This window comes from Drosophila navojoa, unplaced genomic scaffold (genome assembly GCF_054131105.1).
Source record: "Drosophila navojoa isolate 15081-1374.11 unplaced genomic scaffold, UAZ_NAV_1.0 NAV_Backbone_117, whole genome shotgun sequence".
Classification (NCBI taxonomy): domain Eukaryota; kingdom Metazoa; phylum Arthropoda; class Insecta; order Diptera; family Drosophilidae; genus Drosophila; species Drosophila navojoa.
In genome coordinates, this window is record NW_028301759.1 from 238 (window position 1) to 72,326 (window position 72,089).

Below are 72,089 nucleotides of genomic sequence, written 5' to 3' on the forward strand. Positions count from 1 at the left end.
ATTACGGCCAGTGTCGTAAATAACCTTAAAATCGTCGAACATACAGATGATATAAATTGTAACGGACCTTCGGTTTATCCCGAGTCTAAGCTGGGCTAGTTTCAGCTGACTGTAGATTCGTGTAGACACGCTAGTTTCACTTGAGCGATTCGGAAAACGCCAGGATCTGGACTCCGGCGGTTCGCTTGGCTATACAGACGTCTCCTACTGTTCCACTCACACTCAGCAAACACTAACTTGTTTCACTCACCACACTTCTCTTACGCACGGTTACGTGAACTTACTCAGCTATGCAGGCCTTGCTTCAGCTGCTGGTCTGCACCAATGTCCATGTTGGTGCCGCTAACGATCCTGGTTGCGTCTTTATTTGTCGCAATGATTCCCACTGAATGTCCTTGCTGTTCCCACGATGTCCTGGGAGTCCTTCGAAGTCCTGTTGCCATTCGCGTTGAACTTTCCCGTACTAATTTCACTTCGGCTCACACTTTTAACTCTTCAATAATCCTCCCGTATGGATGTCGCCGGTGGCCTTTTATAGCCCAGCCACAGGTCCTCTTCGGGACTTTTCTGCCGCTCATTGCCCATAGAAACGGTAAAGTGGCGTGATCTGGGTGACGCCACTTTCCTGCCAAATTGCGTGGCAGCTTCAGATTGGCCAAAGTACCGTTGGTGAACTGCGAGTGAAAAGTGTCCACTACTATCACCCGGCCCCGCCGACGGCACCTCGGCTAACGGTCCTCGATGATCATCGTATGTGCGCCGCAAGCCCATTGCTGAATCTGTAGGAGCGAAAGAGGCCGACTATAGTCGGATCTTGACCCCTTTCCAGTCGCGAAGGTCGCTCCTACAGTACTCGCGTCGCTGTGTGGAGCAACATGTATATGCACGTATATGCATAGAAACGCACAGCAAATAAGTACGTTCATATACATTCATACGTGCATACCTATATTGCTCCTCACAAAATATTATTTGGATATTGATATTAATCATGACAAAATGAATTAAATCAAAAGTAACGAACAACAAGTAAGAAAACTTTAGTCGAGATAATAATTCGCACACACACACACACACACACACACATACATAGGAGTCCGAGCTGCGTTATCGTCGACTCTAGCTTGTTCTGTGCTTTTCCCTGTAAAAGCGGAACATCTGAAGTCAACATGTATGCTGTGGTCGCGACGTACCTAGCGACCCTTGAAAATAACAAAGACTTACTTCGCGGCGGTTCGTGAAGCACCCTGGTGGTAAAATCCAGTGGTGGAAGAGAGGGGGGGCCAATAGCGTCCTTGTTTTGGCGTCAGGGCTTTCCTCTTTCCTTTTCTTTTTAAGCGGGAAATTATTTGTCAATCAACTGCTCACTAACTTTGGTGAGTTGCTAAGTCTTAGCAAAGACAAAAACCACTGACCACTACCAACATGTAGACTAGATATGTAGTACAAAGTTTTTCAACACCGAAAAATGTGTCACGTTGGTCCCAATCAACTTCGTATTCACTTAACTTTCAGGTTCAGGCTACGAAAATATACGGAAGCACATTTCGGCAATTTCGTCACGACGCAATGAAAGACGAAAATCGTTTGTTGATTAGCGGGGAACGGGCATACAAAAACGAAGTTGACAAGAGCTCGATTCTGTCGTATGAATAGCACTTTTTATTTTGTACATTACAAATGCGCTGAAAAAAATGTTCATAGATAATGCATCACTTTTTTCTCGTATGTAATGCATTATTTCAAGACCTCATTCAGGTCGTCGCCACTGGGTGGGTATACATATTTGAGAGAGCAGAAAGAGCAAGAACAAAAATTGAGCATAGAGGCATCTTTTATTCAACATTTGACCATCTCGGTCGAACGCATGAAGCAAAATGATTGTGCTTTCGAATATTTTCGTAGCCTGAACCTAAAAGTGAGGAACCGAGCAAATACGAAGTTGTGTGGGTCGTAATGTCAAAAAAAAGTGTGCAAAACACTTTACACTACGTGTCCGGTCTATGTGTTCTCTGGTTAGTGGTTACGCTCTGTAATAGCTGTTTGTTGTTCAATATCACTCTCAACCAGTGATGCCAACCAGTGACGCCGGAAAATACGAAAAAAGGATGAAAAAAAAAAAAAAATGGACAGAAAACAAGACATTTTTTTTTTTGTTAATTTGTGTTTTTCCTTTTTTATTCCAAACATTTCAAGGCATAGTCAAGTATGCAATCCGTGTCCTCTTCACTAGCCTTGTATGTGGCCATCGATCCAATACGCGCCAAACACTCTTCTGGCAATTCGTAGTTATTGCAACATAACCTGTGTCGCCGCAATCCGAATCTGAAGATTTTAAAATGAATGCATATAATTGCAAAAAGTGTATAATGTATATATATTTCTGTATATATATATTAATATATTTCTGCAGTACGCTTTATAGTCGTCTTCATCGCGGACCATCCACGACTTAAAATCTGGCTGCTGTAGCCAGCAATCTCGAAATTTTTGCTTATACGTTTCTTTTGGCATTTTATTATACTTTCGCATGGAGCACAATTTGAAAAGCATTTAAAAACGATATCGATAATACATAGAAGCACTAACCAGAGAACACATAGACTAGACAACTAGTGGAAAGCTTTTTTTGCACGCTTTTTCTGGGACTTTAGCGCCCCAAACGGCTGTGAATTCGCTCGGCGAATTACTTTTAGGCTCTAGCAACGAAAATATACGAAAGCACAATCATTTCGCTTCACGCGCTCGACCGAGATGGTCAAATGTTGAACAAAAGATCCCTGTATGCTCAATGTTTCCCTCTCTCTCTCTCTCTCTCTCTCTCTCTCTCTCTCTCTCTCTCTCTCTCTCTCTCTCGATGCTCTCTGCTCTCTCAAATGTGTATATGCGTGTTGCATGTGAGCACAAGCAGCAGCTCACGAAAATTGAAATTTCTTCGCAGCAAGAGCCCATGCCTTCCCTTCTGTGTGAGGTATACCGAACTCTTCAAACCGTTTGCCAAGCTCGTATAAAATATGTATATGTGTTATTGATATCATTTGTGGGAAGGGTATGAAAGCGTTGGTGCTCATAGTAAAATGCTTTCGCACGAATGTGCACGCACTTACTCTCCCTTTCTACATGTTTTATGAACATTTGTGTGCCTGTGTGCGTAGCTCTTGCTGCCTGTAGCAATTTCAGAGCCCCGAATTCGCATTTGGTAGATCTTGTGAACTACTCACACATCATGTGTATATGCACGTATATGCATATAAACGCACAGCAAATACGTACGTTCATATACATTAATACGTGCATACCTATATTGCTCCTCACACTCCTCTTCCTTCGGGAAAACACAATAATTTGAATTTTGTATTTGGCGCCCGTCTCCGCTGCGCTGCTCCGTTTTGCGCTGCTCCATTTTGCGCTGATCGCCGCTGTTAACGCACTGTTAACGCCATCAGCTGTATTTCCGCTTACCGCTGGCAATGCTGTGTTCCGCCGGTAAGTGAAAAGTTCAATATTTTGTTAATTTTTCATAAAATTACCAAAAATATTATTTTTTCTTTTCCTTTAGGTCCCCTTGACCTGATGGCCTGCGCTGCCAATGCCCACGCCGGGCGCTGCTGCAAAACTCGCCTGTCGGTTTTGCAGCCCCCCAGTGGCATTGGCGCATGTGCGGCCATTTCGCCCCTTTGGCGCATGCTGTCCCTCGCCGCTGGAGACGCCTCTCTGCTGGTTCCTGCTGCTTCTTGGACCCTTGGGAATGCTCCGGTGGGGTACTGCAGTCATTCCATGCACTGCTGCTAGGAGATCGGGCCACAGACGTCGTTCGCGATTGGACACCGGTGTCGAATCTTTGGTGTCGGTACGCTTGTTGGTCGATCCTCTTTCGCGCACAGCTCACAGCGAAGTCGCCGGCCAGTGCGCGAGGATCGGTTGCCAAGCTTTGTCGACACCCAAAGTTCCGGAGCCGGTGGAGCCAGTTGCGTGGCAGGCGTCTGCAACCACACTCTCCCAGCAAGCAGCCACATGCTCGAATCGCATGCCCCGCTGCCTCTGCCCACGCCGGGCGCTCCTACAAAACTCACCTGTTGGTTTTGCAGTCCCCGGTGGCTTGGCACTCGTGCGGCGGCCACCTGCCTCCCGACATCCCTCACCGTCCTCTCCGTTACTGCTGAAGGCGTCCATAATAGCATCATACCCTCATACCATACCCTATGCTGCCGCGCACCGCTGCTTAGGGCGGCAAGCACATAACGAGTCCTGTGTCCTACGCTCAGCCACTCTAGCCTTCGCTGCCTTATGGCTGAATTCCAGGCAGGCTACGGTATTGCCCAGATACCGTTTTTCCCACACTCCCATCGGCACACGCATACATAGCGCTTCTAGCCGAACAACCAAAGGCAAGCTCTTGTGCCGCGTAGCATTGTTATTGTCGTTGCATTGTTGTTACTCTTTTTTGTAAATTGCAAATTTTGTTATTTTAGCTTCTTTTATATTTTTTTAATTATTTAAATTTTATTTTTAAATTTTATAAAAATGTTTCCTTCCGTGTTATCAATGCCTATTAAGCCTATTTGTATATACATGTACATACATAGATAGCTCAAGCATATAAATGTCGCAATTTGATACTACAAGTGCCGATTGCCACGCCCCTAGTGGCCGTAGACACCTCATTTTTGGCCAGTTCTTAGAAAGAGCTAACGGTAACGTAAATGCGAAATTTGAATGCTTACGCTCAAAAAATGTGAAAATTACAGGGTATTTTTCGATATTCGTGACAATTATTTTTGGTGCATCGATAGAGGAGGTTACCAGTAACTCAACTAACCAACTATCAACAATTTGAAGCTTCTAGCTCTTAAACTGTAGGAGATATAAAGTTTTCCGGTTTGCCACGCCCCCTTTGGGTGGACATATATCCACAAAAGCTTGTTGGACTTGGGAGGTCAACTCGCGTATATATACCAAATTTCAAGTCTCTAGCATCAATAGTGCCTAGAATATAGCCAAATTTGAAAAATCACTATATCTTCAGGTCCGATTTGCCACGCCCCTAGTAGGCGTAGACATAAAATTTTTTCATCAGTCATTATAGAATTATAGCATTAGCTCACGTGCGAAATTTAAACGTTATAGCTTTAGAACTTTAGGAGATACAGCTTTATCTGATTTGCCAGGCCCCCAATGGGCGTAGATATATCCACCATAGCTTTTTGGACTTGGGGGGTCAACGCGGATCTACATACCAAATTTCAACTTTCTAGCTCTTCAACTAACATGATTTCTGGTATATCGGAAAATGCATTTTCCGATTTGCCGCGCCCCTAGTGGGCGGATCGGGAAAATTTTAACACTTTATAAATCGGAGCTATACACGAGGTATGTGTTCCAAATTTCAAGTCTCTAGCTTCAATAGCGGCGAAATGAACTGCGTTCATACGGACAGACGGACAGACGGACGGACGGACAGACGGACAGACGGACGGACAGCAAGACGGACATTGCACAAAATCAATATACTAATTCACTTCGTGAATGAGTATAATTAATTCGTATGGGTATTTTAAAATACAAAAATAATTGCATAATTATAGCAATAAAAATTCCGAAAAATTATATAAGTGTAGATGTTAAGTTACTGATCCCAATGCCTAACACAGATTATATCCAAATCGACCAAGAAAATTTATTAACCATAGAAATTAACAATAAGACATTGGAATATAAACCAAACACAATATTAAAGCAACTTAAACTAAGTAAAATTTGCACTACTACCAACAGTTGTAAATTTATATTTAATAACATCACAAGCATTGAAGAATTATAAATATTAATATTAAAGGAACTTAGACTAAGTAAAAGTTGCACTACTACCAACAGTTGTAAATTTATATTTAATAACATCAAAAGCATTGAAGAAACAGATGACGACACAATAATAATAAAAAATGCCAAAAAAGAAAAACTACATCAAAACTGTGACAAAAGAAATATTATATTAAATGGAAATAACCTCATACAAAATAACAGCAGCGGCACTTCCAATAGCAATCGTTGATACAAAAGGCTTGCAATCCTCTTTAATGTAGCCAAGACCAGAAGTGTCATAGAAATTGGAGACACTTTTGTAAATATAAATAAGCATCGCAGCCCAGCTGCATAAGATAAACACTTTTGTAAACATAAATGAGCTTCGCAGCTCAGCCGCATAAGATAAGCAAACTTTGACTCAGCACACTCAATATTGTAAACACAATCATAGCCAGAAAATGGTATAAGAATCCTCTTAGAATTGAGTAAGAGAACAGTTGTATTATTGATTTCAAAAAAAGAACATGTATTGAATTGTATAAAGAGAATACATAATTTGCGCGAAAGAGGATTGGGCAACAAGCGTACCGACACCAAAGATACGACTTCGGTGTCCAATTGCGAACGAGCGTTAACACCGAGGAATGGAGCGACGTAAAACTGAGCGGCGCAGCCGAGACGGGCGCCAAATTCAAACACGATGGTCTCGTGTTTTCCCGAAGGAAGAGGGGAGTGTGAGGAGCAATTTAGGTATGCACATATTAATGTATATGAACGTACGTATTTGCTGTGCGTTTATATGCATATACGTGCATATACATGTTGCTCCACACAGCGGCGCGAATACTGTAGGAGCGACCCTCGCACGGGAAAGGGGGTCAAAGTCCTGTTAGAGGCGGTCTCGCTCCTACAGATTCAGCAATGGGTTCGCGTCGCACGCACGACGATCATCGGTAACCCTTAGCCGAGGTGCCGTTCGGGCCGGGTGATAGTAGTGGACACTTTCACTCGCAAGGCACCAACGGTACTTCGGCCAATCTGAAGCTGCCACGCAATTTGGCGGGAAAGTGGCGTCACCCGGATCACGCCACTTTACCGATTTTTATGGTCACGAGCGGCTGAAAGGCCAGGCTCCAGAGCCAAACAGGCCCCGTTACCACCCGAAGCAGGGCCTGTGGCTGGGCTATAAAAGGCCACTGGCGGCTCCATACGGGATGATTATGATTAAAGAGTTGAATAAAGTGAGAGTCGGAGTTAAAAGTGATTAGTGAAAGTCAGAGTGCCGTGAAAGTCAGCGCTAGAGGTAAATCAGGACTCCCAGGACTTCAAAGGACAGCAAGGACATCGTGGGAACAGCAAGGACATCCAATGGGAATCCTTGCGACAAAGAAAGAGGCAACCAGCGTCATCAGCGGCAACCATCAGGACATCGGCGCATATCAGCGGCTTAAGCGAGGCCTGCACATCTGAGTAAGTTCACGCATTGCTGCGCAAGATAAGTTTTTGTGAGTGAAACGAAGCTAGTGTTGTGTTAACAGAACGAGGTCCTGGCGTTTCCCGAAACGTCCCGGTGAACTAGCGTGTTTTAGCACAACACTCTCCCAGCCGGAGTGCGTTGAACCAGCGCTCAGTAGGTATGCTTCGCTAAAGCCAACCAGCGAACCAGCATAAATTTAAGTGACGTGTACATTTCAAACTTATTCAAGAGAATATACATTTAAGCTATAAAACCTAAATTCACAAGTGACTAATTAATATCGCAGGGGCTTCAACAAATAAATTTGTTGGCACGAATCCACAGTCAGCTGAAACTTGCCCAGCTTAGACTCTGGATAAACCGAATGTTCGTTACAGTATATACCACCGCTGTATACGCCTTTTCTGATGCGTCACAAAATCCATTAAGCTCCGTTGGATCAGTGTTCGATTTTCCCGAACAGCGTGGTATATTGATTCTGGCTAGCTCTGGCAATGCTCTTGCGTATTCTTGCCAACGATTGACAAGACTAGGCTCCAGTTCTTCGTCCCGGGTTAGCGGTTTCCTTGCAGTGTGACTGGCGTAAGCCATCCCAGTGGATCGAAGATTCTTGACAGTTGCGACAAAATTAGACGTTTTGTAATGCGCTCTAATTTTGGGCAATCGACAACAAAGGTAAAGACATCCTTCTTGGGGTCCCATTGTAGCCCAAGGGTTTTGACAGACTCGTCTTTGTGTATGATTATTTTTTCGGTTGAGTCGCCATCTTCGATTCCAGTGATTCAAATGATTCTGTCATCATTTGATACCCATTTTCTTAGAAGGCTGCCTGCTTATGCAGCCCTCTATCGAGTGGCCACCAGTGATGAGGTCATCAATGTAGAAATCTTCTTTGACTGTTCTCATTAGCTGATCGTTTCCTTGGCAGTGTTGGTTTGCTAATTCCTGAAGACAGCGAACAGCTAAGAATGGTGCGGCGGCAGTCCCGTATGTCACTGTAATCAGCTTGTACTCCTTTATTGGCATTTTTTTTATCCATGAAGTCTTTACATTCAGTAAGTATTTGCGGACGCTTCCTGAATTTTTTCTCCATTTGCATTAATCGTGCCATAGCCTGTGTGCCCGAGTTTCCTAACTCTAGTTCTTTTTTAAATAGTATGGACACCACTAGCCGGCCTTCTTCATCCCTTTTGGTTGTTTCCTATATATTTTCTCGCACTCATTTTCTTCCGAGTCACTTGAGTTACTTTCCAGCTCCCAGAAGCGTTCGAGGTCATCCAGGCATATGATTGTTGTTGCGCTGATCACCTTGTTGTTTGATTATCTCTAAACTTAAACTTTCGGTTTTTGTTAAAATTTACCCCCCACCCCTAAATCCGCCCCCTCACCCACATTTTTGTAAAAGTTGTATATCAAATACTAGAGACTTGTGCATATAATTACGTATGATTTAAACATTGTGATTACGTTCTGAAAGTTTTATTACGATCGTACGTCTAGAAATTAAATTATTCAACAAATAAGTTCTCATAATATTGCCAACACTGCAGAGCATGTGAGCACAAGCAGCAGCTCACGAAAATTGAAATTTCTTCGCAGCAAGAGCCCATGCCTTCCCTTCTGTGTGAAGAGTATACCGAACTCTTCAAACCGTTTGCCAAGCTCGTATAAAATATGTATATGTGTTATCGATATCATTTGTGGGAAGGGTATGAAAGCGTTGGTGCTCATAGTAAAATGCTTTCGCACGAATGTGCACGCACACACTCTCCCTTGCTACATGTATTATGAGCATTTGTGTGCCTGTGTGCGTAGCTCTTGCTGCCTGTAGCAATTTCAGAGCCCCGAATTCGCATTTGGTAGATCTTGTGAACTACTCACACATGCATACATACATATGTTTGATTGTGTTCGCAGGAGCCGCGATGCTCACAAATGATGGGGTAATCATTGTAGAAGCACTTGACTGCCTTTGTGCCTTTATATGTGCGTGTGTGTATGTTTATGTATGTATGCATGGGACATGAACATTGGCGTGTGCCTACCTCAACTTAAAATTGTGCGAACGATTTTGGGTTTGAAATGAAGAGGCGCGCCTTTATTTTAATTTATTTATTTATTAAGCTGACTGACTAAAGTCACAAGTGCACTAGCACTTTTTATAAATTTTTTTTTTACTTGCATGCACCTGTAAATGTATGTACATACATACATATATGCAAGGGATCGAAAATCGCATCCCATTTTACCCACTGATCAGATAGGCTAACCCACGATTATTTACATAAATCAGGTGCTTAAATATACCGCGAGTAACTTGGCTGTCCCTATACCACACACATATACATACATACACATGTGCGTGCGTTACTCTCCGGTCACAGTGCCACAAAGTATGGGGATGTGACAAGTGACAAGTGCACTTCTGGCTTTAAGGATGTGGGAGATATAATATTTTAACTGAATATCGATAACAAGATAACGAAGTTATCGATTTTTAGTGATAACCTCGATATGCGTGCGCTATGTACGTACATTTACAACAAAATTGATGTTCCTAGCTCTTATATCTTTTGAAATAGACACGTTCAAACATACGGACGGACGGACGGACGGACAGACAGACAGTCGCACAGGGCTAAATCGAATCAGCTCATCGCCCTTATATATATACCAGAATATATATACTCTGTGGGGTCTGCCACGCCTCCTTCTGTCTTTTACATACATTTTAACAAAAACATTATACCCTGATTTCCTATTTTCAATGGGTTCAGGGTACAACAAGTAAGAAAACTCTAGTCGAGAGTGCCATATATATATACATTTTAACAAAAACATTATACCCTGATTTCCTATTTTCAATGGGTTCAGGGTACAACAAGTAAGAAAACTCTAGTCGAGAGTGCCCAAATAGATACTGTTAAGGATACTGTTTGCCTTGAAATCTAAATTGAAGTAAACTAATAAGAGCCATTGTAAATATTTGTTGTTGAGAGCGCGACCACGGGAGTGCGCTCTGATAATGTCGCTCGCTGTTTGCGCATAGATGCGCTCTCACTGTACAAGCTGCGCTTGCGTTCTAATATACAATAAAACAGTACGAATTGAGCCACTGGTACTAACACTTGCCTTTTAATTCGAAGAGACCGCATGTTGCTTATAATTCTGGACCATTGCACGGAACAAGTTTAAAGGTAGCAAGTTTGCAAGATCAAAGAATCTTCAAAAACGCGGCAAGCAAATAAGCTTGTAGCTGGTTTGATTCGTCAAAATATCAATGGCAATATTATTTTTAGACGTACTGGGACAAGGACAACAGCAAGTAAATAAAAAGAACACTGGTCTTCAGAAAGGATCTAGTTATGCTGATGCACTGAAAATGGGCGTGCAACTGCATCATATTCCTGGTCAGCGACTAGAGCAGAGTCAGCAACAAATTAAGTCATTGCCTTTAGTTTTGAACAATCGACAACAGCGGCTACCTCGGCAATTAACTGTCAATAATGATAATAGTGTCAAGTCATTAAACGATAAGCTGGACACATTGATCGGTTTAATGCTTGAAGATCGCAAGCGATCTGTAGATAACAGCAACTTTAAAGAACTCAATGCAAAGTTGTATAATTTAATCACTATGCTTGCCATGCTAACTAATTGCATGTTGGCAAAACAGAAACACGCCTAAAAAGAAATGACTTACTCAAGATAAATGGATATCATACTTACTTAGCAAATCATTTGTCAAAACGACGTAAAGGAGGAGCTGCCTTAATTATTAAGCATGCCACTATCTTAGATGGGCACATGGTTGGATGTACAGTGATACTATCCCTTCAAATAATGAAGTTAACTTAAATCGGAACTTCAACACTTATCAGGCCAATCAAAGTACTGGCTCCATTTGAGACGCTGGTTCCTGGCAAAATGTCATTCCATTAATGATATCCAACTTTTACTACACATAATTAATCATATACTATTTGTATTACACTTCTTATTTTTTAATTAATCATTTAATATTTGTATTACACTTCTTATTTTTTATGTACATACATTATACTGTAGTATAGATGTAAATAAATATAATGTAGTCAGTCAGTCTACGGCACAACCTCAGGCGATATCGTTGAGTTCTCACTTGCACAAACCGGCGCTCTCTCACTTGTGCATGTGTGTGTGTTAAGTTTCACTCAATAGATCACTTACACTAATAGTCAATCAACATTCTGTTTGTTGTCTTCGCTTTATCGTTAACACTGCCAGCGTAATATATCAAGATTTATTACGATCGCACGCATTTGCTAACATTCTTGAGTTGCTCTTCGCTTGTTGTCATACATTAAGGGAACTTTTATTTGTTTCAATTGAAATTGGTTTTAACTGAGTCACTTATAGCATCATGACTGAAAGAATCAGTCTATGGACGAGTCATCATCGGAGCGTGTTGAAGCTCTGTTGACCGTATACAAAAATGTTACATACGATATAACTCGCATAAACAAATCATTGAAGGACTACACTAAACTAGTAGAGCCATTTGAAATTGAATGTCGACTTTTTATATTGAACCGCTATATAGATAAGGCCTTTAAAACACAAGAGTTGGAAGACATAACGCAGATTTAGTGCCTCGGTCAACTTTAGAAGATTTGTGTGTGTCAACAAAGGCACTTCTAATGAAGGGAGGTAGTGATAGCCAACCCAAAAATGAGAGTCCCGCTAACTCTACAATGATTAGCTCAGTGTCACACTCTAGGAATCTACCGAATATAAAGTTGCCAAGGTTTAGCGGAGAATATTCGGAATATAAGAATTTCATCGGACTTTTTGAGTTTATTTGACAACGAGATAGGAAGCATTAGGTACTGTCAAGACATATCAGGTAACAGATGCTAATTACCCAAAGGCGTTAGCTGCTTTAAAAAATGTGTACGACAATCAGTGCCTCATATTTTTTAACAGCATTTCGAAACTATTTGATCTCCCACACATGTCTGAACCATCAGCATCATTTTGCACATGCTTATTGACTCAGTATGTGTCATTTACGAGTCTCTATTATTTAAGTGCTGAAGAATCATCTGGTTCAAGCGTTATTAGATTCCGGTTAGCAAGTAAATTTCATAACAGAGGAACTTGCGAAACAGTTGTAATTAAAAAGGCAAAGATCTGGGATTCAGCTGTTGGGCATTGCTAATTGTCAGATCTGTTCGGCACAGCGTTCAAACTTCGATAGCGTCCCGAACGGACGACATAGAAATCCGAACAGACTTTGGTGTGTTACGTTCCATATCGTCGTACCAACCAGAGTAACTTACTGATAACGTACAATTAGCTGATCCTCAATTTCACAAGCCCCAATGTATAGATCTGCTGCTCGGTGCTGATATCTTTTTTGAGATATTAAGAGATGGCAGAATTGCATTGCAATTGACTGCCTTTAGTTGGATTGTATCTGGTCGCTGCCGAACATCGAGTACAGCTAATAGTTCTTCGATTTTCATTAGTGTCGTAAACAACGACATAGAGATAGATACAATAGTTGGGAAATTCTGGGAGTTGGAAGAAATGCCAAAATCAATCAATTCGAATTTGTATACCCCAGAGCAACAACTGTGCGAGAAGTTATTTGTAGAGATTATTTGCCAAACTACCTCGGGTCGGTTCAGAGTGTCGTTTCCATTTAAGTCAAACCCACAATGTCTTGGTACGTCTAATGACACAGCCAAGCGACGTTTTCTGGCTTTGGAACGAAAAATGAGCAAAATCAAGCAGACATTCGAACTATGTACATTGACTTTATGAAAGAGTACTTGGCCTTGGGACACATGAGCCCAACTGATAATCGAATTCCGAGAGAGCCGCATTATTTTATCCCATATCAATGCGTGCTAAGACCGCACAGCGCATCCACTAAACTTCGAGTAGTGTTTGATGCCTCTAGCAAGTCCTCATCTCAATTGTCGCTGAATGATGTACTCATGGTGGGTCCGACCATTCAGCCGCAGTTTGTTAAGATTTCGACATCGTGGTTATGTTGCTGCAGCAGACATCGCGAAAAAATTGAACTTGACGAGTCCCACAGCTATTTTCAACTTATTGTGTGGAGGGAAACTCCCACTGATCCGTTAAAAATTTTTCGTTTAAATTCAGTAACGTATGGGACATCGACTGCTGCATTCTTAGCAATTCGATGTTTAAAACATCTAAGCGAATTGCATGCTTCCACTCATCCAGCTGCTGCAATGTTGATGACTTGTTGACAGGAGCAGATAGCGTTGAAGAATTGTGCTTGTTGCATCGAGACTAGATAGCAATTCTTCAAACGTTGGATTTCCTCTCACAAAATGGTCGTCCAATTGTAAACAACTTGCAGCACAACCAGCTAGAAGCGATATAGTTATTGGTCATCAAGAGGACACAAAAACATTGGGATTAGTTTGGAATCCGATGAATGACAGTTTTAGATATTCCATGAACTGTCCAGTAAAAGTACAGCCGACCAAAAGATCCGTTTTGTCATTTGTAGCAAGGTTATACGACCCCTTAGGCTTGTTAAGTCCGATCGTAGCTCGTGCGAAGGTCCTATTACCAGAAATGTGGTTGCATAAACTTGGGTGGGATGACCAATTGCTTGTCCAAATGAGGAAAGAATTTAAGGGAGTAACTAGCTGTTTCTCAAACTTAAGCACGTTCCATATACCTCGTTACGTTGGCACACTCAAATCAAAAGGATGCCAAATCCCTGGATTTGCTGATGCCTCAACGAGAGCTTACGGTTGTTGTTTATACGTAAGAATTCAAACACTACCAGGCTGCTAGTCGCCAAATCTAAGGTAGCGCCTTTGAAAACAAAATCTGTTCCACGGTTGGAGTTGTGTGCTGCAGAATTGTTAGCTACCTTGTGGGATGCGGTAAAGAAAATACTTGATTGTCCTATCAATCAAGTCACATTTTGGTCAGACTCGGAGGTTGTGCTTCATTGTTGGCGAATGAATTCATCTAGCTTGAACACATTCGTTGCTAATCGCGTGACAACCATCCAAGAGTTGACAACTAATGTATCTTGGCGTCATGTACCAACTAAAGATAACCCAGCAGATATTGTATCTCGGGAATGTTCAGTTGAGCAGCTTAAAACATCATTGTGGTTTTGCGGACCAGGATTTTTAAAGCTTTCTGACACCTTGTGGCCAGCCAACCCACAAATCACCTTATCAAAAGAGTTAGAGCTGCTAAAGAAGCGTAGAACTGCAATTACTATGATCGCGGTCGATGAGGTGACAAACCCCATCGCACAACTTATTGAACTAACTTCTTCATTCTCTAACTTAATCCGCATAGTAGCATATTTGTTCCGCTTTATTAATGGAAAACAAGAGAATCGTTCTTCACTGATTCCTACAGCTTCTGAATATATATCTGTAATTCAACACATTGAGTTCAGCGAAGAAATTAAGAAAATAAAGAAGTCAATCGTGTTGCAACCGTCATTGCAAAAACTGACGCCTTTTTTGCACCCACATCAACATGGCAGACGTGTGTTGTGGTTGCTACAAGTCGGAGGTCGTCTATTGAAGGCTCTCATTGCCACGTCAATCCACTCGTACTAATCACTGGCACCAATCCACTGGTACTAAACCTAAACTCTTATCCCAAATAATGGGCAATTTTCCGGCTGATCGCTTACATGGAAACAGGCCATTTGAGATCAGTGGAGCGGACTTTTCGTGGCAAATCGCCAGTTAAAATGTATATTGCCATATTTGTTTGTTTTACCTCGAAGGCTGTGCATCTAGAATTAGTCACTGATTCAACCTCAAATTAATTTTTGATGTGTTTATCCAGGTTCATTGGTCGTCCGTTCGTTCATTGGGCTTGTCCGGAAGCTGTACGACGACAATGCCACCAATTTCGTGGGTGCTGCACGCACGCTGGACCGCAAAGGCAACACAGCGGATACGGAAACGTTTGCCGCGGAGCGGGGAGTGGAAGTTGCTTTCATTCCTCCTCGAGCGACGCATTTCGGCGGGATTGCTGTTGAAGGCAATGGGCAGCGCAATCTTGCGCCAGGACGAGGTGGCCACCGTGCTGGTTGAGGTCGAGGCCGTGCATAATTCGCGGCCAATTGTCGCTCCCTCAGCGCCTGCCAGGGCACTTCCTGATCGGAGCAACGCTCGTGCCGCTGCCAACCGTGTCCACCGAGCCAGTCGACGGCGGCAAGCTGACGCATTTAAAAAGATGGCAGCTGACATCAAACATCAAGCGGCGGTTCTGGACTGGCCAAGGAACTACCTGCTCAGCCTCCAGCAGTAGTCGAAGTGGAAGAAGGAGAGACGGAACGTAGAGGTCGGCGCAGTCAGTGGATACTGGGCGTGGTGACAGAAGCCATAGCCGGCGGAGATGGTAGGGAGCGCGTCGTTGTCGTCAAGACAAAATCTGGCACTTATAAAAGGCCGATTCATCGCGTTGTCCCGCTGCCAATTAGCTAACATGTTCCGAATTATTTTATTGGAGAGCTACGGCCTTTCAACGCGGCCGATGTTAAGGCATTTGCCTTGAAATCTAAATTGAAGTAAACTATTAAGAGCCATTGTAAATATTTGTTGTTGAGAGCGCGACCACGGGAGTGCGCTCTGATAATGTCGCTCGCTGATTGCGCATAGATACGCTCTCACGGTGCAAGCTGCGCTTGCGTTCTTATATACAATAAAACAGTACGAATCGAACCACTGGTGCCAACACTTGCCTTTTAATTCGAAGAGACCGCAAGTTGTTTATAATTCTGGACCATTGCACGAAACAGACTCCTTTTGGAAGGAGATACTACCCTGAACCAAACTAATAAAAACGCACATTTAGGATGGTTAAAATTTCAATTTTTGTATTTAAAAATATAAATGCAATAGAAAATTTTTTTTAATTTAATGTTTAAAAATTTTTGAAACAATCAACAATTGAAGCACTGGATTTGAACCCAAAGCCTCCCGATCGAGCGCCACGCCTTTTATCACGTCGCCACCTCACTGTTCGAAATTGTAAAGGCAAAACTGAAATAGATTCACTGCTGCAGCAAATCTAAAACAAACTGCTGATTTGACTAAAAATTTGCAAGAACAACCGACTAATAAAAACGTACATATAGTATGGTTAAAGTTTCAATTTCGATTTTTATAAAAAATATAAGAGAAATAGAATAGCGTCGATCGACTTAACCGAATTTAATGAAACTTTCAGCTACATATTCTATTAAATAATTGACAAATTTGAGAAAATTAAAAATCATTCACAATTAGCTACAGTGACATCTGCCTTAATTGATAATGTTCTTAATCGATAATTAATAATAGGGAATAGTCTATACGGTCATTTAAAAAAAATCAAGTCTCTAGTTCAAACATACGGACGGACGGACAGGGCTAAATCGACTCAGCTCGTCACCCTGATCAAGAATATATATACTTTGTGGGGTCTGCCACGCCTCCTTCTGCCTGCTACATACATTTTAACAAATCCATTATACCCTGATTTTCCATTTTCAATGGGTTCAGGGTATTGGCTTTAAAAAAAATTAGTACAAAACAATTATGCTTTTTGATTATATTGTAGCTTTTTGTAATTTTTATCGAGTAATCGATAATTATTATATTGATCGTGCACTTTTTGAATACAAATGTATGGTAATTTTCGTTAATAGCTTTCGGTCACACCTATTGCAGATTCTTTAGCGTTTGCCTACATTACAAAAGCGCGCTTTTTAGCATTCTAAGAATTGCGATTGATTTCTGGATTTCGTTGCAAGTTAAGTTTTTTTTTTCATACATATTTCGTTTTTTATAAAATAGATATTTTATTCTTTTTACTAATTGAACAATTTTATAAGTTTAAATTTGTTTCTTCTTAAAAAGCCCTCATATATGTATGTACGCATATATGCATGTATATGTATGTACATAAGTCTGCACGCATATGTAGCATCAAGCATTCCAGCCTTTCTTATGTACGCGCTCATTTGTATGTGTGTATGTATGTAATGCAAATTTATCATCCGCTACTCTGGCTCTTCTTTTCTATAATGCGTCATAACAAGAATCTCATTTTTGGATTTCATTTTAATTATATTTGTTGAAGTGAAGTGCTAAATAATAGTAGATTTGTGCATTGGCTTACCAACCCAAGCTGTGAGTCGAGGCACAGCAAGATCAACCTAGTGATCGAATCAAAAAAACCTCCAACGGGAAAAGCCAATGGATCTACAATAAACACACAACTGTGTCGTCAACCATCAATATTTAACAAGAAATATTTGATGGCATAATGGCAGAATTCAGGACCAAAGTTGCCGATCACGCCATAGACACAGGCCAACTTCATAGCTGGGCAACGATACCGGAAACATCAACGCAAGAGATGTTTTTATTCGGTTGGTCGAGCCCAATGGTGAAGTTGCTTAACCTTTTGGACATAGGAGTTCAAAGAGTATGGCTGCACATTGAAGAAGTGCAGGCCAACATTGAGCTCAGCAACCAGGAGGATGCTCTAGACAGCAAAGAAACGCTAGAGTTCCTCTGGAATAAAGTCCAGTCAACGCTTACCGATTTGGAGGATAAATATGATAAGCGTGTCCATGAAATCGATGGCATAGACGCACTGGAAGTCAAAGTGTACACAGTGTCTAAAAGGCTGGAAAGAAAAATAAGTGCACTGCAAAACATAAAAGAAGACACTCCAAAGCGACAGAGACCAACACTTCCTTACTTTAATGGAAGTCCTAAGGCGTGGCCGATGTTCTTCGAGCAGTTCACCAAAATAATCCACAACAGAAAGGATATCAGTGACAAGACGAAACTGCTATACTTGCAAATGTATGTCAAAGGAGAAGACGTACAAATGATAAGCAATTTCGCAATGGGAGTAGGTAACTACAAGTTAGCGTGGGACTGTTTATGCAGACGCTACAAACGTTATTTGCCAGTGGACAAGCAACTGCTGAAGAATGATGATGAAAGCAGTATCCGAAATTACGTGAGCACCTCCGATAACAGTGACGAGGTCACCGCTGATGAGATGCTAGCATCTTAGGCAGCTTTGGATGCAATTGTGTTCAAAAAGTGGGATTTCAACCCGCCGGCAAGCCCCCACATGGGAAGATATATAACTGAATCTACAGAACAAGAAAATAAACTTCAAGTAGTAACAACAAAAACAAAGCAGGGTGAAGACAAGAGATCAATAAAGAAGATCTGGGCTCCACCAACTCCGACATTGGATTCGGAGGGCATAGAAGATGAGGACAAGAATGGAATTTCTGCCACAACTTCGACATCGACGTTGAGTATCGCTGAAGATACATCAACAGATATCCAATTGGAAGTTCGACCAATGGATGATATTTCCACAGTTGGCAGCACGACGGAAGAGCAAACTTCTGCGGAGACTGCAACAGCGGCTGGATGTGCAGCTGAAGAGAACAGCGACAATACCGACTCAAACTCTCCAGTGATGACCACAGCAGCGCTACCAACTATGGAGACTAAAACTGCAAGTACAATTACATCGGAAAGGAATTCAATTGGAAGTAGCAGCAACATTTTAAAGGAAACAACCATAATTACTACAAGCGAATCAATATCTGTTCTAAGCATCAGGATCAAACGAAGGATATCTACCATTTGGAGGCTTTGGCTTCGGCAACAATGAAACGATTGACAACTTCCTCAACAGATGCACTCAGCTATACTAATGTAACAAATGATGACACCCAAAAGCCGCGGAAGTTTTTCAAAGAGGCTCGACTTCACTTGGCATGGGAGCCGCCACCTAAGCAAAAGTCCAAGGTACTGGTGGCACACTCGGTTTATCTGGATGTCACACTCTCTGGGCCCCGCAGAATGTTCAGGCACGAACATAAGGATTGGATTGGTGATCATTTCGTCAAGAATATTAACAATCATCATATTTGTATTTGTCCTGTATATTATTAAGATTTCCACAGGCAACAATTCACACACTTGGCCCCCCACAGAATGTTCAGGCATGAACATATGAATATACGATGATCGTATACATGCCTCCGACGCACTCAGCGACTAGCAGGTAGTGCGCTGTGATAGCGATAAGGGCCACATGTACGGACTGCATAAATATACAAATGAAGACCCTTGCAACCCCAGAGTCAGATTACGAAGGAGACGAGCGCTGAGCCTTACAAACTCAGCGATAGGATAAGAATAGCTAATAGACCAACGCGGAGTCTTACACACTCAGCGATAAGATAAGAATATGTAATAGTCCAATGCTGAGCCTTACACACTCAGCAATAGATACATTAGATTTAAGGGTTGAAATTATACATGAGTCTGGGTATATAAACCCAGGCTCAGAATAATAAAGATCAATACGAAACTAAACACCATCATAGTCAAGTGTATTCGTTCAGGTAATTTTCGTTAATAGCTTTCGGTCACACCTATTGCAGATTCTTTAGCGTTTGCCTACATTACAAAAGCGCGCTTTTTAGCATTCTAAGAATTGCGATTGATTTCTGGATTTCGTTGCAAGTTAAGTTTTTTTTTCATACATATTTCGTTTTTTATAAAATAGATATTTTATTCTTTTTACTAATTGAACAATTTTATAAGTTTAAATTTGTTTCTTCTTAAAAAGCCCTCATATATGTATGTACGCATATATGCATGTATATGTATGTACATAAGTCTGCACGCATATGTAGCATCAAGCATTCCAGCCTTTCTTATGTACGCGCTCATTTGTATGTGTGTATGTATGTAATGCAAATTTATCATCCGCTACTCTGGCTCTTCTTTTCTATAATGCGTCATAACAAGAATCTCATTTTTGGATTTCATTTTAATTATATTTGTTGACAGTAGGCGGTAGCGCTGTCGGCAAAGGCGCCGGCTAAATTTGTTTTTGTTATTTTGACAAACATGGCTTGGGTGCGAGTTCAAATCCCGCGGAAAACTCTTTTTTGTAATTGCAAACTTTATTTTAGCTTCTTTTATATTTTTTAAAAATTTAAATATTTTTTAATTTTAATTTAAATTTTATTTTTAAATTTTATAAATATGTTTCCGTGTTATTAATGCCTATTAAGCCTATTTGTATATACATGTACATACATAGACAGCTCAAGCATATAAATGTCGCAATTTGATACTACAAATTCCGATTGCCACGCCCCTAGTGGCCGTAGACACCTTATTTTTGGCCAGTTCTTAGAAAGAGCTAACGGTAACGTAATGCAAAATTTGAATGCTTACGCTCAAACAATGTGAAAATTACAGGGTATTTTTCGATATGCCACGCCCCCAAAGAGGCGTGACAATTATTTTTGGGGCATCGATAGAGGAGGTTACCAGTAACTCAACTATCCAACTATCAAAAATTTGAAGCTTCTAGCTCTTAAACTGTAGGAGATATAAAGTTTTGCGGTTTGCCACGCCCCCTTTGGGCGGACATATATCCACCATAGCTTGGTGGACTTGGGTGGTCAACTCGCGTATATATACCAAATTACAAGTCTCTAGCATCAATAGTGCCTAAAATAAAGCCAAATTTGAAAAATTACTATATCTTCAGGTCCGATTTGCCACGCCCCCAGTAGGGGGGACGGACAGACGGACAGACGGACGGACGGACAGACAGACAGACGGACGGACAGCAAGACGGACATTGCACAAAACCAATATACTAATTCACTTCGTGAATGAGTATAAAAAATGAGTATAAAATGCGAAAAATGAGAGAAAACGGCGGCACGGCTGACGCGGAGGTGCCATTGCTCGGGCATGATCAAAGGTGCCGCCAAGTACATAAGGCTGCGAGAAGTGCAAGGAGTTCAAGAGCGTGCAACAAAAAGCCGGCCGGGCAGATGCGGACAGACAGGCGGCGGAGCTAATGGCTAATTTGTGAGAAGGAGTTTTAAGTCTTTCATGAAACCCTTGGTTTCGCCGCAGGAGAACTAAACGAAGAGGACGAATCGCACAGGGAAGGTAATGATAGCGCGATAACGCTGGCGGTCAATTCCGGTGTGGCCGATTCTACGGGTTTTACAGCGGTACTCGTAATGTGAGGGCAGGAGCCACGGCTGCCTGTCGCATGGTACGACGAGGGAAATGGAGCAACGGATATGGAGTCACGGATCAGGCTGGCGCACGGGTCAGCGCGGAACGTCAGGAGGATAGAAGCGGAATCAGTAAAGGGAGCGTCGCCACTGAATGGGCGGGACGCGCAGGACGAGCGGCTGATGCAGAGGATAGGACTGGCTCGCTCGAGGGGTTGAATCCGGAGGTGTCGCGCGGGGCCCGGCACCAAAGGAGGGCCCCAGGTCGTCGGTCGCAATATTGCCAGTCGACGTGCAGGGCGCGTCGAGTCTGGGCATGCTGTCCGACTAAACGGAAAAGGATGAATGAAAGGATGAGTTCGGAACTCCTAAAAGAAGTGCAGAGTGATTTGAATATCAGACTGGAGGCGAGGAGAGGTGCCATCAAGAGCAAGGAGATGCCAGCTGGGACAGGATGTCGCTGGCTCACCAAGCCTCGTCAGGACCTAAAGAGGGCGCCAAATAAATTTCCAGACTATATGGAGGAGGCTGGAAACTTATATCGGCACATCCCACATCAAGCCGGCCACGAGGATGTGGCTGCATGATTATAATTAACAGATTTTTGCTGCTTTGGATAACAGCGTCTAGTTCTTCTATCATTTCCTAGGTTAGAGTCGGAAGTTTTTAATGTGGGTAAAATGAAAAATTTAACTTTGATCTGTTCTATTGAAAAGGTTAGCGAATTTTTGATGGATGATCTTAATTTGTCCTCCAACTGTGATGGCTTCAAAAGTTTTTTCGTTTAGATGGGGGTTATCTATGAATCGGGGTTGTGTGTAATTATATATTTGTAATTTGTAATTTACCCCCCCCCCCCCCCCACCCCTAAATCCACCCCCTCACCATCATCTTTGTAAAAGTCGTATATCAAATACTGGAGACTTGTGCTTCGGTATACACATTTAAACATTATGATTACGTTCTGAAAGTTTCATTACGATCGTACGTCTAGAAATTAAATTATTCAACAAATAAGTGCCATAATATTGCCAGCACTGCAGCGCAGCCCAAGCGCAGTCACTGTTTACTGCGCAGTTAGGAAAGTGCGTTCTATTACGTGCGTGTGATTAGAATTTCAGATAGGAGAGTTCAGGGTAACTCCTAGTCGAGCAGAGTCTACTAGAGTCTTTCTTGTTTCTATTGTAAGAGGCCTTTTATTTATTTTGTAAGGTTCTTCACACAAAACGTCTTTTCTACTTCCGATCAAGCTTAACTCTTCCGATCACTTTCGTCTTCTTCTTTTATTAATCAAAAAGGCACGTCACGTATCGACGACCTCCCCAGCCGATATGGTTATACTAGCCTGCTACACTATTTGAATCTGTGTCTTTTGTTTGTATACCCTGAACCCATTGAAAATGGGAAATCAGGGTATAATGGTTTTGTTAAAAGTATGTAACAGGCAGAAGGAGGCGTGGCAGACCCCACAAAGTATATATATTATTGGTCAGGGCGACAAGCTGAGTCGATTTGGCCGTCTGTCTAACTGTCCGTCCGTATGTATGAACGCGTCGATCTCAGAAGATATAAGAGCTAGAGACTTAAACTTTTTTTTAAAATGTCGGTATATTTCGCGCGCATATCGAGTTTATCACTAAAAAACGATAACTCATTCCGATATTTTTTTATCGATAAAAAGCCTTATCGAAAGTCAGTTAAAAAATTATATCTCCTACATCATAATAGCTAGAGTGTCCAAATTTTAAATATATATTAAGACGTATTTTATACAATTTCGGTTTTTGTTAAAATTTACCCCCCGCCCCCAAATCCGCCCCATCACCATCATCTTTGTAAAAGTCGTATATCAGATACTAGAGACTTGTGCTTCGGTGTACATATACGTTCTGAAAGTTTCATTACGATCGAATGTCTAGAAATTAAATAATTCAACAAATAAGTTCTCATAATACTGATAAACTGCGCAACCCAAGCGCAATCGCCTGTATATGTTAGTGTGAGTGTGTGCGTGTGTTTATTTGTATGTGTATGTGCGTGCGTGTGTTAGTTTGCATGCGTGTGTGTGTGCTAATTATTATTGAAATATCAGTTGCTTGTAGGGTTCAGGGGATCTCGTAGTCGAGCAGTCTCGACTAGAGCTTTCTTACTTGTGTTTGTCGATTTGTTCTCCGTACTGTGCTATTTCACAGTCGCGTAATTGTCAGTTTGTTCAGTTTCAGTTGGCCTCTCTTCGTGCGTCTGAATTTTAAAGTTTCGCTGTTTTTTGTCAGGTTTGTTCATTTGTGCTGGAGGACGTTTTCCCATTTGCCACGCCTCTACTGGGCGTAGACATTTAATTTTTGGCCAAGCTCATTGAACAAGCTAACCGTAACCTATCTGCAAAATTTGGATTCTTACGCTCCAAAAATAAAAAAAATTACAGGGCTCTTTTATATACCACGCCCCTAATGAGGCGTAACAAGTTACTAGTAACCTAACTATCCAAATTTGAAGCTTCTAGCTCTTATACATTAAGAGATATAAACTTTTGGTTTTGGGAGGTCAGCCCGAGTATACATATCAAATTTTTTAGCATCCATAGTGTCCAAAACATAGCAGAATTTGAAAAATCACTATTTATTCCGTTCCGATTTAACAACCCCCTAGTGGGCATTAACATATAATTTTGTTCACAAATCACTATAGAATCATAACATTAGCTCACGTGCAAAATTTTAACGTTCTAGCTTAAAAACTCTAGCAAATACGAGTTTATCCGATTTTCCCAGGCCTTAATGGGCGTAGATACATCCGCCATAGCACGTGATCTTGGGTGGTCGATCTACTTTCCAAATTTCAGCTTTCTAGCTCATCAACTAATATGATTTCTGGTATATCGGAAAATGATATTTACGAGTATATATATCAAATTTGAGGTCCTAGCATCAATAGTGTCAAAAATAGAGGTCCGATTTTCCACGCCTTAATAGGATAATTTTAACACTATAAATCGGAAATATACACGAGTATGTGTTACAAAATTCAAGTCTCTAGCTTCAATAGTGCCGAAATAAACTGCGAGGTGCTGGTGGGCAAGGCGGCCAAATAGTTTCTAACCGGCGATTCAAGGAACGTGTCCTAGTCGGAGTTTAAGGAAGAATTGCTGGACTTCTTCTTGCCGCCTCAATATCTCGTGCGCCTGGAGGACCAGATTAGGGCGCGTCGCCAAGGAGAAGGCAGTCCTTCAAGGACATCTGATCGAGTTACGACTGCGGATGCGTCAGGCTAGATACAGCCCGGCGCAAGAGCTGAATAGGGCGTATGAGAACGCAGCGCCGCAATACAGGCTGTTCGTACGCCACCACGACTTCGCTACCCGCACCCAGCTGACGCAGATGGCAGCAGAATTTGAATATGAATATGAGAATTTGAATAGGACAAGCCACGGGCCAGATGGCGACGACGGCGATGACATTCCCAATGGAGGCGACAGGTCGAATGATGGCACAAGACCAGTGTTGCCAAATTAGCTTTTTTCCAGTCAAATCAGGCTTTTTTGAAAAGCCTATTGAACTAACTAAACTCGACTACGAGATCCCCTGAACCCTTCAAGCAACACACACACTCACACTCACACGCACACACTGTTAAGGCATTATATATGTCCTCTGCTGAGCACTAGCACGGTAGTGTCGCTCTTCGAGCAATCGCTCTCCCGCTGCTCATAGGTGCGCTCTCTACTGTGCAAACTGCGCTTGCATTGATGTGAAATTTAATAAATTAGTACTAACTGAATACACTCTGGACCTTCTTCACGGACCAGACTTCTAATCACAGTACATTTGGAATTGAAAGAAAGTTTCCAGTTGGATTATGGACTTTGTGAACAATCAGAGAAGTACATAATTATACATAGAGCATACAAATGACCAAGTAATGCAAGCGATAAATAAATAAATGCATTACTTGACACATACAGAGTATTATTGTATGAAAAATTTATCTATGCCTAAGTAATTTGTGCTGAGCTTTTTTAAAGTAAAAATGAATAAAAAAAATAGGGTGCATAGTTTAATTGACGTTTGATCTGCAAATAATTCAATCTCTGTTGTCTCGCATAATCCAAGTTTTTTTTCTTGTTACACTTGCGTCGACACAAAAATTGCGCTCTTACTTTACTCTCATCATTTGTTAGCTCGTTTATAATTGCGAGCTCACTTTGTATGTGTGAATGCATTGTACTCAATCGCTCTAAAACTCGGTTGGCTGTATACAAAAATGTAAAAAAACGATACAAAAACAAATCATTGAAACACTACACTTAACCAGTAGAGCCATTTGAAATTGAATGTCGACTTGTGATATTGAACCGCTATATAGATAAGGCCTTTAAAACACAAGAGTTGGAAGACATAACGCAGATTTAGTGCCTCGGTCAACTTTAGAAGATTTGTGTGTGTCAACAAACGCACTTCTAATGAAGGGAGGTAGTGATAGCCAACCCAAAAATGAGAGTCCCGCTAACTCTACAATGATTAGCTCAGTGTCACACTCTAGGAATCTACCGAATATAAAGTTGCCAAGGTTTAGCGGAGAATATTCGGAATATAAGAATTTCATCGGACTTTTTGAGTTTATTTGACAACGAGACAGGAAGCATTAGGTATTGTCAAGACATATCAGGTAACAGATGCTAATTACCCAAAGGCGTTAGCTGCTTTAAAAAATGTGTACGACAATCAGTGCCTCGTGCGCCTGGAGGACCAGATTAGGGCGCGTCGCCAAGGAGAAGGCAGTCCTTCAAGGACATCTGATCGAGTTACGACTGCGGATGCGTCAGGCTAGATACAGCCCGGCGCAAGAGCTGAATAGGGCGTATGAGAACGCAGCGCCGCAATACAGGCTGTTCGTACGCCACCACGACTTCGCTACCCGCACCCAGCTGACGCAGATGGCAGCAGAATTTGAATATGAATATGAGAATTTGAATAGGACAAGCCACGGGCCAGATGGCGACGACGGCGATGACATTCCCAATGGAGGCGACAGGTCGAATGATGGCACAAGACCAGTGTTGCCAAATTAGCTTTTTTCCAGTCAAATCAGGCTTTTTTGAAAAGTCTATTGAACTAACTAAACTCGACTACGAGATCCCCTGAACCCATCAAGCAACACACACACTCACACTCACACGCACACACTGTTAAGGCATTATATATGTCCTCTGCTGAGCACTAGCACGGTAGTGTCGCTCTTCGAGCAATCGCTCTCCCGCTGCTCATAGGTGCGCTCTCTACTGTGCAAACTGCGCTTGCGTTGATGTGAAATTTAATAAATTAGTACTAACTGAATACACTCTGGACCTTCTTGACGGACCAGACTTCTAATCACAGTACATTTGGAATTGAAAGAAAGTTTCCAGTTGGATTATGGACTTTGTGAACAATCAGAGAAGTACATAATTATACATAGAGCATACAAATGACCAAGTAATGCAAGCGATAAATAAATAAATGCATTACTTGAGACATACAGAGTATTATTGTATGAAAAATTTATCTATGCCTAAGTAATTTGTGCTGAGCTTTTTTAAAGTAAAAATGAATAAAAAATAGGGTGCATAGTTTAATTGACGTTTGATCTGCAAATAATTCAATCTCTGTTGTCTCGCATAATCCAAGTTTTTTTATACTCATTCACGAAGTGAATTAGTATATTGGTTTTGTGCAATGTCCGTCTTGCTGTCCGTCCGTCTGTCCGTCCGTCCGTCTGTCCGTCTGTCCGTATGAACGCAGTTCATTTCGCCGCTATTGAAGCTAGAGACTTGAAATTTTGAACACATACTCGTGTATAACTCCGATTTATAAAGTGTTAAAATTTTCCCGAACCGCCCACTAGGGGCGTGGCAAATCGGAAAATGCATTTTCCGATATACCAGAAATCATGTTAGTTGAAGAGCTAGAAAGTTGAAATTTGGTATGTAGATCCGCGTTGACCCCCCAAGTCCAAAAATGTATGGTGAATATATCTACGCCCATTGGGGGCGTGGCAAATCAGATAAAACTGTATCTCATAAAGTTCTAAAGCTAGAACGTTGAAATTTCGCACGTGAGCTAATGCTATAATTCTATAATGACTGATGAAAAATTTTATGTCTATGCTTACTAGGGGCGTGGCAAATCGGACCTGAAGATATAGTGATTTTTCAAATTTGGCTATATTCTAGGCACTATTGATGCTAGAGACTTGAAATTTGGTATATATACGCGAGTTGACCTCCCAAGTCCAACAAGCTATAGTGGGTATATGTCCGCTCAAAGGGGGCGTGTCAAACCGCAAAACTTTATATCTCCTACAGTTTAAGAGCTAGAAGCTTCAAATTTGGATAGTTGAGTTACTGGTAATCTCCTCTATCGATGCCCCAAATATAATTGTCACGCCTCTTTGGGGGCGTGGCATATCGAAAAATACCCTGTAATTTTCACATTTTTTGACCGTAAGCATTCAAATTTCGCATTTACGTTACCGTTAGCTCTTTCTAAGAACTGGCCAAAAATGAGGTGTCTACGGCCACTAGGGGCGTGGCAATCGGCATTTGTAGTATGAAATTACATTTATATGCTTGAGCTATCTATGTATGTACATGTATATACAAATAGGCTTAATAGGCATTGATAACACGGAAGGAAACATTTTTATAAAATTTTAAAATACAATTTAAATATTTAAAAAATATAAAAGAAGCTAAAATAAAGTTTGCAATTTACAAAAAAGAGTTTTCCGCGGGATTTGAACTCGCACCCAAGCCATGTTTGTCAAAATAACAAAAACAAATTTAGCCGGCGCCTTTGCCGACAGCGCTACCGCCTACTGTCAACAAATATAATTAAAATGAAATCCAAAAATGAGATTCTTGTTATGACGCATTATAGAAAAGAAGAGCCAGAGTAGCGGATGATAAATTTGCATTACATACATACACACATACAAATGAGAGCGTGCATAAGAAAGGCTGGAATGCTTGATGCTACATATGCGTGCAGTATATGCGTACATACATATTTGAGGGCTTTTTAAGAAGAATAAAAATCAATCGCAATTCTTAGAATGCTAAAAAGCGCGCTTTTGTAATGTAAACAAACGCTAAAGAATCTGCAATAGGTGTGACCGAAAGCTATCAACGAAAATTACCATACATTTGTACTCAAAAAGTGCAGGATCAATATAATAATTATCGATTACTCGATAAAAATTACCAAATGCTACAATAATAATCAAAAAGCATAATTGTTTTGTACTAATTTTTTTTTAAAGCCAAATTAAATTAAATTTTCAAAGGGACTGTGAATGAGTATTTCGCAGTCGGTAGCGCCCGACTGCAACGTTCTTACTTGTTTCTTGTTACACTTGCGTCGACACAAAAATTGCGCTCTTACTTTACTCTCATCATTTGTTAGCTCGTTTATAATTGCGAGCTCACTTTGTATGTGTGAATGCATTGCACTCAATCGCTCTAAAACTCGGTTGGCTGTATACAAAAATGTAAAAAAACGATACAAAAACAAATCATTGAAACACTACACTTAACCAGTAGAGCCATTTGAAATTGAATGTCGACTTGAGATATTCTTCCGATACATAGAAAAAGCATTTAAGACACAACAAGAGTTGGACGCCATTAATGCAGATTTAGTGCCTCGGTCACCTTTTGGAGGTGACCAAGGCACTTCTAATGAAGCGAGGTAGTGACAGCCAGCCTAAAATTGAGTGCTTCGCTAACTCCACAAATCTCTAGAAATCTACCGAATATAAAGTTGCCAAGGTTTAGCGGAATATAAGAATTTAATAGGACTTTTTGAAAAATTAGTCGACAACGAACCAGGACTACCAAATATAGAAACGTTTATTCACTTGCTGTCATGCTTGGACCAAGAAGCATTAGGTACTGCTTCATGTACAAAAGCGTTAGCTGCGCTAAAAAATGTGTACAGTGTGTCATATTTTTCAACAGCATTTCGAAACTATTTGATATCCAACACATGTCTGACCCACCAGCATCACCTTTGCGTATGCTGATTGATTCAGTACGTGCCATGCTCATCCATTTAGTAATGATGAAAGCGGACGCTGGCATGCGCTCTAGGTTGGAAAGGGAACCTTGACTACAATAAACTTCCATTGTTGCAAGATTGTGAAGCTGCCTTAAACAGCCGATATCAGCATTTAAGTGCTAAAGAATCATATGGTCCAAGTCGTAAGGTAGTTTAGGATAATAGGAAAAGAATTGGAAAAACTTTACTGGCTGTCGCTCTGCCAAATCATACACAGGGTCCTAAATGTGTGTTTTGCAAAAGGAATGATCACTTTATTCACTCTTGTTCGTCACTGCAGTTGTGAAGATAAAAGATCAATCTGGGTCTCACCATTTAGCTAGAGCTTTATTAGATTCCGACTCACAAGTAAATTTCATAACAGAGGAACTTGCGAAACAGTTAAAATTAAAAAGCAAAGAACTGGGATTCAGTTGTTAGGCATTGCTAATTGTCAGTCATCTGTTCGGCACAGCGTTCAAACCTCGATAGCGTGCCGAACGGACGACATAGAAGAAGATATCAAGGTACCTGATAACGTACGCAACGTATTGATTTGTTGCTCGGGTCTGATATCTTGTTTGATATATTATGAGAAGGCAAAATAAAGGAACCTGGGCTGCAATTGACGGCCTTTAGTTGGATTGTATCTGGTCGCTGCCGAACATCGAATGCAGCTACTAGTTCGTCGACTTTCATTAATGTTGTAAACGACGACATAGTTATAGATTTAATAGTTTGCAAATTCTGGGATTTGGAAGAAAAACCAAATACAATTAATTCGAATTTGTATACCCTCGAGCAACAACTGTGCAAGAAGTCATTTGTAAAGACTTTTTGCCAAACTACCTCGGGTCGGTTCAGAGTGTCGTTGCCAAGCCCAAATTGTCTTGGTACCCCTCACGAAACAGCCAAGCGAAGATGTAACGTCAAATTCAACTTGACGAGTCCCACAGCAATTTTCAACTTATTGTGTGGAGGGAAACGCCAACTGATCTGTTACAAGTCTTTCGTTTAAATACAGTAACGTATGGGACAGCGACTGCTCCATTCTTAGCAATTCTTCTTGATAACAATTCTTCTATTATTATGGTCAGGGGGTAGATATAGGGGTGTAAATTTTAACAAAAACCGGAATTGTTTAAAATATACATTTTAAATTTGGAATTTATAACTGATCTTCGATAACGTTTTTTATCGATACAAAATATCGGAATGAGTTATCGTTTTTTAGTGATAAACTCAATATGCGAGATCGATGGGTTCATACATACGGACGGACGGACACACGGACAGACGGGCACACGGACAGACGGACGGTCAGACAGACGGACAGGGCCAAATCGACTCAGCTCGTCGCCCTGATCAAGAATATATATACTTTAAGAGTTTGCCACGCCTTCTGTCTGTTACATACTTAAAAAAAATAAACAATATACCCATTTTCAATGGGTTCGGGGAATAAAAATTTTTGCAATTCATTTGATAGCGTGTAATACAAGAATTTATATGTTAAAAGTTGCGGACAAATTTTCAAATAGTGAAAAATGTTGATTAATTTTCATACATATAATAATGAGTTATTATTATTAACACAAGAATAATGTGAGATTACTACTGAACTTCACTTCTGAACTTAACTTCTGCGAAATGTTCTATGTTAAACATGAGATAAATTAGTTTATTGTGTGCTTCTTGTGAAATGATTAAGTTGTTATAGATGTCTGTTTTTTTTTTTTACTATATATATTATATATTAGGTCATTGTTGAACGAATACACTTGACTATTATGGTGTTTAGGTTTTATACCCTGAACCCATTGAAAATGGGAAATCAGGGTATAATGGTTTTGTTAAAAGTATGTAACAGGCAGAAGGAGGCGTGGCAGACCCCACAAAGTATATATATTCTTGATCAGGGCGACAAGCTGAGTCGATTTGGCCGTCTGTCTAACTGTCCGTCCGTATGTATGAACGCGTCGATCTCAGAAGATATAAGAGCTAGAGACTTAAACTTTTTTTTAAAATGTCGGTATATTTCGCGCGCATATCGAGTTTATCACTAAAAAACGATAACTCATTCCGATATTTTTTTATCGATAAAAAGCCTTATCGAAAGTCAGTTAAAAAATTATATCTCCTACATCATAATAGCTAGAGTCTCCAAATTTAAAATGTATATTAAGATGTATTTTATACAATTTCGGTTTTTGTTAAAATTTACCCCCCACCCCTAAATCCACCCCCCCACCCTCATCTTTGTAAAAGTCGTATATCAAATACTAGAGACTTGTGCTTCGGTATACACATACATTTTAACATTATGATTACGTTCTGAAAGTTTCATTACGATCGTACGTCTAGAAATTAAATTATTCAACAAATAAGTTCTCATTATATTGCCAACATTGCAGCGCAACCCAAGCGCAATCGCCTGTATATGTGAGTGTGTGTATGCGTGTGTTTGTTTGTATGTGTATGTGTATGTGTGTGCGTGTGTTTGTTTGTATGCGTGTGTGTGTGTGTGTGCGTGTGTGTTTGCTAATTATTATTGAAATATCAGTTGCTTGTAGGGTTCAGGGGATCTCGTAGTCGTGCAGTCTCGACTAGAGCTTTCTTTCTTGTTTTGTATTGATCTTTATTCTTCTGAGCCCGGGTTTATATACCCAGACTCAGGCATAATTTCAAACCTTAAATCTAATATATCTGTTGCTGAGTGTATTGGGCTTTTAGATATTCTGATCTTATCGCAGAGTATGTAAGATTCCGCGTTGGTCTATTAGCTATTCTTATTCTATCGCTGAGTTTAAAGGCTCAGCGCTCGTCTCCTTCGTAATCTGACTCTGGGGTCGCAAGGGTTGTCTATTTATACAGTCCGTACATGTGACCCTTATCTTTTCACAACCCACTACCTGCTAGTTGTTCAGTGCGTCGGAGGCAAGTATTTATCTTCGTATATTCATATGTTCATGCCTGAACATTTTGCGGGGGGCCAAGGTGTGACTTCCGGAATTGCTGTCTGTGGAAATTTTAATAATATACAGGACAAATACAAATTTGACAATTGTTAATATTCTTGACGAAATGATCACCAATCGAATCCTTATGCTCGTGCCTGAACATTCTGCGGGGCCCAGAAAGTGTGACCAGATAAACTTTTTGCTTAAGTGGCGGCTCCCTCCATTGGTCGAACTTCCAATTGGATATATATTGAATTCTTCGATGTCGAAGTTGTGGCTGAAATTCCATTCTCGTCCGAATCCGATGTCGGAATTGGTGGAGCCCAGATCTTCTTTATTGATCTCTTGTCTTTACCAAGCTTTGCTTTTGTTGTTACTAATTGAACTTTATTTTCTTGTTCTGTAGATTCAGTTATATTTCCTCCCATGCGGGGGCTTGCCGCCAGGTTGAAATCCCACGTTTTGAACACAATTTCATCCAAAGCTGCCTGCGATGTTAGTATCTCATGAGCGGTGACTCGTCACTGTTATCCGCAATTGCGGATACTGCCTTCAACATCATTCTTCAGCAGTTCCTTGTCCACTGGCAAATAACGTTTGTAGCGTCTGCATAAACAGTCCCACGCTAACTTGTAGTTACCCACTCCCATTGAGAAATTGCTTATCATTTGTAGGTCTTCTCCTTTGCTTACATCTGTAGCTATAGCAGTTTCGTCTTGTCGCTGATATCCTTTCTGTTGTGGATTATTTTTGTGAACTGCTCGAAGAACGTTGGCCACGTCTTAGGACTTCCATTGAAGTAAGGAAGTTTTTGTTTCGGTCGCTTTGGAGTGTCTTTTTTACGATTTGCAGGTCCTCTAATTTTCTGTTTAGTATGTTTAACAGTTCGTCTAGGCTGGATTCCAGTTCTTCTGTTTCATCGCTGCAAGAGGAATGTTCTACATATCTCGCCCCTAAATCTGCTGACAGGACCTATTTCCATCAGAAAGATAACCTGTACTTATAGGAAAAAATATCTTCCTAGATGTTATGCTCTAAGATAGCAGACTTCTCTGCCATTTCCTTCCGTAATCTTGGAGCTTTTTTATCCACAAGTTTTGCCAACACTTTAATTGGTCTCCTACATCTCGTTGCCCAGCTATAAAGTTGGTGACCCTTATTTTTTCACAGCGCATTACCTACTAGTTGCTGAGTGCGTCGAAGGCATGTATACGATCTTCATATATTCATATTTCATGCCAGAACATTGTTATACCCCGAACCCAATGAAAATGGGAATTCAGGTTTTGTTGAAATGTAAGTAACAGGCAGAAGGAGACGTGGCAGATCCCACAAAGTATATATATTCTTGATCAGGGCGACAAGCTGATTTGGCCCTGTCCGTCCGTCCGTCCGTATGTATGTATGAACCCGTCGATCTCAGAAGACATAAGGCTAGAGACTTAAAATTTGTTTTCCTTGGTTCGTTTATTCACGCGCATATCGAGTTTATCACTGAAAATCGATAACTGCTTCCGATATTTTATTATCGATTAAAAACCTTATCGAAAGCTAGTTATTATATAATTTCGATTTTAGTGGTAATTTACCCCCCACCCCTATATCCAGCCCGTCACCCTCACCTTTGTATAAGTACTACAGACTTACGCTTTGGAATGTATATACAGTACCGAGCAAAAATGAGTGAATGTTTTACAACTTACTTACAACAACTTACAACTTACAACACGCATAAAAATTAAACCATACAAGCAAATGAAGATTTTTTTTTTTTTTTTGTTTATTAATTTGTTCTTAACACATAACAAAACTGCAAGGCTGAATATGCCAAAATCAAAGATTTAGAAATCAAAAACCAAAAAAATCCACATAAACTCAATTTTGCGCATTTATGAATTGCACATACTTTCGCTCTTCTACTTCTCTTCTCAGCCGAAACCATGCAGATTTACCGTTATCTTAGTTCATTGAGTATTCTTCTTATTCGTAGACTGAGCATGTAAATTTACCGTTATCTTAGTTCTTTTATATCCTTACTTGCAAAGCGATACGAAGTGTGTTGAATGCACGTGTTTTCCATTCGTAACAAATTTTAAAAAATTAATGAAAATTAGTTAAAAATGAGGAAAATTTCAATCGACATTGAATATAGTGTTGTGTGCCTGACCGAGAAAGGCTTTCCTTCGCGTACTATTGCCCAAAAGCTTGGTATCAGCCAATCCGCAGTGATCGCAGCTCAAAAGAAACGAAATGTGACTCCGAATACTCAAGTCAAAGGTCGCAAAAAACTGTTGCCGGACTCTGATGCTCGTATAATGATGTCGGAAATGAGGAAGAACAAGCTGCTAACACCAAAGGGTGCTTCTCTAGCGATTAATATAAATGTTAGCGAATGTTATGTCTCATTCGTTAAGAAAAACAAACCTGCACGGTCAGAAAAGAATGTGAAGACGCGTTTGAAATTTGCAAGGGATCACAAAAACTGGAGCATTGATGATTAGAAACGATTTATTTGGTCGGATAAATCAAAATTTAACCGTTTCCAATCAGATGGAAACCAATATTGCTAGCGCAGACCTGAGGAACGCATTCAACCACACCATGTGAAGCAAACGGTCAAACATGGCGGCGGCAGCATTATGGTTTGGGGATGCTTTACTTCGTGGAACTTTGGTCCTGTCCATAGAGTAGAAGGCATCTTCCCAATTTTATTGATAAATGTGCTTATCTCGAAAATGAAATGGGTTTTCAACAAGAATGGGATCCACAACATACAGCCAAAATTGTGAAGGAATGGATTGGAAAATCTGTGGCCAATAGTGAAAAGACGGCTGGGGCAGTATGATGCAGCCCCAACGAGCATAGACAACTTATGAGAGCGCGTAGAAACGGAGTGGAGGCGAATTCCAAGCGAAATGATTCAAAGTTTGGCTGAGAGCATTCCGAACAGATTCAACAAAGTTATTGCTAATAAGGGTTTTTGGACCATATATTAAAATTTGTTAGTTAATTAATTTTTTTTAAGCGTGCAAAATTAAGTTTGTGGTTTTTTTTGGTTTTTGATTTCTAACTCTTCGAATTTGGCATATTCAGCCTTGCAGTTTTGTTATGTGTTAAGAACAAATTAATAAACAAAAAAAAAAAAAAAATCTTCATTTGCTTGTATGGTTTAATTTTTATGCGTGTTGTAAGTCAAAGTTGTAAAACATTCACTCATTTTTGCTGTACATTTGAACATTATGATTAAGTTATGAAAGTTTCATTAAGATCGTACGTCTACTCTATGGACAGAATTTGTATAAAATTCATCTTAATATACATTTTAAATTAGGAGACTCTAGCTTGAAAGATGTAGGAGATATATTTATTTAAGTGATCTTCGATAAGGTTTTTTATCGATAAAAAAGTATCGGAATGAGTTATCGTTTTTTAGTGAAAAACTCGATATGCGCGTGATATATACGAACATTTTAAAAAAAAGTTGATGTCGCTAGCTCTTATATGTTCTGAAATCGACGCGTTCAAACATACGGACAGACGGACGGACGGACAGACGTCCTGCTGCTGAAATATTTTCCGCTGCCCGTGCTCTTGATTCTACCAAATCGACCTCATGTGTCGTGTCGCGCAGTGGGAGCAGCCCTAACGGACGAGCAACCTTACCAATAAACAATTCTAAAGGACTTTCCTTTGTTACACAACTTACTGTACAATTTAAGGCAAACTGAACATCTCCTAACGCGTCCTGCCAAGATCAATTGCTAGTCTCAACTGCAGTTAACTGATTTTTCAAGGTGTTCATAGTCCGTTCATCTTGTCCGTTTGCTCTACTTGCGCCCGTCGCAATTAAATCCAAGCATATTTTCTGTTTAGAACAAAACTTGCTAAACTTTGTGCTGGCGAAACACCTACCCTGGTCTGCAATTATGAGGTTTGGTACTCCAAACAATGATACAGCTGATGTCACAGCACTTATGCAACGCTCAGCATCAATCTTGACCGTGTGTGTTAAATAGACAACTTTAGTGAAAGCATCTATTTGGACAATAACATACTCCTTTTGATCAGACTTCTCACTTAGTTTTCCTGTGATGTCTATGTGTATTGTGTGCCACGGTGTGTCAACCTTTGGTATAGGATGAAGTCTAACCTGAGTTTTGCCTGAAGACGACTTTGAAATCTTGCAAGTAATACAACTTTCGACGAAGTTTCGTATATACTTGGACATGTTTTCAAACCAGTAATAGTCATAGGCCTTATCCAACGTCTTCTCCCAGCCTGAATGCATGATTGATTCATGAATCTGATTTATTACAGACATCTGAACGCTCTTGGGACAATTGGCAAAGATCGAGTTCTACCATTTCTCTGGATTTTACGATATAATATTCCCCCTCTTAACTCATAAGTTTCTCTCAAGTCCTCGGGCAAAGAATTCTCTTTCAACTCTTTCACGATATTACTGATATCAGCATCTTTGCGCTGTTCAGCCATTAGCCAATCACTAGACATGTCTGACAGATAAACTCGCTTTTCCTGGATCTTATAAATATTAATCGCATTAGTAGATTTCTCGAAAAGAAGTCAGCATGAGCCATTCTCTTGCCCTCTCCATACTGCAAATCAAACGTGAACTTTCTGGGAGATAGGTCGCGTTTAGTTCTTGACGCTTTGAGTGAGTTACAATCAGTGAGAACGACGAACTCTCCGCCCGTCAAATAATGTCGGAAATGCTTTATAGCCATAACAACCGTAAGAGTTTTTAATTCGTAAGAATGATATCGTGACCTAGTAGGTGAAGTTTCCTTACTGAAAAACTCAACGACATGAGGCTTATTGTTGATTCTATGTAATAGAATGGCTCCGTATCCTAGAGCACTTGCATTTGTATGCAACTCAATTGGGTATTGGGGGACAAAGATTACTAAGACTGGCTTCTTATTTATTCATGTTCTGTCTTCGAGACAAACTCGTTCTTTTCCGACGTCAAAATATATAATCGCTTCATCCTTGTACAAATTGCCGAATATATGATGCCAATCCGATAAATTGCCTTCAGGCCAAAACCGACTTGGGAGGTGGTAGAGCAGTTAGTGCTGAGGTTTTAAGTGGATTCGGGCGTATATGGCCTGCGTTTACTTCATATCCTAAATATTGAACTGTCGACGTCAAGAAGGAACACTTTTTAAAATTGAACGAAAACCCGGCATTGGTAAGAAGATCCAGAGTGATCTGTAATCTTTTTCAAGGCTTCACTTATCGTTGCACCCACAATTAATACGTCGTCCATATAAACTACAACAAATGTATTTGCATGTTCTCCAAGTGTTTGCATCCCTGTACACTGAAAGACTGAAGGTGCGTTTTTAAGACCAAACGGCATTGACAAATACTCGTACTGGCCATTAAGGGTGACAAAAGCTGTACACTCGATCGAATCTTCATGCATAGGGATTTGGTAATATCCGCTTGCCATATCTAAACATGTGAAATATTTCGCTCCATGAAGTCTTGCTATCTGATCTGCTATGAGGGGCAAAGGAAACTGTATTAGCATTTAATTCGCGGTAATCGACTCACAGTCGATGGGAGCCATCTTTTTTGTTTACTAACATCATAGGACTTGCAAATGGTGAGCAACTTGGTCTGATAACTTTGCATTCCAGTAACTCTCTAATTTTGTCTCGTACCAACTTTCTTTCATTTGGACTAAGTCTGTACGGTCTTCTTTGCACAGTTTTTCTAGGGTCTATTAATCTAATGTTCATGTCTCCTGTATTAACTCTCGAAGAAGGAATCCCTTTAATAAAAGATTTTGAATATTTTTCCAATATGGAGGTTAGCGTATCTTTCTTTCTATCTCCATCAACGAATTTCCGGGAGACATAATGAAATGAAACCCATTAGACAATATTTCTCGACCAATCATGACATCATTTTTCAAGTTTTCATCCCCCAAAAACATGGAATAGTATCTCAATGCAATAATTGTTAATTCTTACATTACTAAGTATTTGCAATGTACTACTAATATTACCATTGCCAATACCCTTTAACATAACTACATTGTTAATTCTTTTATCAACTAACTTAGAACTTATCTTTTCTTTGACCAATGAACATTCCGTCCCAGAGTCGAACGTTGTTATGAAAATTTCTCCTTGATGAACCATCTCTCTTTTGGGCTCGACGACTTCGCAAAGATGCACTCGTTTCTCCTGATGCGCACCCTTGTCCTTTTCCGTTTTAGGCTTACTGCAGTAAGTTGAAATGTGGCCAGCCTTACCACACTTGTAGCAAGTCACTTTTTATGGTTGATGATGACCAGATGCGCTTTTCCTATTACGCTCTGCAACACGGGGAGGAAAATTGAGCTGCAATCTAGCTCTACACTCAGCGATCTTGTGCCCCATTCTTCCACAGTGATGACACCTTATCATTGACAGTTTCTGCCGCTTCATATCCAATTGAGCCGAGTCTTCTTGTGGAGCTTTCTTGCGTTTATTGGATGTAAAAGCTTTAAATTCGGATTACAGCTCATTCCTAGTGCGCAAGTTCGATGTGAAAGTCAATCGCTTTAACCTGGGATCAACGTGGGCCAAGTGAGCAAGCGTCACAGAAATAGCAATCTGTTCTACATCCATCTCACGCCATTTAGCAATGAGTGATGTCTTCATGCGACTAGCGTAATTGGAGAGGCATTCTCCGTCGGCCGGGCAACTTGATAACATTGCCAAAAAAGTAGCTGCTGGTGTTTCTACACTGGTAAAGCTCTGAACAAAAAGTTTCTTGAATTCGGCCCAAGTTATGTCAGGATAACATGTTTGTGAAAGCGACTGCGATGCACTGCCATCCAACGCTGTACTCAAGGCCAACACTAACGCACTGCCTTTTATGGGATTTTCCGCCATGATGATATTCTGCCTTTTATTGCAATGCTTTTACAAGCTCGATTAAATTTTTATTTTGTTGCTCAATTAATATTCGTAATGGCTCATAGTGAGCCATATCTCACTTCTGATGTTGAAGCACTAGTATTTTCTTGGTTAATTTTCATTGTGCAGTGAGTTTCGGTGGCGGACAAGTTCCAAACGTTACTGACTTCTCTGTCTCAAGCGTTTCTTGTGCGTGCCACCGAACCACACTCAGCGACAGCTACAAACGCTGTCGCCCTGCTACAACGGGACATTTCCATGCTAAAAATCATATTCGACAAATCACAACACTCCAAACGGCTGACGCAATATTCTTATGAAATTACAGCAGTCGCAAAATTCAAAGAATAGCAAAACAACTCCTATTTCACATACTGACCACCAAGTACTCTCAAGTTGCGCTCATGTGTGACCAAAACAACCACCATACTCTGTCAGAGCATTCTTTGTTCAAGGGCATCGAACACACACAGGCTCAACTCACACACGCACAAGTGCGAAGGCACGCATAAAGGAAAATAGAAGCACAATTACAGTGCGCGCCAACATATTATTACTACTTGCATTTCGACATATACATAAGTCTACACGCCTTCTTTGGGCGGAGAAAAATCCATCACAGCTCGTTGGACTTGGGAGGTCAACCTGCGTATACACACTAAATTTCAGGACTCTAGCATCAATAGTGCCTAAAAAATAGCAGAATTTACAAATTCACTACCACCCATCTTTAAAGAATCGAAGCATTAGCTCACGTGCAAAATTTCAGCATTCTAGACAGCGGAGATATATCCGCCATAGCTGGTGATCTTGGGTGGTCGACGCGGATCCTCATACCAAATTTCGGCTTTCTAGCTCTTCAACTAACATGATTTCTGGCATATCGGAAAATGCATTTTACGATTTGCCACGCCCCTAGTGAGCGGATCGGGAAAATTTTAACACTTTATAAATCGGAGATATACACTAGTATATGTTATAAATTTCAAGTCTCTAGCTTCAATAGCGCCGAAATAGACTGCGTTCATACGGACAGGCGGACGGACAGCTAGAAGGGCAATGTCCAAAACCACAGCTGTGGTGAGGTTGCATTTTCGAAGCCGAGAGAGCGAGAACGAATTACTTTTAAATACTAGAAGCGAGCGGAAATGCTTAAGATTTTCGGCAGCTTGAATTATTTCGACGCTCGACGCGAGCGGCAGCCTCCCTTTTTTTTTAAAAACTCGTCGCGTAACAGTAGTCAACAACATTAGTACTACTAAGCCCGCGCAAGTCCCACACCGCGTGGTTGCTTAACCTCTAATAGTACCCTTCCCCTTCTCCCTTTTCTCTAACACTGCATGTCCACTTACGAAGACGTCTAAACGCCTTTTTATCTTCTGATTATGAGCCATTCCACATCTTTCCCATTATCAAAGAGAAGTGGCTATTGACTCTATTGAAAACAAGTAAGAAGACTCTAGTCGAGACTGCTCGTCTAGGATATACCATGAACCCTCCAATCTGATATTTTAATCACTCTGCACTGCTCTTAGGCACACATACATACACACGCCTTATGCAAAGGTGATGGTGACGGGGTGGATATAGGGGTATGGAGTAAATTACAAGAAAAATCGAAATTATATAAAATGCACATGAATCTACATTTAAAATTTGGGTTTTAATCGATAGTAAAATATCGATATGTGTGTGATATACACGGACCTAGGAAAAAAATTTCAAGTCTCTAGCTCTCAACCGTTGAGCAGCTGACGGCTATTTCGATGTATTTTAAAATATAAATAGAAAACCCATTTAATTAATATATTCACCAGCAACACACACCAAACGCCTAGACAAATCTATGGAAATTCACGCTCGCCTTACTATAAACAAATTAATCGCTCCCACACTCTAAGACGTGACAAGATCACATTACATCCTTTTTAAGGCGATCAACGGTCAGCGTAATCCAAAGTTCAACAAAGCTCGAAGAAAGATCCAGAAAACCAAAAGCTCGAAATCAAAATCTAATTTAAGCAGTTCATGTGTAATCGAGTTTCAGTCGCATTTTGTTCTTGTGTTAAAAATCTTAGATAAGTTCAATTGTACTCCATTGTAAAATAAAAATGATTTTTAAAAAACCTACAACGTAAAACTTATTATTATAGATGTATATATTTAGGCAATTTAAAAAAAAAAAAAAATCTCTTGTAAAAATCATGTTGGTTACACCACATTCATTTTTGAGTTTTTCGTACTTTCCAGATTCTGGTGGTTTCTTTGCGATGTCGGAAATCTGGCGGAGAGTGTCTGCATCCAATGAAGTTATTATAGTGAAGCACTTGGCTTGATCCGATTTGATGTTATGTATATGCATCAATATGTGTGAACTCAATTCATGGCCACAGACCCAGAATTGTGGGAAGCGAACTGTGTGGATGGCGTTCACAGCATGTGCAGTAGTTGTTACTTGCGTTTCTCCGCTGTCGTTTTCAGCTTGTGCGTGCATGTCGCTGTTCGTTGAGACTTCTTGGGCAGATGTTGAAGCTTTTTCGTCAAGAGTTACAACCATTTTGGGAATATTAAAGTTCTCTCTAAATCGGGGTCACCATATGTGGTTACACCACATTCAAAACACGATATGTATTTAAAAGTAAATTATATTTTATTGGCGCGTAACAAGCGCGTGTAATTTTATCATTCTTTTTCTTAGAGAAGTGCCGTAACTCGATTACAACTATCGATAAAAACTACTATTAAAGATTATCGTAATGTGTTGAATTTATTGTTGAGATTTAACACATCGATTTGTTAGATATGTCCGAAGAGGTTTAACTGAAATGTCAGGTCTATAACGCAAAATGCTGGTTTGAGTCTCTCGACCCATATATTATGTGTAGTTTGTAACGAACCTTCGGTTTATCCCGAGTCTAAGCTGGGCTAGTTTCAGCTGACTGTGGATTCGTGCGAACAAATTTATTTGTTGAATCCCCTGCGATATTAATAGTCACTTGTGAATTTAGGTTTTATAGCGTAAATATATATTCTCTTGAATAAGTTTGAAATGTACACGTCACTTAAAGTTATGCTGGCTCGCTGGTTGGCTTTAGCGAAGCACACTTACCGAGCGCTGGTTCAACGCACTCCGGCTGGGAGAGTGTTGTGCTAAAAAGACGCTAGTTTACCGGTACGATTCGGGAAACGCCAGGACTTCGGTCTGAACAAAACTCTGGCGGTTCGCTCAGATATGCAGGCTTCTCCTACTATCCCACTCGCTCACAGCACAACACTAGCTTCGCTTTCACTCACAAACACTTCTCTTGCGCACGGCTACGTGAACTTACTCAGATGTGCAGGCCTCGCTTAAGCCGCTGATATGCACCGATGTCCTGATCGGTGCCGCCGATGCTGCTGATGGCCAATTTCGTTGTCGCAAGGATTCCCACTGGATGTCCTTGCTGTTCCCACGATGTCCTTGCTGTCCTTTGAAGTCCTGGGAGTCCTGCTTTACCACTCGCGTTGACTTTTACTAATCACTTTTCACTCGCTTAATCGTCACTCAATCACCATATAATCCTCTCAATCATCTGAATCCTCAAATGGAGCCGCCGGTGGCCTTTTATAGCCCAGCCACAGGCCCTGCTTCGGGTGATAACGGGGCCCGTTCGGCTCTGGAGCGGGGCCTTTCAGCCGCTCGTGCCCATACAAACGGTAAAGTGGCGTGATCCGGGTGACGCCACTTTCCCGCCAAATTGCGTGGCAGCCTCCCATTGGCCGAAGTACCGTTGGTGCCCTGCGAGTGAAAGTGATCACTACTATCACCCGGCACGAACGGCACCTCGGCTCCCCAGCAACGGTAAAGTAGCGTGATCCGGGTGACGCCACTCTCCCGCCAAATCGCGTGGCCGCCTCCCATTGGCTGAAGTACCGTTGGTGCCCTGCGAGTGAAAGTGATCACTACTATCACCCGGCACGAACGGCACCTCGGCCAACGGTCACCGATAATCGTCGTGCGTGCGACGCGAACCCATTGCTGAATCTGTAGGAGCGAAAGAGACCGCCTCTAACAGGACTTTGACCCCCTTTCCAGTGCGAGGGTCGCTCCTACAGTATTCGCGTCGCTGTGTGGAGCAACATGTATATGCACGTATGTGCATATAAACGCACAGCAAATACGTACGTTCATATACATTAATACGTGCATACCTATATTGCTCCTCACACTCCCCTCTTCCTTCGGGAAAACACGAGACCATCGTGTTTGAATTTGGCGCCCGTCTCCGCTGCGCTGCTCCGTTTTGCGCTGCTCCATTTTGCGCTGATCGCCGCTGTTAACGCACTGTTAACGCCATCAGCTGCATTTCCGCTTACCGCTGGTAATTCTGTATTCTGCCGGTAAGTGAATGGAGTTCAATATTTTTTTAATTTTCCATAAAATTACCAAACATATGTTTTCAGGCCGGGCATCTTTTCCTTTATGCCCCCTTGACCTGATGGCCTGCCGCTGCCAATGCCCATGCCGGGCGCTGCTGCAAAACTCGCCTGTCGGTTTGCAGCCCCCAGTGGCATTGGCGCATGTGCGCGCGTCAATGGCCATTTCGCCCATTTGGCGCATGTTGTCCCTTGCCGCTGGAGATGCCTTCCTGCTGGTTGCTGCTGCTCCTTGGACCCTTGAGGATGCTCCGGTGGGGTACTGCAGTCATTCCATGCACTGCTGCTAGGAGATCGGGCCACAGACGTCGTTCGCAATTGGACACCGGTGTTGCGTCTTTGGTGTCGGTACGCTTGTTGGTCGATCCCCTTTCGCGCACAGCTCACAGCGAAGTCGCTGGCCAGTGCGCGAGGACCGGTTGCCAAGCTTTGTCGACACCCAAAGTTCCGCAGCCGGTGGAGCCAGTTGCGTGGCAGGCGTCTGCAACCACACTCTCCCAGCCAGCAGCCACATGCTCGACTGCATGCCCCGCGTCTATGGTTTTCCGCCTCTGCCTCTGACCACGCCGGGCGCTCATACAAAACTCACCTGTTGGTTTTGTAGTCCCCGGTGGCTTTGGCACTCGTGCGGCGGCCACCTACCTTCCGCTATCCCTCGCAGTCCTCTTCGTTGCTGAAGGCGTCCACGATAGCAGCTGCTCTCCCTAGTTCGTGCTGTGTCTTCTTTGCGGCGCTGCAGACCAAATTTTGGATTGTTGTTGGGAGTTGGCCACATCGCTGTCGTTCGAAACTACCACCGGTGTCGAACTTTGACGCCGGCTGGCATTTTGCGGCCACTCCTCATTCGCGCACAGCTCGCAGCAAAATCGCTGGCCAGTGCGCGAGGATTCGGCCAGCAAAACGCGCCTACGCCCAAGCACGGCACCGGTGAATTCGTCGCGTGGCAGGCATCGACGGTGGCCAGGACTCCCAACGGGCAACCCAACTTATGGCCGCGTGCTCCTCGTCTCCACTCGAACACTTGATGGCATGTGGACGGCGCACTCGAGCGCCGTCGGTCCACTCTGGTAACTCATCCTCAAGAAAACCCCGGCCCGATGCCCACATGCCCATTTTATACCCTATGCTGCCGCGCGCCGCTGCTTAGGCGGCAGCACATAACGGGTCCTGTGTCCTACGCTCAGCCCACTATAGCCTTCGCTACCTTATTGGTGAATTCCAGGCAGGCTACGGTACTGTCCAAATACCGTTTTTCCCACACTCCCATCGGCACACGCATACATAGCCCTTCTAGCCGAACATCCAATGCAAGCTCTTCTGCCGCGTTGCATTGTTGTTAGCATCTCTTCGCTAGCGATCGTTTTATATGCCGCCGTGTGTTTTGTTGTTGGCGGTATTAGTTGTCGCTGTGCGTTTTGTTGTTGGCGGTTTTAGTCGTCGCTGTGCGTTTTGTTGTTGGCGATTTCGTGCGCTAGCGATCGCTGAGCTTGCTCTCGCTTCGCTGTGGGTGTGGGTGTGCAGCAATTTTCGCCTGGAATGCGTGCGGTTTGTTTTTGTTTTCCGCTCTCGCTTTCGTTAGAAATATAATTTTGGCTGCGCGCGCGCTGTTGCTAAGGGCGCATACACTGCAGGTGTGTACTGCTTGCACTTGCACTGCTTTGTTGTTGTATCTGTGCATAGTGCATTGCACATGCACTGGCACCTAAGTTTTTCGCAGTACTGTACACTGCTTGTTGTCGTCCGCGCGCAGTTCAAACAAATTGTTGTTGCGCACCCAATATACCGTAATTATCCCGATGGCAACTGTAGTTTTCCAGCCACAGATGCATTTCGCAGCCGCAATTATGCATTTTGAGCAAAAATTTTGCTGTGTTTTTTTCTTCTTCTTTCTGCGCTTAAATTAGAAGCAATACACTTTTTTGAAAAAAAAAAAAAAAAAAACGAAACAGCTTTAATGCTCACCGATGTCTCCTCTCCACGGCTTGAGATCCGCCACATGCGCCGTCCTGGTCCGCTTATCGGCCTCCGACCTGATCCGGCAGATTACCGGCGACACAAAACTGGCCACTATATAAGGGCCTCCATAGCGTGGTGCCAGTTTTGCTGCAAAACCCTCTGCGGCATTCGACAAGTGGCGTTCCTTTGCCCACACCTTGTCACCTACGGCCGGCTTTCACTACCGCCTCCGTAGGTTGTAATGCCGCGCCTGATCCTGTCCAGCTCTCTCCAGGTTTCGACGCACTATCTCAAACACTTCGCGCATCTTATCGGCTCTCTCGACTGGGCTCTGTGCCTCCTGCCCTGTGCCGATTGCTTGCGCGCCGAACAGCGATTTGGGCAGCCTTGGCTCTCGTCCTTGGGTGATGAAGGCGGCCGAATACCCTGTGGATGCTGACACGCTACTGTTGACCGCCAACGTCAACTCCGGCAATGCGTCGTCCCAGCATCTCTGGTCACCTCCAGCGAACTGCACAATCATCGTCTTCACGGTTCTGGTGGCCCTCTCAGTGGGATTCTCTTGAGGTGTGTATGGTGCTGTCAACTGGTGATGCACCCCAAGCTCCTCCAGAAACACCTTGAATGCCCGACTGGTGAATCAGTAATGAGCACCTTTGGCGTGCCGAACCGCGCCAAGATCCGCACTCGAAATGACTTTTGGAGAGCCGCGCTATTCGCGCTCCGCAGCGGCACCATCTCCGTCCATTTCGAAAAGCGATCTATGAGAGGGCCAACAAAATCGGCACAAACTGTTGCCCATGGCTCTTCGGGCACCTGCGTCAGCATTTGCCCAGCAGCTGACACACTACGCAGCGCTGTACGTATGCTCTCACATCCCGGTACATACCTGGCCAGTAAGACCGCGCTGCCACCCGAGCGATCGTTTTTCGGCTCCCAAGGTGGCCAGCGACATCCTGTCCCAGCTGGCATCTCCTTGCTCTTGACCAAACGGCTCGCCTCCTCTCCCAGAGGCTGCCGTGAGAGCGCATCTGCTACCACATTATGCTTGCCCTTCCTGTAGCGAATCTCGAAGTCGTACTGCTGCAACTCCAGTGCCCATCTGGCAATCCTTCCCGTTGGGCTCTCGATCGAATTGAGCCACTTCAGAGCCATATGGTCAGTGACCACTACAAATTTGTAACCTTCCAGGTATGGCCTGAGCTTCCGTATGCCCCAGATTATAGCCAGACACTCTTTTTCAGTAGCTGAATAGTTCTTTTCAGCACTGTTCAGTGTCCGGCTGGCATATGAAATGACGCGCTCTCCGTCCTCCGAGGTCTGCGTCAGGATTACCCCAAGCCCATAGTTGCTTGCGTCCGTTTGCAAGCAAAACGGCTTCGAGAAATCAGGGCACGCCAGCACCGGTGACTCCATCAATTTGGCCTTTACCGTCTCGAACGCTCTTTGCCGCTCCTCCGTCCACTCCCACTTCTTGCCCTTTTTGAGCAGTGCATTTAGCGGATGCACTGTGGCTGCAAAATCTGGCACGAAGCGGCGGTACCAAGAAGCCACGCCGACGTATAGTCGTAACTCTTTTACGTTTGTGGGTGGCTTCAGTTCGGCGATAGCGGCCACATTCTCTGGATCTGTGCAAATGCCATCCTCCGTGACTTTGTGACCCAGATACTTCAGCTCCTTCTTGAAGAAATCGCACTTGTTGATGTTGATCTTCAAGTTGGGTGCCCGCAGTCGCCGGAACACCTCTCGTAGGTTGTCCATATGCTCCTGCCGCGTTCGGCCGATGACGATGATGTCGTCCAGGTAGGCAAAGGCATGGGGCATCATTTCTGGGCCGATAACCTGGTCCAGCGCTCGCTGAAATGTTGCCGGCGCAGAATGGAGTCCAAACGGCATCACTTTCCACTGATAGAGCCCCTTTCCTGGCACCGTGAATGCCGTCAGTGGTCTGCTGGCCTTTTCCTTGGGTATCTGCCAATACCCATCCTTCAAATCCAGGCTGCTGATATAGCGCGCCTCTCGCAGCTGATCCAAAATGTGATGCACACGCGGCAACGGGTATGCATCTTTAATGGATCTGCTGTTCAGCTGTCGAAAATCCACACACAGCCGCCATAAGGCAAGCCAAAACACTCATCATAAAATTGCAGCAACAGCTTGATTTTGGGCAAGGGATAAAATTACTCAAAGCGAGGAAACCACTGGAAGCTAAGAGTAAATTACAAGCGCTCAACCCATTTCTGGATGGTGACGGGGTCTTACGTGTGGGAGGCCGCCTCAAAAGTGTTTTGGTGCCATATAATGTGAAGCACCCAATTGTAGTGGAAAAATCACATTTTTCTTTCCTAATTATAAACAAAGCATCAACTCGATATGCGCGCGATATATACAGACATTTAAAAAAAAAGTTGAAGACTCCAGCTCTTATATCTTCTGAGATCGACGCGTTCATACATACAGCCAGACGGACAGGGCTAAATCGACTCAGCTTGTCGCCTTGATCAAAAATATGTATACTTTGTGGGGTCTGGCACGCCTCCTTCTGCCTGTTACATACTTTTAACAAAACCATTATACCCTGATTTCCCATTTTCAATGGGTTCAGTGTAGAAAAACCGCTGGCTCTTAAAAGTGTTTGAGAAGAAGTCAGCCCACATCGTATGCAGGACATGGTCCTGTTACCAAACCAAGGCATAATCGAGCTATTCGCTGGATGCTCAGCCAGGATAGGTAAAATTAACATTATAACTCCACAGGAGTTATATCTACAAATACTGCGAGATACGCTCCACTCTTCCCTTTAATAATCTACCAGAACACCACATGGGATCCAACACCACTTCAACACATTTTCGTAAATAACTCAGTGGAGCTACAACGGGTACAACAAAGTATTAAGGAGTTGCACCTTCATAAAGTACACATTGAGGATCTTCTCCTCCACACAATGAATGGACATTTCTTTGGGACTAGTAATAATTATAATATCTCTATTTGCCTTGTACCTAATTAAGAAAAGAAACCAGAGACAGCAATTGTTAGCTCTCACCTTCTCTGGCCCCCCGCAGAATGTTTATGAACATGCATGAACATAGATATATTAAGTATGGGAACATACAATCTATGTACTCGACAGATGGCATACATAAAATAGATACCACATGTGAAAGTGTGAACTGTCAAACTAGAAATAAAATACGACTTTGACCCTTAGCGACAAGTGTATTCGTTCAAGTGCCGTAACTCGATTACAAATATCGATAAAAACTACTGTTTAAGATTATCGTTAAAGCTAATTATAACAGAGACTGTGGTTTGAACCGCCACAGATTCACTGCTGCAGCGTCATCTAGCGCCATCTAAGCCAATCTGCTGATGTGATTCTAATAATGTGCTAGATTAGCCAAGCTGATAAAACTGTTGTAGCTGCTGCACGTGCGTTTGTTAAGTGGCCAAACATTTTATTATTTTTTGTAACGTTGATCTACATATGTATATTCTATTGAATACTTTTCATATGTTAGAAAATGCCAAATCATTCACAATTAGATATACTGGTATCCTAAAAATAATAAAAACCGAAATTGTATAAAAATCATCTCAATCTACAATATAATTTTACGTCTAGTCGATCTAGTCGAACGGGATGAGTTATCGATTTTTACTGATAAACTCGATATGTTATACACGGTCCTAGAAAAAATTTCAAGCCTCTAGATCTTCTGAGATCGACGCGTTCACACAATCGGACGGACGGACGCACGGACAACAAGACGGACAGGGCTAAATTAACTCAGCTCGTCGCCCTGATCAAGAATATATATACTTTGTGAAGTCTGCTACGCCTTCTTTGCCTGTTACATACATTTCAACAAAACCATTATTAATTGCCCAATATTAATGGGTTCAGCGTATAAGAGTCGTTGTGTACCTAAACCTTTGTGCTTACTGTATATGATTTAATAAACCATTTTGCGTACTGTGTATATTTTAATATATAATTTTATATATTGCACTATGAGATCTATATATATATATATATATATATATATATATATATTAAAAAATTTCTTATAATGATATAACTTACATTTTCCAACATTCTGTTAAACATAACTTGAAGTCCTTCTACTTTATCGGAATCATCTTGTGGTACGAATATATAAAATTGGGAGAATAGGGCATATGTATCCACAATTAGTTGCAGACTAAGGTCCATTCTGTAAATAAATAAAATATAAATCAATATATCTGTTAGTTTATTTTGTTTTCTGCCTGTTACGTAAAAAAGCTCTAGTCGAACTGCTCGACTACGAGATACCCTTAACTCTGCAATCAACTGATATTTCAATAATAATTCGCGTTGAGTTTAGAAGAAAAAGCTAGAAATTCAGCTAGAGCTGAAATTCGACATGCATACTCGTGTATACCATACGCAGTACGAGTTTGCTTTATTTTTTCAGGGCATAAAAAGAAAATAAAGAAAGAAATGATTAAAAATTAATAAAATAAAATAATAAAAAAAAGTTAAGGTAAATCAGAGGTAAAGATGGAAAAAGCGTGCGCTGGGTATACTACCGTAATAAAGAAGAGTTGGTGGCGATAATCAGAGAGCTCGGGCTAGAGTGCGACGGTCGCGTGGACGACCTACGAAAGAGGCTGTCGACATTCATACAGAGTGGCAAATATTCTGCAGGGATGAGGATGCGCCTAGGCGAAATAGAGGCCCGTTTCTCCAAAGGGACAGATGCACTCCCGGGGTGACCGGCGGAAGGTATGGGGGAACGTGCTAAGACACGGCCTCGTGTAATATTATACCAAGCTTTTCCACAATATCAATTTATTTACCAATTATTAAGCATAAGATATAATTTCCGCTTTATCTCATAAATATTTTTTTTACAGTTTTGTATAAAATCTTATTTCCGATTTTAGTTTTTTATTCTTAGATTGACATAAATTTATCTTCCTACTTACCTCAAATTTCTTCATAATTGTTCGCATTATCATAACCTTAACTTGTTCTACATTAAATTATCTCATGTGCCACACGCCACGATCATTTACTTCATTACTGCCTATTGCAACAGTGTCTCTTTCATTTACTTCATTACTGTCTATTGCTTTCAATCAATCCATTACTGTCTCTTTCAACAGCTTCACTTTCAATCAATCTGTTACTGTCTCATTCTCAACAGCTTCACTTTCAATCAATTTATTACTGTCTATTTCAACAGCTTCACTTTCAATAATATTCAAATCCTCTTCGCAACTTTCCATTTCATTTGGTACATACCCCTCCGGTAACTTCTTTATATCATCATGAGCATACTTGTACTTTCTATTATTCGTCAATGACTTAAGAATGTACCTATCTCCGTTTAACAGTTCAAATATCTGGCCCTCTAAACTTGGGGTTTAATTTCGTCTGATGCCTTTCTTCATTCCTCAACAACACAAAGTCGCCTATTTTATATAAAACTATTTTAGCTTTGGTTTTATCAAATCACGCTTTATTGTAAGCTCCTGCTGCTGCAATATTTTCCGCTGCCCGTGCTCTTGATTCTACCAAATCGACCTCATGTGTCGTGTAACACAGTGGGAGCAGCCCTAACGGACGAGCAACCTTACCAATAAACAATTCTAAAGGACTTGCCATTGTTACCAACTTACTGTACAATTTAATAGCTAACAGAACCTATCCTATCGCGTCCTGCCAAGATCAATTGCTAGTCTCAACTGAAGTTAACAGATTTTTCAAGGTGCTCATAGTCCGTTCATCTTGTCCGTTTGCTCTACATGCGCCCGTCGCAATTAAATCCAAGCATATTTTCTGTTTAGAACAAAACTTGCTAAACTTTGTGCTGGCGAAACACCTACCCTGGTCTGCAATTATGAGGTTTGGTACTCCAAACAATGATACAGCTGATGTCACAGCACTTATGCAGCTCTCAGCATCAATCTTGACCGTGTGTGTTAAATAGACAAATTTAGTAAAAGCATCTATTTGGACAATAACATACTCCTTTTGATCAGACTTCTCACTTAGTTTTCCTGTGATGTCTATGTGTATTGTGTGCCACGGTGTGTTAACCTTTGGTATAGGATGAAGTCTAACCTGAGTTTTGCCTGAAGACGACTTTAAAATCTTGCAAGTAATACAAGTAATACAACGAACTTTCGTATATACTTGGACATGTTTTCAAACCACTAATAGTCATATGCCTTATCCAACGTCTTCTCACAGCCTAAATGCATGATTGATTCATGAATCTGATTTATTACAGACCATCTGAACGCTCTTGGGACAATTAGCAAGGATCGAGTTCTACCATTTCTCTGGATTTTACGATATAATATTCCCCCTCTTAACTCATAAGTTTCTCTCAAGTCCTCGGGAAAAGAATTCTTTTTCAACTCTTTCACGATATTACTGATATCAGCATCTTTGCGCTGTCCAGCCATTAGCCAATCACTAGATATTTCTGAAAGATTAACTCGCTTTTTTTGGATCTCATAAATATTAATCGTATTAGTGGATGGAAGATTTCTCGAAAAGAAGTCGGCATGAGCCATTCTTTTGCCCTCTCTACACTGCAAATCAAACGTGAACGTTTGTAAATATGCCCACCACCTTTGTGCTCTAGGAGACTGGGAGATAGGTCGCGTTTAGTTCTTGATGTTTTGAGTGAGCTACAATCAGTAAAAACGACGAACTCTCGGCCCGTCAAATAATGTCGAAAATGCTTTGTAGCCATGACAACCGCAAGAGTTTCTAGTTCGTAAGAATGGTATCGTGACTTAGCAGGTGAAGTTGCCTTACTGAAAAACTCAACGACATGAGGCTTATTGTTGATTCTATGTAATAGAATGGCTCCGTATCCTAGAGCACTTGCATCCGTATGCAACTCAATTGGGTATTGGGGGTCAAAGATTACTAAGACTGGCTTCTGCGTAAGCAGAGAAACAACTTTTTGTCTTATTTGTTTATGTTCTGGCTTCCAGACTGTTGTAGGGTGGAGCAGTCAGATTGAGACGCAGGTTGTAGTTTAAATTATTTATTCAATTTAAATGTCGCACAAGATGGCGATGATGTTTTATTTCACACGTAGTAGAACAGGAAGTCAATTAGGAGTCAAAAAATGGGAGTACTTGGCAGAGGGCCAAGTATAGAGAGCAAGCGGTTATGCTATTAACAGCAACCTGTTAATTGCATAATCGGGCTGTGTGGGGGAGGAGCCATCCTGTTAATGGTATCTGGCATTAACATACTCCCCCTTGCAAGGATTGCAATATATGACCGTGCAGGACTACACGCAGGAACCCGAAAGGACCCACCCGAAGACGGTGTTCTGGGCCATGGGACGACCGTCAGTGCTGGGGACGATTCCCGGAAGGATGACCTGAGGATACACGTCAGCCCCCAGCACAACAGACACCGTACTGAGTCGAGCCCAATTGCTGTCGGCGAGCGTAATCCCAGCCGGATTGGCTGCGTGCTCGACCTGCCGAATCGGCGTCCGGCAAATGAGCTGCGGGTCCATTTGGAGGATGGTATCGATGTTGAAGTTCGATGTTTTCGAACGGATGGTCGCCGTGCAAACCTCTCTCGGACCCACGCTAGTGGCGGAAAGACCCATGGCCCTTGCCAATGAAGCATGGATCCGAGTAGTAGGGCTACACGGATCGATCAATGCACTCACATCGAACTCCTTAACATCCGTTTGCAGACTGATGAGTGCCGTGGGTAGGATGCTAACGGCCTTGTGCTGCATCAGCGTGCTATCTTCTTGTAGCGGCGTATCTTCCCTCGTAGACACTGCCTGGAGGCGTCGTCCTTTGCGGGATCCTTCTTGTCGTGTGGATGTCCCGGCGAGGGCGGAGGAGGTGGGCCCGCTGGCAGCGATTCAGAATAGACATCGCGTCTTCCGTAATTCTGGGCTCAGTAATTGAGAGAAGAGGCCCACCGACTAGGAAATGACCCGGAGTAAGGGCTAGTAGGTCGGTGGAATCCTCGGACATGGGTGCTAGAGGTCTTGAGTTGAGACAGGCTTTTCGAAAGTATATTTTGTCGTGGCGGTGGATTTGTAGAATAGGGCCTTGAAACTCTTCACCCCTGCTTCCCAAAAGCCACCCATGTGGGGGGCACTCGGTGGATTAAAATGCCAGGATAGGCGAAGGAGAGTGTGCTTTGCAAGCACCTCGGATCTGAGAGATTCCAAGAAGTCTTGCGATAAGATTTTCGCAGCTCCGACAAACGTCTTCCCGTTGTCGGAGTAGAGCTTTTGCGGCCATCCACGCCGAGCCACCAAGCGGGAGAATGCCGCCAAGAATTTCTCAGTGGTTAGGTCGGAGGTCGCCTCGAGGTGGATGGCCTTGGTGCTGAAACACACAAACACGCAGACGTACCCTTTGTAATGAGGCAGGCGCGTCCGGTGTAGTTCTTCACATCGAAGGGGCCTGCAAAGTCGACGCCTACGAATGTGAAGGGCCTGGAGAAGGTTGTCAGTTCAGTTGGCAGGTCGTCCATCATTTGCGTTTGGAGACGCTTGCGATAAACTACGCAGGATTTGCATGAGCTTATGACCGATTTGATGATGACCATCAGTTTGGGGATCCAAAATTGCGAACGGATGAGTCGCATAGTGCACCGTGCAAGGATATGCGATGGGTGAAGTGGACCAAAAGCCTTGAAAAGCAGCAGCAGGAGGTACGATGATTGGATGTCGTTCATCGTAGGTTAAGGAGGCGGAAGCTCTTATGCGCCCGCATGCTCTCAGGACTCCCTCTTTATCCAGAAAAGGATTGAGGTTGCGGATTGAACAAGAGCTCTGGAGAGAGCGGGGTTTCCTTTAAGGAAGTGGACATCCAATTCCATGGATTGTTTGAAGGCTATCCCGAAGAGTCATCGGCTATGCGAGGACTTCTTAGAGCTAGAAGATTCAAGCACAGCAAAGACTCTAGGCCTACGTTGGCAAGCGCAAGGCGACCTTTTCCTTTTTTGGCCTACTGACATTCCTCTCCGAGAGACCTACGCAAAAAGGTCGGTCTTTTCACAGATCGCCAAGTTGTTCGACCCTGCAGGGTGGCTGGCACCTTTTGTCATTCGGCAAAAATATTTATGCAAGCGCTCTGGCTACGCGGTTTAGATTGGGACCAACCTCTGCCTGTTAATAGCATAACCGTTTTCTCTCAGTACTTGGCCCTCGGCCAAGTACTCCAATTTTTTTTTGACTCCTAATTGATTCTCTTCTTGTTCTTCTACCTGTGAAAACTACAACATCATCGCCATCTTGCGCGACATTTTTTGAATTGAATAAATAAATTTAAACTACAACCTGCGTCTTTGTCTGACTGCTCCACCCTACAACAAGTGGTGATATTGATTCGTCCTCTTCGTTGGGTCGTCTAAATTTTTCGGTTCTTGTATTAACTTTTCTAACAATTTCTTTTAATACCTTCCTTTTTCTTTTTCTATACTAAATCTTGTTTATTTTCTTTTTTCTTTTTATACCTTGAACCTATTGAAAAATGGGAAATCAGGGTATGTTTTTGTGAAAATGTATGTAACAGGCAAAATGTATGTAATCGCAGACCCCATAAGGTATATATATTCTTGTTCAGCACGAGGAACTGAGTCGATATAGCCCTGTCCGTCTGTCCGTCCGTCCGTCCATCTGTCCGTATGAACACCGAGATCACAGAAGATGTAAGAGCTAGAGAGCTGAAATATTGTGTGCATACTCGTGTATACCATCATACGCAGTACGAGTTTATTAACTTTTCGATAACTCATCCGATAACTTTTCTATCGAGAATAATCGAAAAATTTATTGGGTTTTTTGAGCCTCATTGGAATACTATTAGACGTGGAGACTTCAGATTTACTGTGTATATACATATGATGAATACAAACATTTTTTTAAGTCCTAGAGACTAGTGCTTTGAAATTGTTGTTTTTATACCCTGAACCCATTGAAAATGGGAAATCAGGGTATAATGGTTTTGTTAAAATGTATGTAACAGGCAGAAGGAGGCGTGCCTGACCCCACGAAGTATACATATTTTTGATCAGGGCGACAAGCTGAGTCGATTTGGCCCTGTCCGTCTGTCTGTCCGTCCGTCCGTCTGTCCGTCCGTCCGTATGTTTGAACGCGTCGATTTCAGAAGATATAAGAGCTAGAGACTTCAACTTTTTTTTAAAATGTCCGTATATATCACGCGGATATCGAGTTGATGCTTTGTTTATAATTAGGAAAGAAAAATGTGATTTTTCCACTACAATTGGGTGCTTCATATTATATGGCACCAAAACACTTTGGAGGCGGCCTCCCACACGTAAGAGCTAGAGACTTGATTTTCTTTTAAATGACCGTATAAACAGCGCGGATGTCGAATTTATCTTTAAGAATCGATAACTATTCCCGATATTTTATTATCGATTAAAAACATTATCAATCAAAGCCAATGCCACTGTAACTAATTGTGAATAATTTTTAATTTTTTCAAATTTGTCAATTATTCGATAGAATATGTAGATCATATGCTGAAAGTTCATTAAATTCGGTTTTGTCAATCGACGTTAAAAAATAACAAAATGTTTGGCCAATTAACAAACGCACGTGCAGCAGCTACAACAGTTTTCCTGTACGTGTGCACACATACTTTGTAACTTCTTCTAGTACATTATTAGAATCACATCAGCAGTTAGTTTGGTTTAGATTTTCTAGATGGCGCTGCAGCAATGAATCTATTTTAGTTTTGACATTGCAAATGAGAACAGAGGAATGACGTCATGGTAGAGGGCGCGGCGCTCGATCACGAGGTCTCTGGTTCAAATCCTGCTGGGCGTGTTGTAGCTTTCTTTTAATTGCTTCGAAATTGTTATATATTTGATTAAATTTCTCTTATAGTTTTTCAAAAATCGAAATTGAAATTTTCCATACTATATGTACGTTTTTATTAGTTTGGTTGTTCTTGCACATTCTTAAAGTCATCAGCAGTTATTTTGACTTAGATTTGGTAGATGGCGCTGTAGCAGTCAATCTATTTCAGTTTTGACATTGAAAATCAGAACAGAAGGGTGGCGTTAAGGTAGAAAGCGCGGCGCTTGATCACGAGGTCTCGGGTTCAAACCCAGAGCGTGTCGTAATTCTATTTTCTAATTGTGTCAAAATTTTTATATATTTAATTAAATGAGTTTTCTATTTCATTTATATTTTCAAATACATCGAAATTGAAATTTGAGCCATACTAAATGTGCTTTTCTATTAGTTTGGTTCAGGGTAGTATCTAGTCGAGCGCTCTCGACTAGAGTTTTCTTACTTGTTTTTTTTTCTTTTATTGTTAAAAGGAAATCTCCCCAGCTTAATAATTTAATTTAATTGTTTAATTCATCCTAATTAAATTTAGCGATGTACGACGCACCTGGGGGTGCAAATCGACACACTTTCCGCATCGAGTACACCGCCCGCTCCTATGTCCGCTACTTTCGCCTCGTCTGGAGGCTGTCGCCTTCCACCGGTGGACACGGAAGTCTTCCACGGCGACTACTTGCGCTGACCAACATTCCGCGACCTTTTTACTGCGATTTATATTCAGAATCCGCGCTTGACTCCGATGGAAAAGTTATTCCACCTCAATTCAAAGACGATCAATCGTTAATCGGAAGTTACGGGTTCAAACCCAGGGCGTATTGAAATTTTTTTTAATTGTTTTAAAATTTGTACATATTTAATTAAATGAGCTTTCTATTTCTTTTATATTTTTATATAAATCGAAATTGGAATTTTAACCATATTAGTTTATATTAGTTTGGTTATTGCACATTCTTAAAGTCACATCAGCAGTTAGTTTGGTTTATATATGCTAGATGGCGCTGCAGCAGTGAATCTATTTCAGTGTTACCATTGCAGTGAGCTGGCCTCGTGATAAAAGGCGTGACGCTCGATTGGAAAGCCTCGTATTCGAATACAGGGCGTGTCGTAATTTTTTTTTAATTGTTTCAAAAGTTTTATATATTTTAAATACCTCGAAATTGAAATTTTTACCATACTAAATGTGCGTTTTTATTTGTTTGGTTCAGGGTAGTATCTAGTCGAGCGCTCTCTACTAGAGTTTTCTTACTTGTTAATGTGGCTTCAGCCATTAAGTGGTAAGAATCCATTTCGAAGTTATACACTAAATATTCTGTTCTTTGGTGTACCATTATCATTTGGTCGTCGTTGTCGACTGGTATCGGAATAACTTTATATAAATTAGATGGATATCTGCTGAATAACGGAATCTTAGCGTTCCTTTCGTTGTAAGTAACTGATCTTTCTTTTAGCTCCATACCTGCTCTCCGTTCCCTGGTAGGACTATATTCTCGGACAAACTTTCTTTTATCTGGCTATTTCTTCCCCAAATTGGTAAGGCTTCAATATAATCGGGCTTAATCTTCTATGATTTATAGCATATTTATTATCTTTGTTTGTCACATTCTTCAATTAATTTGCTTCCTTATATACATAATACGATTCTTCTAGCAATTCTGACATATTGTATATATGTATACTCATGTCCTTGATTCGTTCTGCTCTTCAACATATTTTAAACTCTTTGTTTTTAGTTCTGCTGCATTACTTTAATTTCTAATTTGATCCCCATTTGTCAATTGCTGGTTGTGCGTTAATATGATGCATATTAAATGTGCAGGTCTTACTAGTCGTGATTACGACAATATTATGTCCACGATGGTCGCTGGTCTTGTCCGATTTGTTTAGAAAAACAGAGCAATTTTTCTAAAATGTACAGAGCTGTAATTGCTCAGTTTTTAAAACTGAAAAAGATTTCTAAGCAGTTATCCAGTGATATGGCTGCTGCTGAAGAAATACTAACCCAGTATAATTTCGAGAGTCCCCCACCTTATTTGGTACCTCTCTCTGTACTAACACCAACACCTAATTTGCTTGCCCCTCCCTCACCTCGCGCTTCAGTTTTGTCATCCGCTCCTAATTCACTTGCTCCCATGTCACCTGTTCCTGAAGCTATTGGTTCTTCTGTCGAGGCTGCTATTGAAACTCAGGTCTCTGTTCAAAAATTGGAATCTCCAATTGTTGTTCAAGCCATGAGTGTTAATAATTCAGCCACTCCCTGCATTTCCTTATCTGTCGTCTCTCCGGGAAAGCCCGGCATTGTCGTCTCTCCGGGAAAGCAAGTTTTCTTATCTAGGCTTTCAGCTGATACGACCTGTGAGGCAGTATCTGCTTTTATTGCAAGACTTCGGCTAATGTTTTTAAATCGAAGTTTAGCTTCGCAACTACGAAATCGCCTCTTTCAAGTAAAATGTGCCGGTAGTATATTTTAAAACTTTGTGATTCAAACTTCTGGCTACCTCAATCGTAACAGATCGACTCCTATTTCTGTAAATCTACAATCTTCATCAAACATTGTACCAAAAAAACTAAATACTTTCCAATCTTCTTCGCAGCTGTCTCTGATTTATCAAAATGTACGTGGCTTAAATTACAATATGATATTATTGCATTCACTGAAACGTGGCTAAGTAATAATATTCATAATAGTGAAATCCTTTCAAGTAATTTCACTATTTATAGACTCGATCGTTCAATGCGCAGAGGGGGTGGTGTGTTAATTGCAGTTAAATCCAGTATCCTCTCCGATGTGTTTACCTTTTCGTCCCTTCATGAAGCGGAGATAGAGACTTGCTTCTTGTGTTGGGGGATTTTAATATTCCCAACACTTCTTAGTCATCAACTTGTAATGCAAATTACTTTATTCCGACAATTCTCACTATCTTTGTGATGAATTGTTTAACCTGCCTCTGTTTCTTAACTCTATTCTAATCATCTAAATCACACACTATTATTAATCATGATTCGTTATCGCAAACGCGATTTGAATTAATTAATTCAACAGACTGGTCTTTTTTATATGAGCAGAATGATATTAATTTGGCAGCATCGGTTTTTTACTCTACCTTAAACTCTATTCTGGATGTTTGTGTCCCTCTCTGCCGTATTTCGCCAGTTTCAAATAAGCCACCTTGATTTACCAAGACTCTTTTGAACCTGAGAAACATTAAAACTAAATAAAAATTATAAAAAGTCTGGTTCAAGTTTTGACTGGTCCAAATATTCTATTGCCAAGTCAAACTTCAATCTTTTAAATTCTAGCTGTTATGAGAATTATCTTATACGTTGTAAACGTCAGTTTGCTCGAGATCCCAAACAATTTTATTCATTTGTAAGCTTGAAGCGTAAATCTTCTGGTTTGCCGTCATCATTTGTCCTTGGTGGTGAAAAAACTTGCAATGACCAGGATTCCTCTGATCTATTTGCTGATTTTTTTCAATTCACTTATTCTTCTGCAGATCTCTACAACAACTCATATCCATATGGTCTTTCTGAATACGGGTCTATAAATACTCCTAAAGTTACTGCAGCCTCTCTGGCTGCGGCCATGAGGACGTTGAAATCATCTTTCTCTCCCGGTGCCGATAATATTCCTAGTTGTGTGATTAAAGAGTGCAGTGTTTCTCTTCAGCCACAATTACTAAAATTGTTTAACATACTGCTGTGTTCCCTTCAATTTGGAAAGAATCTTTCATCATTCCCTTATATATAAAAATGGAAGATCTGATATTTCCAACTATAGAGGCATTGCGAAATTATCTGCCATTCCGAAGTTATTTGAGAAAATTATAACATCGGCCTTGCAGCATTTTTGCAATGGATTTGGATTCAATGGATTCAACCATCTCAACATGGTTTTGTTCAAAAAATCGATCAACGTCCACTAATTTACTTGAATTTACTTCGCTAATCAATGACAGATTTAAAAAAAAATGCAAACAGATGTTATTTGTACTGACTTCAGTAAAGCATTTGACTCAGTACATCATCACATACTAATTCCTAAGCTTGAACGCTTAGGATTTTCACCTAGACTTGTATCTTGGATTTCATCTTATTTAATGGGTAGAACCCAAAGAGTCTTGCTCAGAACAGCTATTTCTAAACTTATCTTTGTTTCGTCTGGTGTACCTCAGAGTAGCCATTTGGGTTCATTACTCTTTTCCCTTTTTATAATTGACCTTCCTAGTTGTATCTCGTATACTACTATATTTATGTATGCTGATGATGTAAAACTTTGCCTTCCATACTCCAGTGCAAATGGACATCATCACCTTCAAGATGACCTAAATGCATTTCGACTTTGGTGCGTGGCAACCAGCTGGACTTAATTTGCTCAAAGTGTATGACAATGACCTTCAGTCGTACCGTTCTTCTAATTATTGATTATAAAATTAGCAATATTTCCTTACGACGCATCCATGAAAACTAAATTTTAATCTTAATATTTCTACCTAAGGAATTTAAAGATCCTTTTACCACCAAGCTCTTATTTACTTCGCTTGTGCGTCCCATCTTACGGTATTGCTCTGTTGTATGCTCTCCGCAGCATAAACTGCATCAGGATTGTATCGAATCGGTCCAAAAACAGTTTCTTCTCTTTGCCTTAAGGGATCTTCGATGGGACAGTAATTTACGATTACCGTCTTATCATAGTAGGCTCCAGCTTATTGATTTTCCATCGCTAACCAATCGCAGAACAATTTTAGGAATTGTTTTTCTGCATAAATTGATTAGTGGTGTTAATGCCAGATCCCATTAACAGGATTGCTCCTCCCCCACACAGCCGATTATGCTATTAACCGGAAGGGTTCCATGGCGACTACTTGCGCTGGCCGACATTCCGTGATCTTTTCACTAATTAAATAACCAATTTACATCCAAAATCCGCGCCTGACTCCGGTGGAAAAGTTATTCCACCTTAACTCAAAAACAGCAGGTGATGCAAATGCCTTAGTCGCCGACTGCCCGCTCACGAACGATGGCTTTGCATCGGCCTGGGACGCCTTGTGTGACCGGTACGAGAACAAGCGGCTGTTAGTGAACAGCCAGCTTAAGATCCTTCTCAATCTCCCCAAGGACACCAAAGAATCAGGCGCGGCTCTCAGAGAGTTGCATGGCACCATTCATCGGTATGTCACTGCCATCGAGCAAGCTCAGATCTCTACGGAGAACTGGGATTGTATCCTTGTGTTCTTGAGCACTTCCAAGTTACCTGAACACACTCGATCTCTTTGGGAGCATTCGCTCGAAGCTATGGAGGGTGATAAGCCCATCCCAAAGGTCCCAGGTGCAGATCCGAGATCTACGATCACCACCTCTCATAGAAAAGTCCATACCTTCGAGACACAAGTCCATTCTAAGACCAAAAAGTGCGATTTGTGTAGTAAAGGGAACCATCCGGTTCGACTGTGTCCTCGTTTTGTCCAAATGTCCCTTGCAGCGCGCGAGACCTACATAAAGTGGAAGCAACTCTGTCTGAATTGCTTTGCGCAAGGTCATCAGCTGCGTGACTTCACCAGCATCCATAATTGCGCCAAGTGCAAGGGGAGGCACAATACACTGCTTCACCGTGAAGGCTCCACAGCAACCAGCTCCTCGGCCGTAGCCGCTTCGACTCCAGGTACGTCCGAAGTACCTCGTAATGTCCAGTCATATTTCGCGGCCAATACTCAAGGGGTCCTGCTCGGTACGGCCGTAATTGATGTGTGTCACTTGGGGGTCACAAATCCTGCCAGGGCTCTAATCGATTCGGGGTCTGAGGCGATGTTTATTTCCGAACGTCTGTTCCGCCTAACGAAGCTACCTCTTCGAGCCGTGCAAACACAAGTGTCCGGTTTAGGCCACTCTGTGGCAACACAGTCGAAAAGGCTTTGTGACTTCCATATCGGCACTCTGATGAAACCAAGATCCGCATTGGGGCCTCAGCCTTGGTTATTCCACGACTCTCCGGCAATCTGCCATCGTACCCCATTCTGCAACAGCTCTTAAACAATCTGCCCGTCATCTCATTATCCACTCTTCATCCACTCTTCTTCAAGAGCGCTCAAATTGACGTTCTTTTAGGCGCGGATATCCTTCCGTCGATCGTTCAGGGGGGCTTCCGCCCTAACCTCTGCGGATCACTTATGGGCCAAGAGACAATCTTCGGCTGGATTCTTACGGGTCCAGTCACTAAGAAGCCTCAAGAGTCGATTTCCGCTTTCACGACTAGAGTTACTATCCTCCACGATGAAAAACTCGATCACCTCATCACCAAATTTTGGGAGGTGGAGAATCTCCCCAAGGTAGCCAGTTAACCAGACTCTGCGTGTGAGGATAACTTTGTCCGAACCACACGGAGAGACAAGTCTGGCTCCTACGTCGTGACTCTTCCGTTCAAAAATCCGGACCATCCTGACTTAGGTCATTCGCGATCCATCGCGCTTGGGCAGTTTCTCAAGAATGAGAGTAGATTGTTTAAGAACCCGACACTCAAGGCCGAATACGAAGCTATCCTGCAAGAGTATCTCGACTTGGGTCATATGAAGCCAGTGTCTACACATTGCAATCCTGCAATAAGCAACTTCTATTTGCCTCACCATGCTGTCTTCAAGCCCGACAGCACCACCACCAAAGTGAGGGTGGTGTTCAATACTTCGTGCCCATCTTCCAATGGTAAGAGCTTGAATGATATCCTTCATCCCGGCCCGGTCCTTTAGTCCGACCTCACGATGCAAATCCTCCAATGGCGATACTATAGATACGTGTTCAATGCCGATATCACAAAGATGTATCGCCAAATTCGTGTTGATCCAAAACACACCCCTTTCCAGCGGATCCTGTTCCGTAAGCCAGACGGCAACATCGGGGACTTCGAGCTGAGCACCGTCACTTTTGGAGTAAACTGTGCTCCCTTCCTGGCTTTGAGAGTTCTCAAACAGCTCGCAAATGACGTGAGATCCCGTTTGCCTCTCGCCAGCAAGATCATCTCCGAGTGCATGTACGTCGATGACGTACTTGCAGGAGCACACTCTCAGCATTTCCAACCTCGAGCCACTATGCAATTTCATGGGTTTTGTGACGCATCTGAGCGTGCTTACGGAGCGGCTGTCTATCTCCGTGTGTACTTTGTTTAGGCTTTTTTTAATTTTAAATTTTTTGTCAATAGCTTTAAGAAATAAATAAAATAAAAAAATAAATAAAAATATATTTTCCTCATCTTGAAATAAATCTTTTCATTGCAGCTAAAAACGCGTTAATTTACTAACTGCTAAGTGTATCGCTTTTGTTGCCATGCACACAAATAATGCTATGTACCCTTTATACATTTTTTGCATTTCATATGATAAGGCCCCGCATAGTCTAATCCCGTATTCAGGAATATGTGTGACATTATGATTATATTCATAGGGAGATTTGCATGTTTGTTGTGTGGGTGTATGATAATATCATGTGGGGTGTATAATAATATCATGTGCATGTTATACAATTACGTAAGTATTTCTTTAGGCAGTTTCTAAGTTCAATTATCCAATATTTCCTTTGAATATAGTTTCTCATTATATTACCTCCGTTTCCTCCGTTTCCTCCATTTTTAAATATTTTTATGTTTGTGTATAGCGAGCGCATATCGAGTTTATCACTAAAAAAAATCAATCCGATATATTTTTTATCGATAAAAAACCTTATCGAAAATCAGTTATAAAATTATATCTCCCACATTTTTAAAGCTAGAGTGTCCAAATTTTAAATATATATTAAGACGCATTTTATACAATTTCGGTTTATGTTAAAATCTACCCCCGCCTCTATATTCACCCCCTCACCCTCATCTTTGTATATCAAATACTAGAGACTTGTGCTTCGGTATACACTAGATGCCTGCACGAATACGTCTCAAACGCTAAACGAGACACCCGTGTCTTGGTGGTGCTTGGCTTCACACTGTTTCGTTTTGTTCAAATAGTGTAAGCCCAAGCATCGTGGACGAATGAAACAAAACGAGCATTGCTCACATACCGAACAGTTCGGTATGCAGATGCTTGTACAGAAAGGAAGCAACGAACGAAAGAAACGTTAAAGCATAATTCAAGTATTGTTTTCGTTTTAGCTATCAGCTAGTGATGCCACGTTAGACTATTTCAAGCTAGATTTAGTATATTACTATTGAATGCACAAAGACATTTTTATTTAGAAATAAAAATAATAACAAAATTTTATTTATATGAACGTAATATTATAATCTTAGCCATTACATATTTTTTAACAAATAATTATATATTTTCTTTTTTTTTTCAAATTGAAGTTTAAAACTATAAATTCATTAATCATGGCGCTGTTTGTGGCAATATTGCTTCTCTTTTTGGAAATTAATAACCAGGCCTGAGAGAAAGCCCTTTCAGACGAAGCACTGCTGGCGGGAATGCATACAATTTTACAGCTTACTTTAAAATGTAGTGGATTTTTGATTCTAATTCCATCACTTTCAAACGTTAAACCCATCTGAGTAAAAAACTTTGAGACGCATGTATGTATGAGAGTTAATACATTCAGTTAAATTGTCACTATAAACTGACATTTCGTATATATTGTCATTTTCAATATTGTTTGGTCAGAGTCACTTCCTAACCAATAGTTTGCCAGTAGTTCTTTACACTGTTCAACTAATCGTTATTTTTCAGCGTTACTCAAACTAACCAATCTGTTTGTGGGGGGAAATAAAAACAAAGCAATTTTGTGATAGTCCGTAATATAAGAATCCACAACGGTTTGAAGTAGGCTAGTTAAAGTAGATTTTAATTGGCTATCTAAACCAGTATCGCTTGAGTCAACTTTAGTTTTTCTTTTCAAAAAATTGATGTATGGTATGACTTAATGTAGTGTCGAATAGTCTTCTCCTTCCAATGTTTTTAAAGTCCTTTCAAAATGTTCTAAAATTTTTACAATAGATTTAACATTGTCAATGTTTACATTATTCAACCGAAAAATTTCATTTTTTAAAATTGTAGTGAGTTTTGTGATAATGGAAAAAAGTGTAATACACTGTATTCCACCTAGTCTGATAAAAACTTTTGAGAGATACATTGAGTTGGGAATTTATCCCAGATTTTTTTAAATATTTTACTATCTTGTTACAATTGAGTAACAGGTCAGATAGTTCTAAAATATCTTTAAATGCTTTCTTCCACAACATTGTTTAATAGGTGATTTATGCAATGAATGTGACTGCCACTTGGAAATGCGATAATCATGTTGGAGCCTCGGTCAGTGATTGCTATGGCTTTGTCGTCATCCATTGCCAAATTAAAATCATTCATAATTATACTCATTCACGAAGTGAATGTCCGTGAATGTCCGTCTTTCTGTCCGTCCGTCTATCCGTCTGTCCGTCCGTTCGTCTGTCCGTATGAACGCAGTTCATTCGCCGCTATTGAAGCTAGAGACTTGAAATTTGGAACACATACTCGTGTATAACTCCGATTTATAAAGTGTTAAAATTTTCCCGATCCGCCCACTAGGGGCGTGGCAAATCGGAAAATGCATTTTCCGATATAACAGAAATCATGTTAGTTGAAGAGCTAGAAAGTTGAAATTTGGTATGTAGTTGACCCCCCAAGTCCAAAAAGCTATAGTGGAAATATCTACGCCCATTGGGGGGCGTGGCAAATCAGATAAAACTATATCTCCTAAAGTTCTAAAGCTAGGACGAATTTCGCACGTGAGCTAATGCTATAATTCTATAATGACTGATGAAAAAATTTTATGTCTACGCCTACTAGGGGCGTGGCAAATCGGACCTGAAGATATCGTGATTTTTCAAATTGGGCTATATTCTAGGCACTATTGATGCTAGAGACTTTTAATTTGGTATATATACGCGAGTTGACCACCCAAGTCCAACAAGCTATGGTGGATATATGTCCGCCCGAAGGGGGCGTGGCCAACCGCAAAACTTTATATCTCCTACAGTTTAAGAGCTAGAAGCTTTAAATTTAGATAGTTGAGTTACTGGTAACCTCCTCTATCGATGCCCCAAAAATAATTGTCACGCCTCTTTGTGGGCGTGGCATATCGAAAAATACCCTGTAATTTTCACATTTTTTGAGCGTAAGCATTCAAATTTTGCATTTACGTTACCGTTAGTTCTTTCTAAGAACTGGCCAAAAATGAAGTGTCTACGGCCACTAGGGGCTTGGAAATCGGCATTTGTAGTATCAAATTGCGACATTTATATGCTTGAGCTGTCTATGTATGTACATGTACATACAAATAGGCTTAATAGGTATTGATAACACAAAAGGAAACATTTTTATAAAATTTTAAAATACAATTTAAATTAAAATTAAAAAATATTTAAAATTTTAAAAAAATATAAAAGAAGCTAAAATAACAAAATTTGCAATTTACAAAAAAGAGTTTTCCGCGGGATTTGAACTCGCACCCAAGCCATGTTTGTCAAAATAACAAAAACAAATTTAGCCGGCGCCTTTGCCGACAAACATAATTACCGCCTACTGTCAACAAACATAATTAAAATGAAATCCAAAAATGAGATTCTTGTTATGACGCATTATAGAAAAGAAGAGCCAGAGTAGCGGATGATAAATTTGCATTACATACATACACACATACAAATGAACGCGTGCATAAGAAAGGCTGGAATACTTGATGCTACATATGCGTGCAGACTTATGTACATACATATACATGCATATATGCGTACATACATATATGAGGGCTTTTTAAGAAGAAACAAATTTAAACTTATAAAATTGTTCAATTAGAAAAAAGAATAAAATATCTATTTTATAAAAAACGAAATATGTATGAAAAAAAAAACTTAACCTTGATGGGGACTTGAACCTCCGCCACTGTAACATAACTTGCAACGAAAATCCAGAAATCAATCGCAATTCTTAGAATGCTAAAAAGCGCGCTTTTGTAATGTAAGCAAACGCTAAAGAATCTGCAATAGGTGTGACCGAAAGCTATTAACGAAAATTACCATACATTTGTACTCAAAAAGTGCACGATCAATATAATAATTATCGATTACTCGATAAAAATTACCAAAAGCTACAATATAATCAAAAAGCATAATTGTTTTGTAATAATTTTTTTTAAAGCCAAATTAAATTAAATTTACAAAGGGACTGTGAATGAGTATTCCGCAGTCGGTAGCGCCCGACTTACTTGTTTTTTTTTTTTATTTTATTCTTAATTTTTGCGCCTAAAATAGTAAACATTATTTCAAAAGAGCTTTTGGAATATTTGATTCATCTCCCATTGACTTCAGTGCTATCAGGCGGGTGAGCATTGCACCGTCTCTAATATAGTGCACTGTACACGATATATATGATCTCTTTAGGAACTCGTCCGTCCAGATATCAGATGTGATGCTATAGCCGGAAGTTTTTGCTTTAACATCTGCTTTTATATTTTAAATGTCTAAATTGTAGAGCTCTGACACATTTCTCGAGATTGTCGACGGGTGGGGAGTAATTTCATCTATATTTACTTCACTACCATATTTTGCTCCAACTTTAGTAAATATTGCAAGTAATTTCGTTAACCCATCGTCTTTGATTATATTTAAGGGCCGACCATTTTCGACGGTCCTTTCAGTAGCAGCTTCTAAAATAAGCTTTTTGGTTTCTGGATCGACACGAGTTCTTTGCTGCTACACAGCATTTGTGTTTAACTAAATTAGGGCCCAATTTGATTTGTCCCACTGCGAGAATTTCAAAAAATGTTTCAGTGCCAATAAGTAAGTCAATATGCCGAGTTTTGTGAAACTTCTCATCAGCTAAAGGCTGAAAGAAATGTATGCAATGTTTGACTTGATGTAAGTGTGACTCACCAACGCTACAGATTCGCATATGCCGTTTGATCTTTGGCAAGCGTAGTGCTTGTGCGAACTGTTCTGAGATGAGGTTCACCTGTGAGGAAGAATCCAATAGAGACCGATCCTGAAGGTTCCAGATGCATCAATGATCCCACGTAGGCAACTTGGAATAATCCAATGATTCGTTCCATTTGCGCTTGGTCTCCATGTCCATCTTATCCATCACAATGGCTATTATCATTGCCTGTGCGATTTCTGCCTCGTTGCCTAAAGATTTATGCGAGTTGTACAATGCCATAGAGTTGTCAATCAAACTTTGAATTTCGTGGCTATTTGACCTTGACACACTCTTGAGCATAAACAACGACTAGATATTGTCCAAGAACACCAATGTTGGATTGTCGTAGAGTTGATTCAAACGATCAAGTGCCTTTCGGTAGTTTTCAGGTGTGATCTGAAATGCCCTTACCGTTTCTAATGCTGCTCCATTTAAGCAGCTGATCAGTTGATTGAACTTCTCAATATTTGATAGGCTGTTCTGTTGATCATCCATTTGATTGAATAACGCACTAAAATTCTTGTAATCTGCATAATTGCCATCAAATGTAGGTAACGTAAGTCTGGGCAGCTTGGCCGACGATAAAAAGGTGGGCCCAGGTACCGCAGCGAATGTTGATTCGTGTATATCCTCCCTGCTCTGTAATGCAAACTTTTATTTCTATATACAGCTCCTCCAATTCGGTGCGTCCTAAATCGGTCGGACATTCCTTTTCAATTTGAGTCTGCAATAACATTGCTTGCTTAAAATAAGCTTCCAAAATTTCCAAGCGACATTTTAATTCAGCTTGAATTGCTGCGGATTTCCCTTCTCTTAGTTTGGGATCGACAACATTACGGATGCGGCTTATATTGCGGCAAGTATTCACGCGCTGTGTTTTAAGGCTCTCCAGAGACATTATTCGATCTAAAACAACTTTATGGGTTTATTTAAATAAACGATGATCAAATTCACTACTAGAGTTCAACCAAATTGCACAAAATATTTATTAGCGCGAAGAAAAATGAAGTGACAAATTTCACTCAACTGAGCTGTTAATGTTGCGTGATGAATAATGCAAGAGACAAATTCCACTCAACTGAGCTTGCAGATATTCGACGGTGAGTTTCACTCAATAATATCATATAATATCAAGTGAGAAGAGTAATTCCAGCGGTGAATTTACAGTGCAGTTGCGTATGTATATGTGTATATAAGTGCGTTTGTGATTAACCGCACTTATGTATTTCGAATTCGACGATATGATTTATCCAAACGTTTGACGAATATGATGGTAAGCGCACTGCCAATAACTTGCTGCTGCGATCGCGGGGGGATCGTAGGGCCAGCGAAGTGACGAAGATTGCAAGAAGCTGCTGTTGCTGCGAGAGATTGACGAAACGAAGAAGATGACTGGCGGGGGTCACAGAGCGACAGCGAAGTCAACCAAAGCGAATGACCGGTGCGAACAGCAAGGCAAGCGAATGTATGCACAACTAAAAACTTGTATGCTGAAACATTCCCTCTAATGTACAGATGTATTTATGCAGAATATGTCTGCACATAAGCCAAATTATAACTCCAAATGCGTGCACGGAACTTTGAACAGCAGGGCCCCACGTTGGGCGCCAAAATGTAAGATCAGAAGCGTTTTTCTGTCTAACATGAGTTTCAGAGTATGGGGGTGCTGCTCTAACTAAACAAATGAGCCGTATATTAAATTCAGCGCATCGTAGGTGCAACGTTCTTGATATAGACTAAAGTACAAACGTATGAGCAAGCGCAGCTTGCTTAGAGCTAAGCGAATTAATGCAAGTAATGAGAGTTTACAATGCAAGAGAAGCAAGTACTTAGGGTGAACCCAAATAGTATTTGAGTTACCCAATATTCAATGCTAATTTGAAAGTAAATAAATATCAACAATCATAATTGTAATTAAATCATACTTACATTTTCGGAATTAGTTTCAAAACTTATTTTCAATGTTCATTTTAGCACGCACAAAAAAGCGGCCCAAACTTAACAACTCACAGAAAGAGATTAAAGGAAATAAAAAAAAAAATAAGTAAGACTCGAGTCGAGACTGCTCGACTAGGAGATACCCTGAACCCTCCAAGCTGATATTCTTATCATTCTGCACTACTTTTATGCAAGCAAACATACATACACATGCATCCACCCTCACGCGCCTGCGCTCTGCTAACTGCGCAGTAAGCAGCGACTGCGCCTGGGCTGCGCTGCAGTGTGGACAATAGTATGAGAATTTACTTGGTGAATAACTTCTTTTGTAAACATACAATCTTAATGAAATTTTTAGGGCGTAATTATATGGTCACAATGTGTGTACATTCCAAAGCACAAGTGGCTAGTACTTGAAATACTGTAATTGGGGGCGAAGGGGGCGTGGTATCCAAAATCTCTTGATTACAAAATGTTTGTATTCATCATATGTATATACGCAGTAAATCTGAAGTCTCCACGTCTAATAGTACTCCGATGAGGCTCAAAAAACAAAATCAATTTTTCGATTATTCTCGATAAAAAAGTTATCGGATGAGTTATCAAAACGCGTACTGCGTATGGTATACACAAGTATGCACACAAAATTTCAGCTCTCTAGCTCTTATATCTTCTGAGATCTCGGCGTTCATACGGACAGGCGGACGCACGGACGGACGGACGGACGGACGGATGGATGGACGGACGGACGGACGGACAAGGCTATGTCGACTCAGTTCGTCGTGCTGATCAAGAATATATATACTTTATGGGGTCTGCGATGATTCCTTCTGCCTGTTACATACTTTTTCACAAAAACATTATACCCTGATTTCCCATTTTCAATGGGTTCAGGGTATAAAAAACTGTTAACCGAAAGAAATTAAAGTAAAACAGAATACTTGACGAATTCGAGTACCATTCGTTTCGTTTTGCAGCAATGCTTGGTATGCTCAAACACTTGCAAATATCAGTATATTTGGAAGACGACCACAAGCAAGCATACCCAAGCAGACCTCTAGTATACACGTACATTTACACATTATGATTACGTTCTGAAAGTTTTATTACGATCGTACGTCTAGAAATTAAGTTATTCAACAAATAAATTCTTATTATATTGCCAACACTGCAGCGCAAACCAAGTGAAATCGCCTCTATATGCGTGTGTGTGTGTGTGTGCGTGTGTGTGTCCGAATTATTATTGAAATATAAGTTGCTTGGAGGGTTCAGGGGATCTCGTAGTCGAGCAGTCTCGACTAGAGCTTTCTTACTTGTTATATTTATATATATAAATGTATGTAACAGGCAGAAGGAGGCGTGGTCGACCCCACAAAGTATATATATTCTTGATAATGGCGACGAGCTGAGTCGATTTTGGCACTGTCCGTCTGTCTGTCCGTATGTATGAACGAATCGATCTCAGAAGATATAAGAGTTAGAGACTTCAACTTTTTTTTAAATGTCCGTATATATCGCGCGCATATCGAGTTTATCACTAAAAACCGATAACTCATACCGATATTTTTTTATCGATAAAAACCTTAGTAATTTATAAGTATTGATTCCTCTGAATGCTATATCTGCTGGATCGTCTTCTG

General features: G+C 41.2%; 1 long non-coding RNA gene and 1 pseudogene across 1 annotated transcript; one reads left to right on the forward strand and one right to left on the reverse strand.

Moving 5' to 3' along the window:
* Positions 1-14,898: 14,898 nt before the first annotated feature.
* On the reverse strand, positions 14,899-43,938 carry LOC149090466 (uncharacterized; annotated as a pseudogene).
* A 20,533-nt stretch (positions 43,939-64,471) lies between these two features.
* On the forward strand, positions 64,472-64,820 carry LOC149090467 (uncharacterized). Its single transcript, XR_016197610.1, has 2 exons — positions 64,472-64,683; positions 64,719-64,820. It is a non-coding gene; the product is annotated as an uncharacterized LOC149090467 (long non-coding RNA).
* The last annotated feature ends 7,269 nt before the right edge of the window (positions 64,821-72,089 follow it).